The following is a 62,291-nucleotide window of genomic DNA, read 5'->3' on the forward strand; positions in this document are numbered from 1 at the left end:
CGAAGCTTTCAAAAGTATCACAATTTTTCTACTTTTTTTACAATATTTTGTGCGTGAGTGTTTATAGCGTGATTGGTCCCTATAATCACTTCTGCTGAAGGTCCTTTAAGCATGACCAATCATATCTACACCTCAGGAAGCTCATAATCCAAGCCAGAACCAACAACAACAGGAGTTGAGCTAGGTAGTTCATTCATTCAACAGATATTTATTGAAGCCCCTCTCTGTGCCCGATACTGGGAATCTAGCAGTGAATACAATGGATGTTGCGGAGTTTACAGAGAAGTTAATCGCTATTAGTAATTAATTTGTGCTATAATATGGAGAGCTTGGAGTAATTAAGCATTTTCACATTGCAGCAAGTACAGAGGCCCTCTGCATTAACCTCTTTGCCCGTGCGCTTCTCAAAGTTCTTACCCACGAGGCGATCCATGAACTTGTGCTTGATTGGAAGTCAACACACTGTTGCCTTCATTGAAAAAGTCTCCCCAAGGAAAAAATAGTAGCTGAAATTGAGAGTATGCCTAATGATGTAGGTAATTTATATTCTGGCACAAGCTCCTTATCTCATCATGCACATTCTACCTAGGTCCTTATCTTGCTGCAGACTAGTAAGAAAGGATCTGCAGATGGGCAGCCAATCTTCTGACCTCACTTTGGATTGCATTGCTCTAGACTATATTCCTGCCTTGTTGAGAGTTATCAACTGTAGGCTCAGTTCACAAAGGCTGTAATTTGAGTGCATGCTTAAGGAAAGATTAAATCTTAGTGTTAAAGGCCATGAAGAATCTCAGTTCAGAGCAGACTCAGTTCAGCACAGACACAAAAGAGAATTTAGGACATTCAGTTACATTCCTTTGATCACACTGGTTAAGACTCTACCATCAGTTCCTCTGAGAAAAGAAATTAGAGTGTGATCAATACTTACTATGTACTTGTTAGAATAGCTTCTCAAACAAAATGTGCATATTAATCCCCTGAGAACCTTGTTAAGAATTCGAGTCTGATTTAGCAAATCTGGGGCAGGCCCTGGTATCTACATTTTTAACAAGCTTCCAAGTGATTCCAATGTTGCTGGACAGTGGGTCACATTGAGTAGCGAGGCTTGGTGTTTATGGCATTTACAGTTCATAATACACATCATTACACAAATTGGGTTCAGTCATTCTCAATATATTCTTTTGCTGTTTTCATGAAGACATGAACTAAAGATTCTCTATCTGATGCTGTATTCAAGATTCTTGTGTTCAGGGTTATTAAAAACTGGTAAGTAATATGCATAGAATTTACTCATTTCTTTCTTGATATCTTATATTTGTACCTGTATGATTAATTACTAGGTTTTTACCTTGTGCTGAGTATCTGTATAGAATAGTTGGACTGTGTAGGAATAAAGGAGCTGACCATTTCCAGAAAGTTGTTCAGATAGGTCCACAAAGCATGAGAGTCTAGAGTCCAGTGGCTTTTGGGAAGACACAAATAGGGTTTGGGTGAAGAAGGATAAGAGAATCTTTCAATTACATCCAATCTGTATAAGTGTGTATAGACAGGAACTTAACGTAAAATTTATATTCCAGCCACTTTTGCCCTTCTCCTCATATGGTATATTGATTTTCTATTATGATTTGTCTCTGGCCAACCACTGACCCAAGGACAAATTCATAAAGGTAATGAAGAGAAAGCCAGAGAACTCAAGTGTCATTGTTTACAACTTAGAGGAAAATCTGCACAACTCCACTTAGTCACAGAGAAGAGCATGTTAGTTGCCAAGAAAACCACTGCCAAGATATAAAGAAACTGCTTGTTTTCTAACAGAGGGCTGTCAACAAAGATCCTGGAAAACTGGATTGACAGAGAGGAGCTGAGATTTAGCTCAGCAATGAATCATAGCATGTGGGAAATGTTAAGTAAGCTTGAGACTCATGATTCATTCATTCATTCAACATGACAAGGATGTGGCATTGGGAAAGGTTCCAAAGTCTTAAGTCTGTGCCTTTCAGTACTGATCAACAAAATTTGTTCAATGAATATGAGCTAGACACTGTACTAGGTGCAGGAGATACAAAGATGAATAAGAAATAGTCCCTGGCCTCAAGTGGTCTACTGCTTATGGGACTGACTGACAAATAAATTAGAGATTAAAATATATAAGTGCTATTCGTCTCACGTCTGAGTTACGTAATCCCTGAACTTAAACAGGAGATTTTATTGGGATTCTGATTATAACAAAGCTCTTTATTATGTGATTGTTACCTGTTGACATAATTTTGGTTTTCTACAGCACAAAGGAAACTTCTGCTCTCTTCTTTATGACAGCCTTTTAATATTTGAGGCTGACAATCATAATTATATTTAGATACTTCTTCAGGGTAAACACATTTCTTTTTCTAAAGAATGATAGAAGGACGTATAGTTAATTCTTAGCACATTATTTTACTTATATAATCAATAGAATGTATAATAAATTCATTTCATCTAACAAAACCTTTATTTATATAAGAGAAAGAAGAAAGAGCTGGGGACAATTTGAAACAGCCACTTTTGTTTACCTTTTTAAAGCAAGCTGCTGATTAGCTGGGAGATTACAAAGAGGCCATTTAGGGCATTTTGTCCCTGGGCAGCTGGATGGGTCAGCAAGGAAAACAATTTAGGTTATTTACGGGTGTTCCAAAATCTGAGTGTTTTCCTGTGAAGTGGGCATGGCAGCTGTCTCTTATTGGTCTCTCAGCGTTCTTTCTTAGCCTCTTCATCTTCTCTGTGCCAGCTCTTCACTATTTTTCTTATTAGAACTTCTCACGCACAAAATGCTTTCTAGATTCCACACCATCTTGGTGGAGTTAGCTTTTGAGCTTATTCTTGAAGAAATTAATGGGCAGTATTGGCCTTGTACTCTCCGTGGTAACGTTATAGGCTTAAAAAATAATTGGGTAGATTTAGACCAATTTAGCATCATGTACAGATTCGGGAATGGTACTTTTCTAAATGGCTATATTAGATGACTAAATTTCTTTTTTCCATAAAAAATAATCACATCTGTTTCCTCTTTTTTTTCGTTCTTTTAAAAATTAAATGTTAGTTGACACTTACTTGCTTCTCTTACAGGTGTTCAGATAATTGAGTTTCTAGCCAAGGTAATCGTGAAGAAGAGAAGCCACTCTAACAGGTAATTTAGGATTGTGATTGAAGCAGCTAAATAAATTAAAATTTATGTAAATACCGTCGAAAGTATTTTTATTTATTTATTTATTTTTAAACTTTTTTTTTTTTCCTCCCAAAGCCCCAGTAGATAGTTGTATGTCATAGCTGCACATCCTTCTAGTTGCTGTATGTGGGACGCCGCCTCAGCATGGCCAGAGAAGCGGTGCGTTGGTGCGCGCCTAGGATCTGAACCCCGGCCGCCAGCAGCGGAGCGCGGGCACTGAACCACTAAGCCACGGGGCCGCCCCTGAAAGTATTTTTGACATCAGACCATTACAACTCTTAGAAGGATACGCAACAGAAAGGGTACACCTCCAATAGAACATATGCATAAGAGCTCAATTTACCAGAGTAAAATAAAATAGTGTCTATGCAGAGGATTGAATTAAGGCAAAGGAAAATAAAGGTGAAAAAAATGATGTTTTATGCCAATGCACCTAGCTTGATTCTGATTGAGCAATAAACGTTATTGAGGACCTGTGAGATGAGGGACCTTGTGCTAGGAGGTTGTATGTTTCTGGAATGCTTTGCTACTGAATGTGTGGCCTGCAGGACAGCAGCATTAGTATCGTTTGGAAACTTGTGATAAATGGATCTAAATCTGCATTTTAACAAGATTCCTAAATCTTATGAATAGCATTCATATGTAATTTAAAGTTTGAGGAGCACACCTCTTATGCAAACAGGAGATCAACATTTCCTAAATGTATGTCACAATGTGTTAAATTACTTGTGGGAATCAGTATTTTAACAAGGGACCCAGGAGATTCTTTCGTTTAGAGCAAGTCTGGTAAACATTGAACTAGATAAATATCTATACAAAGGCAGATGGGGTAAAGATCAATTGTTTCCCTTCTAATTACTTTGCAATTTACGTTTTGTACTTCGTGGATATATGGAAATATTTGTTTAGCACATTGACACAAAATTTAATTTTCAATATGTTTCTTGATCCTAAGTCAGTAGTTTTAAACCTTGATGTATTAGCTTAAACCCTTTGCTCAAATGAAATATTTTTCCCACTTAAAAAAATCTTTTAATCATTTAAAATCTTTTTTTAATCTCAAAAAGTCTGTGATTTTAAAATCCATTAGTGTATTTTTATTCAAATCACATCCAATCATTAATCTATCAAGGACATTTACTCATTGGCCTGTATTTTTCTGTAAGTACAAAAAGGTGTTTTGTTTTGTTTGTTTTTTTGTTTTTGGCTTAAATCAACACACATTTATTGTCCTATAGTTCTGGAGGTCAGAGTTGGAAATCAGTTTCACTGGGCCAACATCAAGGTGTCTGCAGGGGCGTGTTCCTTCTGGAGGCTCTAGGAAACAATCTGTTTCTTTGCCTTTTCCAGCTTCTGGAGCTTCATTCCATGAATTCCTTGGTTCAAGGCCCTCTCCTGGGCTCAAGGCCCTTTCTTCCATCTTCAAAGCCAGCAGCATAGCATCTTGCCTTAGTTGTCACATTGTCCTCTCCCTGTGTTCCATAGTTGAATCTCTCTCTGTCTCTTTCTTATAAGGACATTAGCTTACCAGTTTGTTATAAAAAGATATAACTCAGAAACAGCCAGATGGAAGAGATACATAAGGCAAGATATGAGAGCACCGAACTTCCGTGCCGTCTCCCAGTACAATACTCTCCCCAAATCTCCGTGTGTTCACCAACCTGGATGCTCCACTTAAAGTGTTTTATAAAATATAATACTGTTTCCAGTAATTAATGGCTAGCACTTGAAAGTGCAATTCTTTCCGGAGAATGCAAAGATGATCAAATATTCATTTATAAGAAGATACAAAATAAAATATTATCCAAAACAATTACTTAGGTTTGTTTATTGTCGCTTTCTGATAATGACTCAACTAGTTATAAATAGGATGACCAAAAAAAAGTAGAAGTTACAGAAACGTTAATTAAGGGTTTTCTTCATTCCCAAAGCAGCAACAGCTAAACTTATGTCTTAAACAGAAAAAACATTTTTGGTGACTTAGCCAATGGCCCCTTGATAGCCTTTCTCACAGTGTAACATTTTATTTTACAGAATTTTAACAGCCAGATTATAGAACTCTTAATAAAAAAGTCTTACTTCTCTTGAAATAAATATAAAATGTTGTAGCTGACATTGTACATCAGTTTATGGATGTACAAAATACAGGAAAAAAATCTAATTTCTAAAAATTGCTTTTCAAAAGGAACAATATCCCTTTGGGGAGGAAATAATAACACTATGTGCTATAAAAAATTGTAAGGCATTTTTCAAATGCTATTCTCACCAGAAAATCTAGCATTTCCAGATTAGAGATTCATAGCTTCAACCACGTGTGAGTGACCCCAAAGACATTTTGCAATTTTGCCGACATATGGGTCTGAACCCAGTGAGTAAAAACAATAAACATGGTGGTAAATGATCTTGGCAGAATTTCCACCATGCCCATCTCAAGGATGCTTAATGGTTCTCTTTTTTCTTATTTAGTGATAATTATTTAGATCGTTTTTAGATTGCCTGAAGCATGCTGCTTGGCCAATATAACTTGTTTTCTCACAAATTGTGATAGGACTAGGTTAAATAAAGGAAAATGACCCCAAATAATGCTCTGAATCTTTGTGGCAAATCATAGATGAGAATTAAGCTGTTTTAAAAAAATAGAATAAATTGAAATCACTTTTTAAGTAGACTGTATTCCGATTGCCTAATTCAAGCATCATGGTAGACTTTAGTATTGTCCTTTAGACTCCCTGTCTTAAATATCAAATGTGTCCACCAAGCTCTTAGGTCAGGGTTGAATATGCTTAAGTGTCATGTTCAGACGTTAGAATGGTAGTGAGTTGTGTTGGAATGTTTTGTATCAATACACAGTCACTGTTGATTACTTTGAGATCCGAAAGTCCCACAACTTTGCTTTCAGCCTCTCCGTAGACAGTCTCACCTTTTCTGTTCCCTTTCCAAGGGCAAGGCATATGCCCAGGAGAAGCAGGAAAAGTAGTTTATTTAAAGAAGATAAAAATAAGACTGCTTTCTCTGAAGCAAACTTGCTTTGGTCACCAGGAAAAAGACCTGCTGATCACTCTCTATTTCATTTTCACACGAAACAATAGCCTATGTTTTCTGTGTAGATGATGGAAACAAATATCTAGAAAAATTTAGGCAAATAATTAACTTAGACCATATATAGTTATCTGAATATAACAATTAAGAGGTGGTGGGATTAAAAATCTGAATAATTACTTTGACTCTGGAGGTAACGATACATTCTAAATTACCAAACATCCTTCTTACTTTTTCAATTAAGTAATTTTTTAAATTACTGAATGACCTAAAGGGCATTCATTACCTTCAAGATACAGTTTGAATATCATTTTTTCTAACAATCAACTTCACATTTCTCATAGCAGTGTACTTCCACAGACTTTAATTTAGTGAGCTAACATTTCCTCATTACCAAAAATATGGCATAATTGTCCATGTAATTCCTTTAGGAAGTTAATTGCATAGCATCCTGATCTCAGCTTGGAAAATTAGCTGTCAGGGACACATAATTTCTATGTGCCAAGATTTAAACTAATATCTTTCCAATTTTATTGTCAAAAATGGGGAGTTACATTAGATGTGGAAGTCAATAATAAATCACTCCTTCAATAAGAGGCCTGTGGTGTCCTCATCATGAATGATCCTACATTTCAATCCCCCGACTACACTATTCTGTATCATATTGCTTACATTTCTATTAGGACACAATAATATTTTTATTATTGGCAGGACTTTCTATTAACTGTTATTGATGATATCATGCAGATATGAATTAATTTATAGTCTATAACTATTTACATAGAACAACTTAAATTTATCTTTGCAATTATACCTGGAAATTGTCAATGAAATCCATTTTCAGGAGAAGTATATATAAATTAATTTACATAGCATATATAGGATCATATTTCACTTTTGCTTTCGTTTTCTAGCATGTTTTTTTGCTTCTTTCATTCTCAGTTTTTTTCTGTCGGTAAAAATAATCTAAAAATACTTGTCCTTAAAAGCTACAAAGGAGAGACTTACACAGAATCACTTTTGTGTGTTTGGGTCATGAAAATACCTTGAATATTTACAGAAAGTCCATAAACCCATATGATATAAATGGTACATAATAAGTAACACATTATTATTTTGATAATACTATCTCAGTTTAATTAATGGAAAGATACTGATACCTAATTTTTACATTAGAAATGAAACTAAGTAAGCATGATTACCTTAAATAATATCTAATAATACAATATTATTTATGAACTTCCCTTGTTAATTATTTCAAAAACATTAGCATTACCCCCCACCCCAGAAAACTTAACTTAGTTGCTTGTTCAAAGAAAGTCTTCAGGTACTATATTTTGTTTCTAATGTAGACCATTGCTACTTTTTCCTTTAATTTAGATGTATAATTTAAAATTTTTTCCCAACCCATGCCTCTCGGGATACACGTGCCTTTGTTCTTTGGGGACGCTATGCATGCCCCAAGCTGGAGGAGAGACAGGCCTGGATCTGGGGTTAAGGGGCACCCCACTTCCTAAGGCTTCATCCTCAAAGAAGACAGTCCTTACATTTCGGAGGCTGGCAGATTCCTGGGAAAGGTGATGTTCTAAATATGCAGGTTTTCAGCACCATCCTTGCTTGGTATAAAATGTCCTCCAAAAGAGGATGATCATCTGGTGGCTGAAAAACCCAGCTCAATTACACTGGCCTGCAGTCCTGCCCTCTTGGCCCCAAAGCCTCACCCCAACCACTCCCACCCACACCATCCCTTCAGGCCTAGCCCGCTTTGGGTGCCAGCAACCTCTTGCTACGCCCCAGGGAGTGGCACTGCGCACTTGCTGTAACCAATGTCAGGCCTTCTTTCTCCCTTCCCTTTTCCAGACTGATCCTTCCCACACCCTCCCAGAGTAGGTCCCCTTCACAGCAATTCCAGCTCTCTAGTTTCCCTCAAAGCACTGACCCAGCTCACAACCCCATCAGATACTTCTATTCGCCTCCCCTCAAATAATAATCAAATGCTAAATAGTCAAAATGCTAAATTTATCATTCTTTAAGTCCCAAACTTCTATACAAATACAACACAACAGGAGCCACCATATCGAATGCCAAACACTACACACTTATTCAAAAATACCCTCATCCATTAGTAAGAAAAAAACCCACTCCATTATTAGATTAGGATACTGAGACTCAAGAGTAATTTGCTCATGGTTACACATTAAGAAAATGAATGAGAGAAATTTGATTCAAATTCAGGACCATCTGTCTTTGCATACTTGTTCTTTCCCTTGGCCACACTGATTTTCAGTGGTAACGTAGTAAACAAAAAATCCTATTGATATGATTGTGAACCTGTGAGGAAAAAATGGTCATGGAGTTCAATTATTTTGTGCCAATTCTGATTAACATTTGCTCTCATGTCAAATAAAGACCAAAGATCTTGTTGCATTTAGGGAACTGTTTTCCTTATGAATGTTTCACTTGTTATGTTTATTGATTTGTTATTTCTGGTGTCATTTTCACGCAAATTTTTATTTCTTTTTCTTAATTCTGTAAATCCTCTTTCCGCTTCTTTCTTTCTGTCTGTCTGTCTGTCTCTCTCTTTTTTCCCATTATCCTTTAACCAGTAACTCTTCTGTATACCTTCATCAGGCGGGCATCATTATCAGGAGGCTCTCTCTTCTACTACATTTCTCTAAGCTTCTTGAATCTAGTGGTCTCTGAGAGTAAGAGGGAGAGGAAGGATACTTCCTATGGGTTGTCACTACAATAAATATTACATTTACACTCTTGTCCACTGCTTATCAGAAGTATTGATGTTGCCTTGACAAATGAAAGCAAATATTCTCCTGGCTTGTGATGTTTCCTAACTCGAAGTGCCAGGGAAAATCTTCTGCATAAACCCATGTCTCTCAGAAGAGGCGACCAACATACCGTGGGTCTATGTAAATTGGCAATGCCTCTGAATCCTTTGTTGTCAGGCCTCTCAAAGTTGGAACCACCTTGGAGAAAGTAAATTGGCACAGTGAGAGACGAGGCCAGGCTTTGAAGTCAGCTACAGTGCTTTGATACAGTTGTAATATTTATTGGCTGACTTCTACCAGATCCTTTTTTTCTTCAATAGATTCTGGTGAGTTTGACTTAGATCATCTAAGTTAGGTATGGCTATAAAATATTATTTTTAAAACAATAACCTTAGGAGGTTAATACAGAAATCTCATTTATTCAAGAAAGTAAGGAAGTAGAAATATATTGAGAGTCCACTAGTCACAGGGCACTCTGTTAGGTAGGCCCTCGAGATACAAAGTGGCATGATTTATCACCCGTTATCTCTCAGGGTTTATAATCTAGCTGGGGAGATTGGACAAAGATATAAAAAAGACAAACATAAGTACAAAGTAGCATATGTCAAAAGATATAGGACAAATATCCTCTAAAGTGTTTAGAGGAGGTAATAATTACAAAGGTTGAATATTCAGGGAAGATTTTCAAAAGGGAGCTAGGACTTGAATTCAACTTTGAAGCAAAAGGAGACTTAAGGTATCAATAATAATAAGTACCATTTATTGGATCCTTATGTGCCAAACTTAGTGCTTTACAAGTATCTAACACTCTTAACAGCCCAAGGAGGTTGACATTAGTGTTGCCATTTTACAGGTAAAGAAACTGGAGCTGAGTGACATTACAGTGTGCTATATCACCTTTAAAGTGGAAAATAAGGTGCATTTTCTTCTACTTTCACACCTCAGAGATGATGTTTGTGAAAAAAATCTACATAGAAAATTTGACTTCCATCAAGGTTAAAAAAACTTTTTCAAATGACGTAAAGAAAGAATAGAATCTTACATGACTGATCTACTCTCCAATACCATGGCCATTTTACCAAATGTAGGATGTCATTGGTCTTATTTGGGGAAAGATACTTGATAATATAGCCTTTCATAGAGTACTAAAGTAAAAATGACTAAATTTATCTCTCTTTTTTTAATGTGGGATAATGAACAAAAGAACAGTGATGATTCTAGCAGAGACCAATAATCACTAACATCATTAAAAATCCCCCCATGTAGAGAAGCATCCAGGCACATCCAAAGGAGGGAAATATTCAAATGATTACTATAAAATATGTATTCTTTCTTGGAACAATAATATCTCAATCCTAGAAACCAAAATTAAATAATGATAAGAGAGAATACTTAAAACAATAATCTTGAGCTCGAGTCTGGGATTTTACAGAGATCAAATCAGTCCTTTCTGTCCAATCTCCCATCCTATCCCATCAGTGCCTGCCCTCTGTCATCATTTCATTTCCTTATCTTGTCTGAGCAGTCAACTTTGCAATTGCTAGGAAGGTAAAGTGAATGAGCCTGATAAATAAATAGATTGCTTTATTTCTTTCACATAAAGATCAAAGAAAAATTTGAAGGAATGGTCATTTATATGCCTTCCCTTTTTAGTTTTCATTTTCCCCTCATTCTTTTTGAAATCTTGTAAGGTACAATTTTCATATTCAATGAACATAATAAAGGGGAAGAAAAGGTAAAAATGTTTCGGGTAATTGCAAGGGAAAAGTTAGAAATCCCAGCTGTAATTGCAGGTTTGGAAGCTGGTCATGAGTTGTAGTACATAAGCTGATTATACAATACACATACAGCTTTTTTCTCTCTGTGTTTAGTTTTTCTGCTTTCACACTTTAGTAGATGGTAAGCTACCTGAAGGGAAGAAATGCATCTTCTGCTTTTTCTGTTCCTCTCACAGCACCCAGAATTGCCCAAAGATTGATATTTTGGAGTGCTTTTGCATTTGACACTCTTCTAAATTCTGGGGATTCAATCAATACTTCAGATTTGGTGATCAATTGATTTAGGAAAAGAAACTGGTAATTTTGTGTTTATGTACAAAATGAGTTTTCCATGAAGCTTTAAATAAATTGGATTATAAATAGAGGTAGGGTCTAGATTGACATTTGTCCTTAGATTTTTCTAAATAATAGTGAGTTAAAAAAAGCACTAGATTGGAGATCAGAATATAATTTTACTATTAACTGAGAGATGAAGCTCATCTTAGGGGAAATGCTGAAGGGACCAGCGCCCTGCTGTAGGTAGAGGAACAGCGGCACTCTTATTCCCATGATCCACAGCTCGGGGAAACCACTGAATGACTGAATTAAATAGTGCAAATAACAAATGACTGTAAAATACCTTATGTACCCAAACCTTTGACTATTTCCACATCTTTGTTTTAGCTTCTATTTTAATAAGGATAATACTATTTAATCTCCTTACCACTTTAGTGACTAGAAAAAAAACCAGGAAAAGAAAAATATTGTGCTATTTTGCTTTATGTTGATGCAAAATTGCTCTTAACATGATTTGTTTAGTCCTTATCCTGTTATTTCAAATATAAAATGAGAGTCAGTGAATTATCAAAATATTATAATGATTCTTTATGAGCCTAATTTGTATGGGGCATTTTGTAGTCTCTATAAGCACAATTATATCAGGATACTTTGAATTTATAGCATTTATTTTTTACTGTGACCTGATTTTAAACCCTTGAGGAGACAGTCATAACTAAACTTCATCTAAGACCATGTTATTATTACCTTTGTTTAACCAGGAGGTTCACGAGAGGGAAAATGCATATAAAACAGCCCAATCAGAAAGTGAGAAAACCAAGGTGCTATAATACCAAAAGAAGAAGATTAAAAATCAGCATCCAAATCACTTTCAAAAATGACAGTATTTCAAGGTGGACATGGAGGTAAGACTATAAGAAGAACTGATGCTGATCAGAGCATATTCTTGAACTGCAGTTGCTGGGTTCAGGATTGATTTTGCTGCTCCAGAAAAAAGAATTTCATTTGATGTTTCATGGCTCTTTATGTCTTTTCTGCGCTTACAGAAACCATCTCCTTGCATGTATCCCCACATGTGTTGTGCAATTTATTTTAACAGTATCCGTGTGCAACGACTGCATACACAGTGGCCAGCAGAAGATGGATTGTGCATGTAATTGTGATAATTACAAATCAAACCATCCTCTGAGTTAGAAATAGTGAGTTATGAATACAAGCATACTACAATGGACTCAGTGACTCCTGAATTCTAGTCTCAACACTGCGGCTAAGTTCTCATGTTATGGGAGGCAAAAGACAACTTGATGGAACCACAGATTAAAATAAAATAATTAAATTAGATAATAAAAAATTAAATTTAATGACTTTAATAATTTAATCTGAAAAGAAGTTTCTTTTAGCACCTGTACAAAAATATTTGGAATTTGCACCTGATCCCATAATTGTAGGGATCATATTCACATCCTCTTTCACTTTTTTTTTCACTGTCCCTCATGTCTTTGCTCCTTTGGTTCTGATCCACTGGTAAGACTGTATAGATCCCTCAATCTTGATGAAATGGAGCAGTTTATTATTAACTCATCCAGTATGAAAAAACTTGTGGTTCAGGATACATTATTTAAAATCGTCATAATTAATTGACTTCCAATAAATTAAAATGAGAAATAGTTACTTTAGATCCTTCCTTCTCTTAAAGTGTAATACTCTGTATAGTCAAATGAAAATAAAGATAATCTTGGATAATGATTTACCAGTTTTTTCACCAAGAAGAATACCATTGATTTTCTTCTCCCCACGTGGATTCTATATTATTAAACATTTTTGTCAACCTAATAGGTAATTAGGAAATAATGCATTTTCCCATTTGTACTAACCAAAGACATATAGGACTATCAATTAGAATTTCTGATTAGTATGAGATACCACTCTTACGACGCTGAGGTGATAAAAAATGTTAGCCCAAAGCTCAGAATATAAAGTTTTGGTTAGCCTAGACTGTCTTAATGTAGACAAATGTGCAATTTCCGTTAGAAACACCAGGACAGTCTTTCTAAAATTTAAACTCCCTGGAGCCCTAGATCCCTAGATGACACTCATGATATATTCATATGAATGTAACAATAAAGCAATCAGACTTATTTCTTCGCTTAAACATATCCATATAGATTTAGCTATCTGCTACCGAACATTGAGACATATTACATCAGCTGACATGTAGAATGAAAAGAATACAGATTTTGAGTTAGATAGCTCTTATTAAACATGTCACATGCAAATTTTTTTCTCTTAGTTTCAGATTATTCACCTGTGCAATATGATTAATAACATCCACTTGAAAAACATTGACAACTTTCATGTCATAAAGAGAAAGTATTGGGTACAAAAAAATCATAAGATATTGAAAGCCATATGTTTGTAATACACAAAATGGTTAAGAGATCAATGTCTTGACTATATAAATAAAACAAATAAATGAAACGATTCCCCAATAGAAAAGTGGGCAAAGTATATGAAATTTACTAACAAAAATATATATGGCCAATAAGTATATAAAAACGTCCAATGCCGTGAGTAATCAGAGATAAATTAAAACAATGACATGTCACTCTTCACTGATGAAATTAGAAAAGATTTTTAGAAAGATAGGACTGGAGACTAGTGAGGGATGCATTTTGTTACTTAGTCAAATACTATTTGTTGTATAAACCAAGCACTCTTTTAAGAAATGGGGATAAAATGAGGAATAAGACAATGGGATCACTGTGCTCAGGGACCTTACATTCTGGAGTACGTGTATCAGTGTGTGTTTGGTGTTTAGAGGAGTCAAGCAATAATCATGTAAATAAAATAAAGAGCTATAAATTGAGCTAAGTACTGAGAAGGAAATATCAGGGGACTCTGGTAGAAAATAATGGTGGAGGCGATAGGGAAGTCAGGGAAGGTCTCTCCAAAAAGGGAATATTAAGCTAAAAGTGGAGAGATGAGAAGTAGCTAGCTCTGTTAAGAGCCTGAAAAAGTGTCCGGGCAGAGGAAACACCAAGTGAAAGGTGTTGAGTTGAGAGAGGGCTAAGTGTGCTTTAAGAACTGTCAGAAATGCCAATGGAACTGGAGCACAGAGGTCCAAGTGTAGTGTGGCAAGATGAGAAGCGGCAGGTAGGAAGAGGCCAGGTCGTCAGGGCCTTGCAGATCATGGTAGGGGTTTGAATTTTATTCTTAGTGTAAAGTCTAACAGATATATACTCTCAAATGAATAAAAAATTAAATGTTTACTATGCATATAGAATATAAAATAAAAATTTACCAAATAGAAATAAAACTACAAAACTGATAAGATTTAAATTGTCAACATTGATTTAATGTGGTAGATGATCTTTGCTGACACTACGTTGCATTTGATGTGTGTATTTAGTACAGCGTGACAGTGTAGGTTCTTTTTAGTTACATGTACTTATATTAACACCAATCTTCTTATTTTAGTTCTTTTGCAACTACTCTTTTCTTAGCTTATTGTTTATGCTTCACTTGGCTTGAATCCTCTATTTCCTTATTGCATTCTATGTATTCAAAGGTTAGAATAACTAGAGTAGCACTGCTTGGTGTCAGTGAAATAACAGATACAAGGATCTCAAATAGATATTAGCGCTCCTACATTCATTGCAACACTATTTGCAATAGCTAAGATGTGAAAATAACTTCAATGTTCATCTACACATGAAGGGATAAAGAAAATGTGTTATATACAGACAACGGAATACTATTCAGCTTTAAAAAAGAAGGAAATTTTGCAATATGTGCAAACATAGATGGACCTTGAGTACATGACGCTGAGTGAAATAAGCCAGACACAGAAAGACAAGTACTGCATGATTCCACTTACATGAGATATCTAAAATAGTCAGATTCATGAAATCAAAGACTGAAATGGTGGCTACCAGGGGCTGTGGGGAGGGTGAACTGGGCATTATTAATCAACAGGTATAATGTTTTAGTTAAGTAAGATGAATGAGCTCTAGAGATCTGTGTACAACATTGTACCTAAGGTCAACAATAATGTATTGTAAGAGGATAGATCTCACATTGTGTTCTTACTACAATAAAATTAAAGCAAAATAAAATAAGGGCCTTTGGCCTGCTCTGCTTCGATGGCCTGGGTTTGGAGTCCGGGCACCGACCCACACCACTTGCCTGTCAGTGGCCGTGCTGTGGAGGCGGCTCACATACAAAAAGAGGAAGGTCGGCAACAGATGTTAGCTCAGGGTGAATCTTCTTCAGCAAAAAACAAAAAATAAAACAAACAAACAAATAAATAAATAAAAATCAGATATAAAAGAAATGTCAGCATTTATCATCCTAATTATCTAGAATATTTTTATACGTATATATGTTTATTTATATGCATTTGAATTGTTATCAAAATAGAAACATAACAATTTACACAGAAAAATGTAAGAGTATGTCCAAAAACTCCAGGTGGGAAGCACTGCTCTAAGGCATAGTACTGCGGACTGTTCCTTCAGAGAGGGGCTCATAATTCTCAGAATTTTGTAGTTGAAAATCTCAGTACACGGAGGCAAAGAAATTTCACAAAAATCTTATATTTCAAGGAGGAATTCCTATTGGTTTTTCTTATTGCTCTGACTAAACCTTCTAATTTAAGTCCACAAAGCTCCTTTCATGTCCTAAATTAAAGGCAGAGAATTTAGTCAAACAAATACCAAATCTCCATCTGGGCACCAATATAACCCTGACAATTCTTCTACTTCATATTGAAGGAAAATGCTAGACCATTTCTGTGCTTAAGAACCACGACCTATAGTTAGGATTCAATGAAACGATGAAATACAATTTATACTCTAATGAATTTTAATTAATTTTTAATTAAAAACAGAAAATTGAATGTTCATGCAAAACACAAAATTATAGTTGGCAAGGAGAACAAAATGTGCAATAGTTCTTGCTTTTCGATCAATCCTGAAGAATGTACCTAAGTCTAATTTGCAGACAACAGCCATGTGAACCAGTCTAATGAAATCGGACCTATGAAATATTTCATAGTTTATTTGAAGAAGCAATTTTTAATATATAGTGAATTCTCAGTTATTTGCCTGTAGGATATCCACTTTATATTTTGTGCTTAGCAATTTTCTCATACCTGGTTGAGTTTAATCAAGATATGACTAGATGATGCAAACTTATTTTATCATTAGCCTAATCTATACATACTACACACATCACATGAACACATATATTTCACAAAAAATTCACAGAGAAAGATACATGGCTTTCATTGTGATTCAGTAATCATTTCCTCAAATATTTATTAAGTTCTCTCTGTCACAGTCAGTAATGACATCTGCCAAATAATTATGGTTCCCTCCTTTGCCCCCTTGTAATTGTACACGGCCAGGTGACTAATTTTGGCCAGTGAGTTGTAAGTGGATGTGTCTTGTGCACTTCTGGGCTGGAGTACTGAACTCCTGGTTAAAACCTTGGGGACTCATTTAGCTCCCGGCTAAAACTCTGGAGAGTTTTCTCTTTTGGGCAAAATAACCAGGATTATTTGAGATGATGGCTATTCTACTGAGCTATGTCCCTGAGTTACTGTGGTGGTAAGATGTGAAAAAATTGCAGTCATACAGAATGATCAAAAAATAAACCTGTATCACTTTAAGCCACTAAAATTTAGGGTTGTTTGTTTCCATGTCATTATCCAGGCTATTCTAATTGATACAATCTACAGACTTTCTTCAGCTTATAATGGGGCTATATCCCGATACACCCATTATAAATCGAAAATATCTTAAGTCAAAAATACATTAATACACCTAACATATTGAACATCATTGCTTAGCCTAGCCTACCTTAAATACACTCAGAACACTTATGTTGGCCTACAGTTGGGCAAAATCATGTAACACAAAGCCCATTTTATAACACAGTGTTGAATATCTAATGTAATTTATTGAATACAGTACTGAAAGTGAAAAACAGAATGGTTGTGTGGGTACAGAATGATTGTAAGTGTATCAGTTATTTATTCTTGTGATCATGTGGCGGACTGGGAGCTGCAGCTCGCTGCCACTGCCCAGCATCATGAGAGAGTATCATACTGCATGTTTCTAGCCTGGGAAAAGATCAAAATTCAGGATTCGAAGCATGGTTTCTACCAAACAAGAATCACTTTTGCACCGTCGTAAAGTTGAAAAATTGTAAGTCTAACCATTGTTGAGTCAAGGACCCTCTGTATGTGCAAAACAGTGTGCTAGGTACCAAGGATGCATCAGTGAATAAGACAGAAGTAGTCACTGACCACATGGTGCTCGTATTTTAGTGAAGACATTTAGCTCTGCATGCTAGAATGAAAACTACATGAGGGTAGGGATTTTGTGCATGGATGTATTTTAGGGCTAGAAAAGTACCCAGTGAAAAGTAGATGCTCATCGGTAAATATCTGTTGAAGAAATGAAGAAGAGATTGAATGAGCTAATTAAAATATTGATACTTTTCACAATGGAAATGTACAAAGTGTGATGACAGCCTGTAACCATGCAAGGGTGCCCAGTCCACCTAAGGGGAGTAGAGTGACATCCTCATCCGAGAGTCGCTTTTGAGAAGTGGGAATTAACTAGGTAAGGAATGGCAGAGTGGGAGAGGAGAGCATGTTCCAGGCAAATGGAATGGCATGTGCAGAGCCACTGGCATGAGAATGACACTGGCATGAAGGAGAAATGATGGTGATTCAGCCTAAGGGTAGGGAACAACAGGCACCATGGTGCAAGACTGCTGGGGGGCAGATCACACAGGGCCTTGCAGGTCTTGTTGAGGATTGTAGATCTTAGCCTAGGAAAATGGGGAGATAGTGTTTGAAGCGATTCAAAGCTATACTCAGGTTGCTTTGAGGAAAATAGACTGAGAAGATTAAAAAAAGTAGGAGTTTATGCAGGGTATTGTTTCAATTTATCGCTACCTCTAACTCAGCGTTAAACACAATAATTTGGAGCTTAGCAATTTACCTCAACCTTCTGACTAGACTAAGTACTGACTGGTTACAGAGGGAGACCCTGCTGTCTGCACAGCTCCCTCTGCACTAAGGAGACTTGGTATGATGTCTTAGTCTCTTATTAAGAGGCAATAAGGTCTGGTGGCATAGTGGTTAAGTTTGTGCACCGCCCTTTGGCGGCCCAGGTTTGCAGGCCTGCATCCCTAGTGTGGAGCTACATAGCACTTATCAAGTTATGCTGTGGCAGTGTCCCACATATAAAATAGAGGAAGATTGGCACAGATGTTAGCTCAGGGACAATCTTTCTCACCCAAAAAATGAAAGAGGCAATATAGAGAGAATGCACACAGAATGTTGTGGAAGACATTGTTCATTTCTTTAGGAGGGTCTCTTGAAGATCTCTGGAAGATATTTCTTCCTAGTTTGATACTAAGAATAGATTTGCTCCTCCTAAGAAATATTCTTTTTATGTTTTAAGGACAGGTAAAATTAGAAACTGATCAATTTCCCTTTCCCTGTGACTACCGAAAAGCTTAGGACAAACGTGTGACCCACTTGAAGTAACTGTGTAGAACAGCATGTGTATTCACATTAAGTTGTCTCCATGGTATGTTTCTGCCCTTGGTTTTGCTTTTTGTTGTTACCTACTTCTAATTTAGGTCATCCTACCATGTTTTATATATTCATGTTGTATTATCTTAAAGGTCTTTTGGTGTTTAGTATAAACAAGCAGTTCTGAGCCACTTCTTACCTCTAATCAGGTAAATAATAATATTGATATAAAAGCTAAGCCATACACTTTTCTATGATGTACTTTTTAAAAGACACGAAAAATAAGAGCCAGACTAATCTTCATACTTTAAAAAAACCATGCATTGATTACCTGTTGCATGTCAGGTACTGTCGGTTCAGTGGTGACTATAAACAGATAATGGTCTGTGCCCTCATGGAGCTTCTGTTTAGTGGGACAAATTCTGGGTCTATGAGAAACAGGCTTATATTGTGGGAGGCCCTTGTACTACAGACTAGTAGGATTTAGAGCTGGAGCACCTGGGTTCGAGTCCCAGCTCCATCACTTACTTGACCTTCGGCAGGTTATAGAACTTTTCTGTGCTTTAGTTTCCTCATGTGTAAGTTAGTGATGCCAACAGTACCTACCTCATAAAATTGTTGTAAGGATTAAATGAGTTAATGCCTGTAAAGAACTCAGAATATTGCCTGGTAGGGTTATATTATTGTTAGATATTATTATTAGTACCTATAAAGAGAATTGGGGATGGAATAATGCTTAAAACTTCCTTGTGAAATACACAATGGGAAAACAAAGCTTCCTTTTTCTTACGTGTTTCTAAATAAAGCACTATATACTGTTTAGAATTACGGGACCATTGAGAGAGAAGAGACCTTGGGAATCATCTTAAGCAATTTTCAACAATTTGGAAATCTCTGCCACTTTCCTGACGGATGCCCATTCCGCCTCTTTGTCAGCGTTTACAGAAATTTGGATTTTACCCCTGCACAATCCGATCCATTCCATTGTGGGGCAGCTCTAATGGTTGGAAAGCTTTTCTAGAGTTGAGCCAAACTCTAAAGAAAAAAAGAAGAGGACACTGAGAAGACTGGGCTTCCATCCTGAATTAATACACTAGCGGTGCAATAATTTGATATGTCTAAAACATGATAGCTACTAAGTTGTACAGAATTTCATTAAGTGTATTGTACTGAAAATACTTGAAATATAAAATGTAAACATTCAATCCACAGTATTTCCTGAGGACCCACCTAGTTAAAAAACAAATTTTCCATAAAGGATTACACTCATATGGTGTTGAAACAGAACAGACATTCCAGGGATTTAACTAAATTTACTAAATGCCTACTTACGTAGGCAATTTAAATCTCATTTAATTCTCACAACCTTTTATGGTAGGTATTACTGTTCTTATAGTGAAGATAAAGTAACTAAGAAACCAAGATTCAGAAAGTTCTTTTTCTGAAGAAATGTAGCTACAGCTAGTATATAAATAGCAGATCTGGAATTGGAATGCATCTCTGTCAGTTTTTTACACTGTAGCCAGAGGATCAGAGGCCCAAAGTAATAAGAGAAAGTAAAAATGCACACTGAAAGAAGACTTGACTTCAGGGTGCCGAAGAACCGTTATTTAAAAACAGTAGGATGGAAAAAGGAAGGGTTATTAAGAGACTGTTTCTGAGCTTTTGAACAATGCTTTGCTTCTACGCACAACCCATTTCATCAATACAATAAGCAGTCTATTTACGTGCTACTTACGATGTTAGTATTTAAAGTGGCTCACCATTTACTTACATCAGTCCCATCGTGACCACTTCAGATTTCTCCTTCTCTTTCTCACATTTGTCTTCACACTAAAGATGGGAGCAGCACTGTGTTGGGGCATCAGTTAATTCTTGCCTTGCCTCCATGCTGCCTGTTTCTGTGGATATTGGTTTTGATTTGGGTTTTATTCCTTTTACTTTTAATTCTTCAGGGTAAATAAAAACAGGGTTTGGGGTCCAGGGAGGTAGTTTATTGCCATAATAATGCATATATCCAACTTCGACAAGGCCTGCCTTAGGAGGATTTAAGTTCTCAAATAGATATGTTTTTGGTTATATTGGTCAATTAGTATTCAGAGCTTTCTGTATATTATCTGCATTTCTCCTACTTCCCCTCATAGAACTCAGTAGAATGTAAGATGCTTGAGGGCTGAAACCTTTTCTGTTTTGTTCCCAGTTCCTAAAATGGTAGATTGCACATAGGTGCTCAGCGAAGGTTGTTTGATGGATGAATCAACTAAAACTGAAGCCACAAACCCTATCCTCTGTGGGCCATCTGGCCTTCTCAAGGGACTACATTGAAGGTTGTACATACTCTTGTTCTCACTTAGAGGTAAAATGAGCTTGTGAAATCCAAGCTCATTGAAGTGTGGCTGTTTTGCAGAACACTGGATAACCAAGGCCAATTCAAAACAATTTAACTGAAGTAAGCCCTCATTCTCTCTGTCAGCCCAAGCAGAGCTTTTCAGTCAGAAAATCTGCCTTGGAATCTAACTTCTTCATTATATTGTCTTTAAAGTGGAGATGATGGTATTAATCTCTTAGCGTTACTGCAAAGGAGTAAACAACACATGCGAAAGCGTATTTCACAGTGATTGGCACATAGTTGCTGCTTAATGAAAGTTTGTTTCTGTTCTTTCTTTGTATAAATAAAACACAGTTGTTAGAGATATAAATATTATCAGTTGCTTAGATCTTGGTGACTAAGGAAAGCAAATCTAATTAGAAAGCAATATAATCTAGTTACAAATTTGGATGGTAGTCCAGTGACTAAAATATGATACTATTTAAGTGTATCACAGTACCTTTCTATTGAGGACAACTTTTGTATGGTCTTAGAATTTAGCGATGCATTATAAGCAAAGGAAAAATATCCAATGACTCATGCGAATGCCAAGCTCCTGGATATCCAGAAATGGTGAAACTCCCAGCAATCGACTTAATTACATCAGTCATAGAACTCAGCCACTTCCTAGGAGAGTAGTTTCTAAAAATACTTTGTCTACATTGTGTGCGGTCCTTCTACAATTCCATTTTCTTTGTTAGACTTCCCATAGGAAGGCAAAGGATTGAGTCTGTTTTATTGTAAATGTTCAAAGGGAAGGACTATGTTAAGAGGAGTAAATGCTTCCTTGACTTCCATTTTATTTTCTTCCTCTACAGAATCATAAAAGTCCATGCAATGTTGAAGGGTGAGCCTGTATCAGACGAAAAACTTAACAGGGAATGAGCCTACAGATACCTGATCTGGCCCTATGAATTTCTGTTTCTGGATTCTTTGTTTGATGAATTTCCTTTCCACTTTTTCCTAAGCACACATTATTATCACATCATGTTAAGAATCATATTTTGGATCCAAATTTTTACAGTTAGTTCTTGACTACATAAAGAGTGATGACTCAAAGCAATTTCTTTCCAGTAACGTCAATTAAAAACATAGTAATTCAGCAACATTTAAGGCTACAGTGTTACTTAGGATATCTATGTTTTTCTCAAAATTAATCATACATGTCTAACTGAATTATTTTCCCACTTTATTATTTTTTTTGCTGAGATTTACCCTGAGCTAACGTCTGTGGCCAATCTTCCCCTATTTTGTATGTGGGTAGCCACCATGGCATGGCTGATAAGTGGTGTAGGTCCGCACCTTGGATCCGGGCCTGCGAACACAGGCCACCGCAATGGAGCACGCCGAACTTAACTGCTACGCCACTGGGCTGACCTCATATTTTGCCACATTTTTAAGGCAATTTTAAAATCACAACTGAAGACATAAAGTGTGATTCAAATGAGTCCAACACCTATGTTTAAACCTTAATTTTCTCAGGGAAATATAAAAATATATACTGCCAAATATATACATTTATATATATGAACTTGTGTATTTATGTGCAAATTCACAAATACATTCGTACATCCTACATCACATATATTCGGATACATTTCCATGGGACACAACCAAAAGAGGCACCCTTCTTGGAAGAAGAAATAAAAGAAATGAACTTCTATAGAATATAGGACCTTCTAGAAATGGTGTATTATATACACACACAGACATGCACACACACACTGGTGATCTCTTGTTCTCAATGGTAGAAGGACTTGTGAGGCATTAGACACCTGCTTCTGTTTATAACATTAAGTAGTCCCAAAGGCCTGATTACTTTGAAACAACCATACACTTGTCTTGTTTCATTGCTTAATCAATCTTTTCAGGCACACCAGAATATCCCCTTTTCCAGTACAAGGGCTTTCATCATCAGTGTGTGTGATCTTTAATTCTGTAGTGCTGTCATATATTAAAAGACAATAGAATGAAATAGGTTGTTATCTCTTAAAAAGCACTAGTAATTCAAATTTAGACAGCTTTAATTTGGGCAAGGTAATTGTAGAAATATGCCTTCCTTCTCTCTTGCTGCGGTCTAGCATTTAATAGTTTTGCAAATCTTACTGCACTAAGCTACAAGCGATAAGAAAATAAAATTAAAATGTTGGTCATAAAATTACCCGATATGAGAGACTAAAGATCTTATTCCAAGAGGGGGTTATGGGAAGATTTTGTATTATTCACATTGGAATTGGAAGAATGAAAGCTTTTAGGGGAAAAAAGAACCTTTTTTACTCTCTTATATCTTGGATTTCTCTCTGTCATATGACTGAAACTCATTCATACTGTCCCATCCTAAACAACAGCAACAGCAGCCACATCCCTGCTCTGCTTCTTCCTCCCCTTCAAGCCATCATCTCTTCACTCTCTTTTCTTTTTCTTTTTTTTTTTTTTTGGTGAGGAAGATCAGCCCTGAGCTAACATCTGCCAATTCTCCTCTTTTTTTGCTGAGGAAGACTGGCCCTGGGCTAACATCTGTGCCCATCTTCTTCCACTTTATATGGGACGCCGCCACAGCATGGCTTGACAAGCGGTGTGTTGGTGCACGCCCGGGATCTGAACCGGTGAACCTCGGGCCACTGCAGCGGAGAGTGCGCACTTAACCACTTGTGCCATCGGCCGGCCCCCCTTCACTCTCTTTTCAAGGGCAAACTTATTAAAATAGTTTAAACTTATTGTCTAAATTTCCTCAGTTTCCCCACACTTCTCAACCCCCTGCGTTCTGACATTTGCCCCTGCTCTTCTGCTTCAATTGCTCTAGCAAAGGAAAATAATGTCTTCCTATTTTTTATATCTAGTGGCCTAATTTCATTCTTAATTCCATTGTGATGCTCAACAATATTTCACACTGATGACCACTTTTCTCTCCTTAAAATATTTTCTTCCCCAGGTCTGTTGAATATTGCTCTCACTTCCTTCTCCCTTCTGATCCCTCTTTCTCTGGCGTGGTTTTCCTCTGCCTCCCTCTTAAACATTAGTGTTACTAGAGTTCTCCTCTATTCTATTCTGTGTGATTTCTTCCACTCCTGTGCTGTCCCCTCCAGGTGACAGAGTTGGGTTCAAGTCCATCTGAAACGGATCTAATGGGAACATGGACAAACCCTGTAGCTATTTCCCCAGGCTCCTGAACGTATAATTTGGATAGCCATATTCTGTATTGGAAGAATCCTCACATCGGCTACATGATTAGGGAGCACCAGCCATTGCTGTAGAAAAGGCAGAGTAAAAACCCTTGACACTACATACCTCCCTCACCACCTCCAGCAAGGATAGCAATCAGAAATCGTACTCCATGCCAAAAAGAATTTTAGACATTAATACCACCACTAAAAACTTGAGTTGCAAAAGTGGAGATTTCTCTTATAATGCCATTTAATTAATTTGTCCAGCCTTTGCGTAAACCAGAAGCATCAGACCATCTGACAGTAAACTATCAAAACTTAACCAAGTGGTAATCCTATTTCCCACATGTTGAAGATGGTATCTTTTCGGGAACAGATTAACCCAGCCTCTTCTACTTGGTACGTGGCTACTACTGATCTGGTGAATGTGTTCTCCTCAATCCTTCTTGGCAAGAGAAATCAAAACCAGATCACTTTTACATGAGGAGGACAACAATTTACATTCATTGTCTTGCCTTAGAGCTATGTTAAATCTCCTGTTCTCTGTCACTATATCATCTGCAGGGACCTCGATCGTTTTTATATTCTGCAACACCTCGTGTTGGTTCACAATATTGGTGATATAATTGGCAATTTGACATTATTAGCAGGAATTGGCCAGTATTCTAGGCATCCTGATAAGATGCCTAAGTACCAGAGGGCAAATCTCAATAGAAAAAAACTCACAGCAAAAAACCCTAGGGTACTACAGCAAGGTCCTTCCTTCTGTAGCACAGAATTATGCAACATTTGAAAAACAATTCCTGGGATGATACTGGATCCTAGTTGGGGCTGAATCCCAATCTTGGAACACCAATTCACTATGGGACTAGAGCCGTATATTATCTAATCCACTGAGTCATAAGTTTGGGAAGGAAGAGTAGCGACTTATTATGAATGTGCCATTCAGGATTGGGCCTGAGAAGTTCTAGAAGACACAAGCAAATTACGTAAACAGGTGGCTAAACACCCAAGTCATCTGTGTGGTATCAATCCCTCTCCCACAGCTCATAGCTATGGCATCATGGGTTCCCTATGCGTAAATGACAAGACAAACAACAGATCAGTCAGGGCCTGATTCACAGATAAGTTGGTGTGATTTGATCATGTGAGCTTTACTGGATAATTGCTACACTCTAGGCTCATTTAGGGATGGCTCTAAAGGACACGGTAAAGGGAAGAAATCTTCAAAGATAACATTTGGAACTTTGCTTTGCATGCAAGGAAAAGTGGCCTGAGTTTAGGGCTCCTGGGCAGAGTGAATGGTTTGGCTATTTGGTCAACAATCAGAAGAAAGACAATTAGAAGACAAGAGACAATGAAATCTTAAGAAGATGCACGTGATTGGATCTATGGAAGTGGGAACAAAGTGTGCATTTGTTTATGTCTCATATTAATGCCCACCAGGGAGCATCTACCTCAGAAGAGGCATCAATAACCAAGTAGGTAGGAAGACTTGTCCTGTGGATGCCAGCTAGCCTCTTTCTTTGGCAACCCAGTGCTAGCAGAATGGGACCATGAACAGAGTGACCACAGTGGCAGAGATATAGCTATGCAGGCTCAACCATAGGGCTCCCTTTCTTTAAAGTTTATCTAGCTACTGCTCACTAGTCAGGAGCAGAGAACAAAACTGAGCCCTCATTATGACACCATCCTTCAAGGAGACCAGTCAGCCACCTGGTGCTAGATTGATTTTATCAGACTTAATCCCCCTAGAGGGAGCAGAAATTCATCCTTTCATGAACTGACACCTTCTCTGCATGTGGATTTGCCCTCTCTACCTCTAGGGCCACCACTAACATCGTCATCATCTGAGGGCTTATACAACGTCTAATGTATATTTTCACGGTTTCTCACACTAAGTTATCTCAATTTTATGATACAAGGGATTGAAGATTGGGAACATAAATGCACAGCTCACTTGTCTTACCATATATCTCATCACCTAGGAGCAGAATGATGGAATAGTCAGTTAGAAGCCCAGTTAAGACACAAATTTATGTATAAACCCCTTGGATTGGGATGCTGTCTTCTAGGATGTTGTGTATGAACTAAATCAATCACTGTTATGTGGTGCTGTCTCTAATAACTAGAATACATGTGTCCTAGAACCAAGGGGTAAAAGTAGGATCGGTCCATCTCACCATCCTTTTCAGGGACCCACTTGTGGAATTTGTGCTCCTCATCTCCTAAAACTTAGGTTCTGCAGGATTCGTGGCCTTGGTTTCTGGAAGGGGACTGTTTTCACCAGAGGACAGAGTGGAACTATTTTACTATGTTCCACTTTAACTTGAAACTACATCTACCACTTGGTCACTTGGCTGCTCGTGCCTTTGCAGCAGCCAAGGTGGGGAATTACTATACTGGTGGAGGTAATTGACTTTAATTTCTATGTGGTGCTAGGATTGGGGATACATAATGGGAACAGAGAGGAGTAAGTGTGGAATCTTAGCAGTCGTGAGGGGTAAATATTTGTGCTTCTGTGCCAAGGGATAATGTGAATGGGCAATTACAGCAATGTAGCCCCGAAAAAGAAAGGCAACGAAGGGCTCAGATCTCTCAGGTATGAAAATTGGGGTCAACTTAGCAGACAAGAAAACTAAGCCAGCCAAAGTGTTGGCCAAGGGTGAGAGAAATGAATAGAATGAATAATAAAGAAGGGAGATGATAAATATCAGTTATAACCTTGGTACTAGCTGTAACAGTAGGGACTAGAGTTTGTTCTAATAACTCCTGAAATTAAGCCTTTTCTCAGATTAATGTTGATCACTACTTTGAAGGGGACGCTGTGACAGGTTTCACTTAATGGAGGGCATGGTGAATCTGAGTGGTGCAAGGGATGGGCTGTATTGGTCATTTTATACTCTCTCAGCCTATCTCTTACCCCAGCCACTGCTGTGCTGACTAGTTCCATTAAATACTTCAACAAGCTTCCACCTTGGTTCAGCCATACAGTACCTCATTTTGGGCCTAGACCATGTAACTCTCACTTCTTGCCATGGGACATCTTGGCAAGATGGTGTAGGATACCCGTGGGACCACACGTGGCCCTAATGTATGCACAACCAGATGTGCATTACTTAAGTTCCAGCCTGAAGTAATGGGGATGGGGACCAATGGAAGGATGCTTCCCCCTGTTGCTCCCAAGCCATCAATTCTCAAAGATATTTCATAAGGCCTCCTAGAAGATCCTGTGAGACTGAATAATGAATACTGGTAAGCGGCAGCTCACCCAAAACACATTTCTGAATTGGTTTTTCCTCTATCCCTGTTCAAAACCACTGCCTCTCACCCTGGTTCTCCAAGATTATATTCCCAAATAAAATAAACTACCTTTGTACAAGCCTTGATTAACAGTTGAATCTCAGGTTGTGGAAGTGAATATGGAATTCACCCAGAAAGCATTTGGCATTGCAAGACTGGATTTAGGGTGAAAGGATGGAACTGGCTGATAGACAAAGCTGTGAGAAAGGATGAGCTTATCATATTAAATAGATAACAGCAATTTACTAAATGTGACAGCAATATTTGGGGAACATGGTTAGACCAAATCCCTTCATTAATAAACTGAGCTCCCTGAATGCGAAACTAGAGAAAAAGTTGTCCTGAATGTCATTCCTCACTTTCACACTCACTGTACCATTTGCTCTGAGAATTCTTGTTACCTGGCTATTTAAAGATTCCCTCGAGGAAAACAATGTTGTCAAAATAGATCTTTCTTTAAGAAGACAGAAAAAATAGGCCTTTTTCTTTGATCAGTCAGTGAGAGCAAGGAAAGAGGTCAAACAAGAGTAGATGTTTTTCTAGGACGGAGAAAAGAATGAACACCTCTTTTGGATTTTATTTTTTTAAAAAAGGATATAATACGTGCTTATTAAACATGAAAACCTTCCAGCCAGTTATGGCAACAATTTCAGAGAACAAAATTATTTAAGGAACTTTACTGTTAACTCTTTATGGGTATGCTCACTGATAGAGACTTTTTTTTTACCCCTCTAAACTAATCAGAGCATTTTAAAGTAACATACTAAAATTTCCACTAAATTTACATTAAAATTGGACATGTTGTTATCTACTGTACTAAAAAAAGCACATGATGTATCTCTTAATCACTGCTTAATGGTGAATACTAACACTTGAACTTTTTCCAATTAAAGGGATATTTAGCTCAGACACTAGTACCTTATCATTTTAGGTGTTTTGTTATTCTTTTAGCACTTGTTAATGGCAGGACTCTCTGGCTATTACCAAAGGTCTTTCAAATCTTACAATTTCTGAGCAGTTTAAAGTATGGGAAGAAAAAAAAGCCTCAGTCTTTTTAATTAAAAAACAGAATTTTACAATAAAACTGGAGGGGGGATGGATAACTATCCTATATTATCCAAAAGAGGTGTGGAAAATTTATATGTAATATTTATTCTTGAATTTTCATAATTTTTCCTTGAATTTGTTTTAAAAATTAGAACTTTTTTGGGTAATTCATATATTTTTTTCTCATGTGTTAGAAATTAATCATATTGCTGCTAAGAAGACACACCTTCACATTGCTTTTTACAGTTAAAAAATAATTTGTGCGTGCAGAGAAAATAATCCACTCTTTCATTTAGTATTCCCTGAGGCCTTCTGCATTGACCTGGCTGGAGGTTTTTCTGTAATGAGCACTGTTTACAGCTAAGTGGATCTTTTTTTGCTTTCCTTACAGAGTGTCATGATTCTCATAAATCAAACTGTGAGAAATAATCAGCTCTAGAAGAACCAGAAAAACTCTTTGAATTCTGGCCTAGCAACAGTAACACAGAAAATGTTCTTCTAAGACTAGGACCCTCCAGGAGCTATGCTTTTGAGTTTGAAACCACTGCTTAAGATTTTTCTAGTTTGTTATGCAAGTAAAATATTAGTGTTCCAGCCTTATTTCCCTATTTAAATAACTTGCATTGTTGGCCTTTTATTCATTTGTTTGTTAGTTCATTGGTTCACATTCAGCAGAAATCTACAGTACCAGGGTATGCTCTAGACACTGATGTACCCTGATGGTATGACCCCTGACACAAGTGAATTTATGGTCAAGTGGGAGAGGCAGGCAGAGATAGGAATAAAACACTAGGGGAGCGTAGAGGGAAAAACAACAAACCCTGCCAAGGAGGTCAGGGAAGGGCTTCGCTGAAGAGGTAACATTTGAAAAAGAGGAGCAGTGGCACCAGGTCGGTGGGAAGAGCTTACAGGCACAGCAACAGCATGAGGACAGGCATGGGGTTCTGGGGCAAGTGCACGTGGCGGGAAACTAGGAGTTCTGTGGGGTAAGGACAGCCCCCCCCCCTACTTTTTTTAATGACACATTAAGGAATTTGGACTTTTTCCTGGGGGCAGTAACATTTTTTACTAGAGGAGCCTAAAGAGCAAATTTATTTTGGAGGTGATAGTTGATGACCATGTGCTAGATGATTAAGTTATTGGTGTGTAAGTTTGGAAATGAGGGCTGAAGGCAGGTTTCAGAAGAATCCGAACACTGAATAAGGGAATCTGGTTGTGCCATGTAAGCAATGAAGATTTTTAAAAGTGGATGGGGGGGGGTGGCACGATGAAAGCAGTGTTTTTCTGCAATGTCGACGTTAGTGGCTTTATCGCTTTGTACTAGGGATATGGAAAACAGCTATTGAGACAGGTTTCTGGTAGGGATGTTACTTAAATTAATCCGAGGAGGACATAAAGAAAGTAGGACATTGAGAGACAACCATTATTAAGTATGAACATCAGTGCTCAAGAGCAAAAATTTATCTTAAATATCCTATCTATCCCATACTTAAAGAATAATGCCAATAGAATTGCAAAAATTAAAGGATAAAATTTGGGATGCAAATATAACAAAAATCTTGAAAAATCGTATCATGAGAATATTTAGTTTGTGTGAACTGGAAGGATACCCCATTAATCAATTGTAGAAACTAGATGACTTACTCTCAATCCAAGATAAACCTCATAAAAGTACAGTATTCAGTATATTCTTTCTTATCTTTAGGTTATTACACTATTAGGATTTTATTAAGCTTTATCTTCAAAACTACAAACTGGTCTTTCAATGATTATTCTGTCTTCTACAATACCATTCAACACAGTGTGCCTGCTTCTGCACAATCTATTTAGAGGAGTGACACCCTATCAAATATTACTGAGTGTTTTTTCCAAGATCAGTTGATTGAAACCCACTCAAAGCAAAGTCTTACATATGTGATTATGACTATTTTGGTCTAAACTTCTTTAGAATACAATCGAAACATCAAAAACAAGACGTTTAAATCAAGAAAAAATTAGTGTATTAGAGGTAACTTATTTGTTTAGTTCTATTAGTGAAGTTTATTTTTCTACTCTTTCTCCACTTTATCACCTCGTCAGATTCCAGGACAAACTGAGCTATAGAGTCCCCTGGGCCACTGGCCAAATTTCACCTTTAGATAAATTTCTCTGAACCAGCAAAATGCAACATGGTTTTAATTTTCATTGGCATATCTAAGATCCCATTTAATTTTGCCAAATGTACCTTTTAAAAATTTGTATAAATTGGTGATTCTTTGAGTCTGTCTCACTGTGTTTGTTCCTCTGACTTCTCTCTCTCTCTGTGTAGATTTCCCTATCTCTTTCATAACTGCTTGCCTCTTTTATTTAATTATTTTTCCCCTCCAAAACATAAAACTTAGATATAAACTCTGATTTGTTACATTTGTTGAATTCGCTATTCATAATTTTGAAAATTGCCTATGGTTTTATTATTTTTCTCTTGAGTCCATGGCCCCTGATGGAAGGAAGGAAGGGAACTAACATTTATGAAGGATCTAAAATGTGGGGATATCTAATGTATCCCAAAATCCCTATGAGGTATTATTTCCTCCATTTTCAAGTGGAAAGATCAGGATCTCAGAAAATTCAAATAACTTGCCCAAAGTCACATGATTAATAGGTGGGAGGCTGGAGTCTGATATTCCTTATATAATGTGATATAGAGTTACTCTAAAAGAAATTTTCTCATGGAGGCAGTGAACTACATATAAACTGGCCCTCACTGACTTTTTTAAACAGCTGTTTTGAGATACAATTCACAGACATCAAATTCGTCCATTTAAAGTATCGGATTCAGCCGTTTTTAGTATATTAATAGAGTTGTGCAACCATCACCACAACTTAATTTTGGAATATTTTTATCACCGTCCCCCCACCCCGCACCCCAGAGAAACCCTATACACATTAGCAGTCACTCTCCATTTACCCCATCCTCTCAGACCTAGGCAACCAGTCATCTACTTTGTCTTTATAGATTTGACTATTTCATGTAATGGAATCATGTAATATGTGTTCTTTTGTGATTGGCTTCTTTAACTTAGTATTAACGTAATATTTTCAAGGTTTATCCATACTGTAGCATGTATCATTCCTTTTTATTGCCCAATAATATTCAATTGTATTCAATTGTATACCAAATTATGTTTCCCCATCTTGATGAAAACTTTGGTTGGTTCTATTTTTTGACTATTTTGAAAAATATTATATGAAAATTCTGTATGAGTTTTTGTGTGGACATATATTTTTATTTCTCTTAGGCATATACCTACAACTAGAATTTAACATGTTGAGGTACTATCAAATTGTTTTCCAAAATGGCTATGCTATTTTACATTCCCACCAGTAATATAAGAGGGTTCCAAATTCTGCACCTCATCATCAACACTGGCTATTGTCTATCTTTTGATCATAGCCACCATAGTGGGTGTGAATTGATATCTCACTGTGGTTTTGATTTGCATTTCTCTAATGACAAATAAATTTGAGCATCTTTTTATGTGCATATTAATAATTTTTATATCTTCTTCAGAGAAATGTCTCTTCAAATCCTTTGTCCATTTTTAATTGGGTTACTTGTCTTTTTATTACTGAGTTGTTAAGTCTTCTTTACATATTTGGGATACAAGTCCTTTCTCAGATATATGATTTACAAATATTTTCTCCCCTACTATAGTCTTTTCTTGTGGTATCTTTGTCTGGTTTTGTTATCAGTGCAATACTGGCCTCATAGAATGAGTTAGGAAGTGCTCCCTTCTCTTCTATTTTTTGGACATGTGTGTTTAAAGAGTGTGTGTAGAATAGGTATTATTTCTTCTTTAAATATTTGGTAGAATTTACCTTGAAGCCACTTGGACCTGGGATTTTTTGATTACTGAAAGTTCTTAAATTACAAATTCAATCTCTTTACTTATTATAGGTCTGTTCAGATTTTCTATTTCTTCTTAAGTTACTTTTGGTATTTTGTGTTTTTCCATGAATTTTTAAATTTCGTCTAAGTTATCTAATCTGTTGGCATATGCAGTTGTTCATAGTACTCCCTTATGATCCTTTTTATCCTTCTACTGTAAGGTCGGTGGTGGCGTGCCCTGTTTTACTCCTGATTTTAGTAGTTTGAGTATATTCTATTTATTTCTTGGTCAGCCTAGCTAACATTTTGTTAATTTTGATGATCTTTCCAAAAAACCAACTTTGGTTTTATTGATTTCCTCTGTCATTTTTCTATTCTCTATTTCACTTATTTATGCTCTAACTTTTTTTTTTTTTTTTTTTTTTTTGTGAGGAGATCAGCCCTGAGCTAACATCCACCAATCCTCCTCTTTTTCTTCGCTGAGGAAGACGGCCCTGGGCTAACATCGGTGCCCATCTTCCTCCACTTTATATGGGACGCCGCCACAGCATGGCTTACCAAGCAGTGCGTCGGTGCGCGCCCGGGATCCGAACCAGCGAACCCCGGGCCGCCGCAGCGGAGCGCGCGCACCTAACCGCTTGCGCCACCGGGCTGGCCCCTATGCTCTAACTTTTAAAATTATTTTCTTACTGTTGCTGCTTTAGGTTTAATTTGCTCTTTTTCCTCCAGTGCTTTAAGGTAGAAGATTAGGTTATTAAGATCTTCCTTCTTTTTCAGTATAGATGTTCACAGCTATAAATTTCCCTCTAAACACTATTCTAGTTGCATCCCATTAGTTTTAGTATGTTGTCTCTTAATTTTAATTCATTTCAAAGCATTTTTAAATTTTACTTGTTATTTTTTCTTTGACCTATTGGTTATTTAGATGTGTGATGTTTAATTTCTATATTTTTGTGAATTTCTCAAATTTCCCTCTATTACTGATTTCTGATTTAATTCTATTGTGGTTGGAGAACATGCTTTGCAGGATTTCCGTTCTTTTAAGTTTACTAAGGCTCATTTAATGACCTAGCATATTGTCAATCCTGTAGAATATTCTATGTGCACTTGAGAAGAATGTGTATTTTGCTGTTGTTGGATGGAGTAGTCTATAGATGGTTTTTAAGTCTAGTTCCTTTTTAGTGTTGTTCATGTCTTCTGTTTCCTTATTGATCTTCTGCTTAAGTGTCCTGTCCATTTTTTGAAGGTGAAACATTAAATTCTCCAACTGTTATTTTGAATCATCTATTTTGCCCTTCAATTATATCAGTTTTTGCTTTTGGTTGCTGTTTGTATCGTGTATTTTTCCTCATATTTTAAACTTTCAACGTATTTATGCCTTTGAATCTGAAGTGTCTCTCTGGTAGACAGTATATACTTGGATTACTTTTTAAATCCATTATGTCAATATCTGCCTCTTTTATTAGAGAGTTTAAGATAAGATTTACACCTGCCATTATGCTAATTGTTCTCTGCATTATTTAATGTCTTCATTCCTATATCATTCCTATATTCTTCCATTACTCACTTCTTTTGTGTTAAGCAGATATTTTCTAGTGCACCATTTTAATTACTTTGTTGTTTCTTTTATTATAATTTTTGATAATTAATTTTCTTAGTAGTTGTCCTGAGATTATACTTAACATCTTAATTTAGAACAATCTAGTTCAGATTAATACTAAATAAATAGTATATATCAAAAATTTGCTCCAATATAGCTCTGTTCTACCCCCTCTTTGTACTATTATTTTCATGCAAATTACATCTTTATATATGATAAGTCCACCAGCACAGTTTTATAATTGTTGCTTTATGTTGTTGTCTTTTAAATTATATAAGTGAAGAAAAGATTTACTAAAAATTAAGTTTACTACCTGCTTTTTTTTTTTTGTGAGAAAGGTCAGCCCTGAGCTAACATCCGTGCTAATCTTCCTCTTTTTGCTGAGGAAGACCAGCTCTGAGCTAACATCTATTGCTAATCCTCCTCCTTCTTTTTTTTTCCCCAAAGCCCCAGTAGATAGTTGTATGTCATAGCTGCACATCCTTCTAGTTGCTGCGTGTGGGACGCAGCCTCAGCATGGCCCGAGAAGTGGTGCGTCGGTACGTGCCGGGGATCTGAACCCTGGCCGCCAGTAGCGGAGCCCGCACTTAACTGCTAAGCCACGGGGCCGGCCCTACTAGCTGCTTTTGATATTTACCTGTATAGTTACCCTTATAGATGCTCTTTATTTCTTCATTTGGATTTAAGTTACTGTCTAGTAAAACTTAACTTTCATTTCAGCTTGCAAGACTTACTTTAGTAAATCTTGTAGGGCAGGTCTGAAAGCAACAAATTCTCTCAGTTTTTGTTTACCTTGGCATAAATCAATACCCCCTTCATTTTTGAAAGATGATTTGATTGGTATAGAATGTCTGGTTGACTCTTTCTTTCAGCATTTTGAATTTTCCTCTCACTGTCTTTTGCCTCCCTGGTTTCTGATGAGAAGTCAGCTGTTAACCTTATTGAGGATCTCTCATTCTCAGTGAATCATTTTTCTCTTGCTGATTTCAAGATTCTTTCTTTGTCTTTTGACAGTTTGAGTAGGTGTGGATCTCCTTGACTTTACCTTACTTAGAATTCGTTGAGATTCTTGCATGTATACACTGATGTTTTTCATCAGATTTGGGAAGTCTATGGCTATGATTTCTTCAAATATGCTTTCTGCCCCTTTCTCTCTCTCCTCTGCCTCTGGGACTCCTGTTATGTGTATGTTGGTATGCCTGATGATGTTCCACAGTTGATGCTCCACAGTTCCTTGAGACCTTGTTCATTGGTCTTCACAGATTTTCCTTTCTGTTCCTCAGACTGGGTAACCTCAATTGACCTATCTTGAAGTTTGCCAATTATTTCTTCTGCAAGCTCAAATCTGTTGTTGAGCCCCTCTAGTGAATTTTTCATTTCCGTTATTATACTTTTCAACTCCAAAATTTCTATTTGTTTTTTTTAATTTCTGTCTCTTTATTGATATTCTCCATTTAGTGAAGCATCATTGTCATACTTTCCTTCAATTCTTTAGATGTGATTTCCTTTAGTTCCTTTAACACATTCATAATAGCTGATTTAAAGGGTTTTGTTTAGTAAGTCTAAAATCTGGGTCCCATCAGGAAGAGTTTCTATTGATAACGTTTTTCCTGTGTTTGAGCCATAATTTTCCTGTTGGAAAGTGGACATTTCAGATCCTATAATGTGGCAAATTTGGAATTCAGGTCCCCTCCCCAGGATTTGTTGGTGGTGGTTTTTGTTGTTATTGCTGCTGAGTTTCTTTGTTTAGTGATTTTCTGAGACTAATTCTGCAAAGTCTGTATTCCCTGTAGTGGGTAGCCACTGAAGTCTGTGTTTGATTGGCTAAGTGGTTGGCAAATGATTGGTCAGAGATGTTCTAAAATGGCTTGAAGCAGTAAGTCTTCTACCCTTTGCCAAGGAACTTTATTTGTGTTGGGGAACTCCAGCAATTTATAATTCTGCCTTTGCCTTTATTTCCTGCTTGTATAGAGCCTCAAAACCAACCAGAGATGAGAGATTGGGGCACTCATGTCTTTCCTCAGAATATATACAGCCCTGCTTATACATCCGGACTTTGAAATCCCCAGCAATATGTCAGATCTTTTCAAAGACCCCTGTGAACACCTCATTGCCAGGTCTTCCTTTTATATTTCTGTCCACCTTCTTGTTTGCCCTAACAGATACTGACGGCATCTGTGATATTAAACAATTTTTGCTGATTGTTTTCAACAAATGCCCTGGAGATAGGCTTTTGAGCTCTGAATCAGGTCAAATAATGACAATGCCTTACGGATAGGGATTTTTCAGGAAGCTTCGAGGTAGACCAAATACTGATGATGTTCTGCGGATGGAAATATTTGAGGAGCTCCAAATTTGTTCTGCCCCCATGCTCCATGGCTCCAAGGCTGTTGGTTTGCAAGGTGACTTCAGAACTAAGGAGAAAGGGATAGCTATAGGTCAAGTTTCAAATCCATAAATCTTGTTGTTCTTACTGAAGTTCAGCAGTTTTTCTCGAATAAATACTCCTCTGATTGTTGCAAGCCTTTGGTTAATTTCTAGAGTTCTGAAAAATTTGATTTGGATATTTTTTTCCATGTTTTCGTTGCTTCTATGGAGGAGTGGATTTATGGAAGTTCTCACTCTGACATCTCAGAAGTTCCAAGACTCTTCATTGACTCTTATTTTTACGTTACTCTCTTCTCAATATTTCAACGATCCAATTTCTACTTGGGAGAAGAAAGTCCTCCCTATGGATATTAGTCTTGCTTTGGAACTGTTTTGCGCCATTCCAAAACCAGGCAATAAATAGACAATGTTTTTAAACATTTTCAAAGCACAATTATTAACAAATGTCTGTACCAACCAGCATTTTTCCTAACTTATTTTGTATCTTATTTCCTTTTTTCAATCAATTTTTATTTGCATTTTTGGAGTGGTATAATCTTTGAAAAATATAAAGAATAGTATGGATTCTCCCTAAAACGTACACATGTAAGTACAAAAATACACACTTTTTCCAATGTGTTCATGGGCCTGAATCCCTAAGATCTCTCTGGAACACAGATTAAAATTCCCTCTCAGAATTTTATACTACATTTGTTTATATTTACTGTCCCTATGTTTTACACCATCTTTGTATCTGAGAAAATTTAACCTTGGTAGTACATAAGAAGGATGAAATCAACATTTATTAAATGTTGATTATCTCAGTTACTATGTTATGTAAAATGATTTGTGTATAATAGGTATTTAGTAATTATATTTTGAGTAAATACTACTTTACCTATATTATTTTAGCCGCCTTAACTATTTCCTCAATTTTGGACGGATAAACATGGCCCTCAATAAGAAACTAGAATAGTTTGATAATATGTTGCACTCAAGAAACAGCAGAGTGGGTGGGGAAAAAAAAGATGAAGAAGTACTGCTGAAATTGAGAATAGATTCAAAACTGACTTCGCAAAACTTTAGAAATCTTTCAATTTGCACCACTCCGAAGATCTGCCTCTCCAAAAGTATGAAACAATATAAAACAACTGATGAAGATTTGTTCTTGGGAGCCTCAATTGTGAGCCCAAGCTCAGCACCCAAATTACCTTCTTCTCTGGTCCTATTGTGTGTCTCTCACAGGACAATTTGCCATCAGCATGGTAGCATTAACAGTCCAAGGCAGCAAAGCCTATGTTCAAGTTCGTGACTCCATAGTTATGTTTGTTTCTACCAAGCCCTGGTGCCCTCTTTACTTAGCATTTTGCATGTGGATCTGAATATGGTAACAGCCTCTCAAAGGTACTGTAACTACTTCGACTTTAATTTTTCCATGTATTTTAACTCGATTCCATGTACAACATCTGGAGACACTAATTACTGCCTGTCCTAGAAACTTACACTCCAGTTTGCCCTGGTGATAGTCATGTCATTAACTGACTCAGAACCAACTCTAATTAATCAACTGACAAATATAGATGGTCCACCGGCCTGCACCAGTTTTAGTCTGAATCCAGCACAAGATAATATCCTCAGCAGCATTGCCTGTGAAAATTCTAGGCACTGATAAGAAAATCTATTTATTTAGCAGGCTAAATGATGGAGGAAAACTGAGTATTTTCATCAGATTTCAAAATGAATATCTAGTTATCTTTAGTGGTAAATTCAATTCACAAACCAGTAGGGAGAGTCCTGTGTATCCTTCTCATGCCCATCCCTCTACCCCCAACAGTTTATTAATGTAGGCAAGTTTTTTCTGGTATTTCACTTTCAAGTAGTCAACTTTACTGTTTTGGCTGCATTCCAGTCTGTGTAATTACACTATCCTCCCTCTTAAAGAAAAATAAAATCCCGCCAAATCATTGTGGTTTTAATTAGAGAAGTTATTCTTTACTTCCTCTCAAGACAAACAAGAAGCTGTCAAATTGTATTTTCACTGCCACAAAGCAGCTGTGGTCAAACCAGGGGGGCTGGGTTTTATAATAGGTAGGAATCTCCTAATTAGTTCCATAATGGACTTTAGAGTCTTTTTGACGAAAGGTATTATGGAACTAGAATGTGGTATTATTGTACACACAGCTCCTGCTGTAGACAGCAAAAAGTGAAGTTCTGTCCAGTTTATTCTCCTTAGGCCCCAAGACTCATCTTAATCAAGTATCTCAATATTTATGTTGCATTCCAACATGCTAAAAAGGCAGAAAACATTCTCAGCTCATGTGAAGGAGTGATTCATTAGGAATACATACCTATGTTAATATATCACAAATACTTGGTACACCAAAGAATTCTTAAGGAACATTTAGCGAACAGAATGTCTTTTGGGGGGCTCACAGTTGAAAGAATTTTGCCACGTGTAACTCCCTGAAAAGATTATTTTGATTTGCAAAAAATAAAAAAGACTGCACACATATGGAATAAAATCACAAACACACACATACATACAATATTATGGCAGATCTAGTGAATGCCTTGAGGATTATCATTTTCCTGCAATCAGTGTTTAAAATAAAAATGTGAGCTTGAGGTTTTGCTACTTATTTTAACATTAAGAGATTACTTGCTGGTTGTAAAGTATTACAAATTTTACAAGATATCGCGTTTTTCTAATTACAAATATAATACTCATTGCAGAAAATTTGGAAGATCATTATGTCACCAACTTGACAAAGCTAATATGAGCAGTTTGGTGAAGACCTACCTGTATTATAATCTGCATTATAATCTGCCGTCCATTTACTTTTTCATTTAGCAATACATCATCAACATTTTCCATGTTGATAATATCTTATACAGCATTATTATTCTTACTTGCAAAGTATGAATATGCCATAATTTATAATCTCTGGTTTTGGGAAATTTAGGTTGCCTCAATTTTTTAATACTCTAAGTAGTGTTTCAAGGAACATTCTTCATATGTATCATTGCATTCATCTTTGACAAAGGCTTTGTATCATATTTGGTTAAGCCCTTAGGACAGATTCTTAAATAGAATTACGGAATTAAATGTATGCATATTTTCCAGGCTTTTGATTTTTAATGCCACTTGCTCTTGAGAGATTTATAGAAGTTTTCCTGTATCACTGCCAACAAAGAGAATTATGATTTATTTTTAATTTTTTTGTGACTCAAAGGCAAAAGAATGAGTTTATAATATTCCATTATATTCACTAATATTTTTTTCATGTCTTTTGGCCATTTGTACTTTCTATTTTGGAATCACTCATTAATTCCTTTGCCTATTTTCCTATTGAAATGTTCCTCTTTTGAATTGGTTTGTAAAAATGATTTCTGTATTACGAGTATCAGGAATATAAAAAATTAAGACATCTGTCATACATGTATAGCTTAAATTTATTTACAATAAAATTTGACATACAGAAAGTTAAAATGTTTTATGCCTTTAGAATTATGCTTTGAGAAGTCTTCTACATGCTATAATTAAATTAATGTTCACATGTTGTTTCTTTTAATTATTTTACAGTTTTAATTTGCTTTTAAGGCTTCAATCACTTTAAAATTTATTTTGGTGTTACAGATTTTTTTCCATTAAATTCATTATGACAGACTTGAAGTTGCTGTTCATAGAGTTATTTATCTTTTTTTTTTAAATCACTGATGGATTCACACATAAAGAAGGCTGGGATTTTAGGCATGCAGAACAACAGGGAGGAAAACATTTCAATTTTTCTTTAAAATATTTCAAATGCTTATACTAGATTTTGTGAAGATCTTAAATTTATGCAAAGGCCTTGTCCACAAGAAGTTTACTCAAAGAACTTCTGTTAAAATGTGTCACAAAATTGAAATAATATATATACTTATATTAATCTTTGAGGAGGAAACAAATTTAAATTTTTTATTGCTCATTGATATGTCTCAATTTTCACTTGTCAGAATTTTCTAGATTCTGTGTAGTTATTCTAGGTTGTATTATCAATACATATTGAAGGAAACCATAGAGGCTGGAAATCACTTTTCATTGCATAAGTAGCTCTTTTGTAACCAGTAAGTTAATGAGGAAAGAGAGATGAGCTAATACAATGCAAAGCTTATAGTGTATTTTAGGTATCAAATTTATAATCTAGCAATTCCAATTGAATATTTTAACTAACTAACTCACCTTGTATTTCCAATTTAGGAAGACTTACAGAGGACGTAAAATTGGATGATTGTTTAAATAAGCCATGAGGATATTACTGAGAAGATTTCACATCCTACTTGGTAGGTTTACACTAAGCGCTGTACCTTTGATTGTTGGTATGTCTGTAAGAGCAGGTAAATGGGAAAGTTGAAGGTGACATTGAAGTTGAAGACTTCAAGGTCAAGGAGAAATAATAACTACTTTCTTCCCCTGTCACACCTTTCAGTTGAGACTTGCTTTTAATCATATGGTGTCTCCCCTTCCTACACACTACTTCAAAGAGTTACTTCCTTCTCACTGCAGCTTATGTGTCCACTGAACCCTTCCAGTGAGGGATTTCTCCTTTCAATTTTAGTTTCAGAAAACTGTATTGACTGAAAGCCCAATTAAAACTCTTTTCAAAATGTACAGCAGTCCCTGTCACACCCACAGAGTGGTTAGAGAATTAATGAAGCAGCACGTTGGCAAACTAAGCTCCATCCATCTGACAGGCTTCCTTAGTGAGACTTAGAATTTGCCGCCTCTGTGGTTCTCCACCCAGGATTTCACAGCCCCCAAGAGAGCTGCCCATAAAGGAGAATGTGAGGTTGTTATCTCTGCCCTCTTCGCCCCCCACCAATAGCAGATATGGTTTATTTTTAACCCAAGGACAACCCTTTTTTTCATATCAGAAATATAATAGGCCTATTTAACTACTTCGGAGAATTAAAGGTGCAGTAATAAGCAAGAATTATATGACATGACATTCTCAGTGCTTAATCTTGGGAGACACATTTTAAGGGAAACAAATATAATGGAGAGAGGGTCAACATTTTGGAGAAATTTACCTAGAGTATAAATCCAGGTTCATCAATAAATTTCATTTTTATCTACAATTCTTGACATTTATCCATTCATTTCCAACAACACATTCATTCAACAATATTTTTTGAGTTCTACTCTGGGCTATGTACTATTCTAGGTGCTTGGGATGCAGCAATTTTTACAGCAGGCAAAAACCCCTGCCTACATTGTAGAAATGAAGACAATCAACAAAATAAGACCAATAAACAAGTTACATAGTGTTTCAGTGGCAAAGTGCTAAGGAGCAAAGTAAAGGAAGGAAGGGTGTTAGAAAGTGTTGCAAGTCATGGGGAAATGGTTAAATTAAACCCTTATATGAAGTTGCCAGGAAAGGCTCACTGAGAAGGTAACATCTGAATAAATAGCCAAATATGGTAAGTGATCAATGCTGGGCAGAGAGGAGGCACTTGAGGGAGGCATTGTAGATAGAGAAAAGTGCCAGGGCAAAGCTCTGAGTGGGAGCATACCTGGAACATTGGAGGAACAGCAAAAGGCTGTGGCTGGAGCAGGGTGAGCCAGGCATAGAATAGGAGCATATAGGACCAGAAAGGTAAGAGGAGTCCAGATCTGAAGGGCCTGGTAGCTCACTGTAAGCACTTTACCTCTGAATGAGAGGTGAAGCTATTAAAGTGTTTTACTGAGAAATGTTCAGATGATTGATCCATTGATTGATTGATTGAGTAAAGCAAGCAGTCTTTATTGCCTCCTCCATCACCCTCAGACTCAGAAAGGAGGAAGGGCAGGCTCTATTGCCCGGGGCAGAGTACAGTTATGGCTCTCTTCACTGTGGGCTGGGCTCAGTGCAGGGTGGGGGTTAGAGCATGAGAGTTATACCCACAGCAGCCCACCAGATCCAAGGAACATTCTGTCCATTCATCTCATTTGAGGTGGGATTGGGCATCATGGAGTGTGAGATAATGGAAGGTGTCAACGATGATTCAAAATGTTTGGCCTGACTACCTGGGAGGATGATGGTATTGCCACCAACTGAGATGGGGAAGACGGCAAGAGAACAGGTTGGTGGGAGAATATGAGAAGCCCAGTCTTGGGTATGTTAAATTTGAGACACCTATTAGACATCTAAGTGGAGATACTCAGTATAAAATTGTCTATGTGAATCTGGAGTTCTTGGGAGACCCAGACTGGAGTTATTACCTTAGGAGTCTTCAATGTATAGATGGTATTGAAAACCATAAGACATATTCACTATTAACTGAGGCCTGCTCATTATGGATTGTCAGTGGAACTGACTGCACCTCAATTACAAAGCAGTGGAATGGTTTATGGGAAAGCCAGTCAAAACACTGTTTAACTCCCTTCCCCCAATAGCCAGTACAATCCCTCATAGGACTACAAAAGAAAAAAGATATCACTCCCAATGTGGCTCTACTAGTCGAATTGTTTTATTTAATATTTTCAAGACTGGTTTGCTCCATATAAAATTTTGCTCACATTATTCTGGAATAGTCTTCCTTCTTCTTTCTATCCATGAGATTCCTATCAATTTTTTAACTCCCTCCTTCTATGTAAGGTTTCCTCAGTCATTGTAGACTGGTGGTTTCTACCATTTACTTAGTGCCTAGTTGCACTGCTTCTTATTTTGCACTGTAACTTGATTCCTGCCTCTTAAACATTTCTTTATAAGTCTTCCTGTTGGAGGAATGATACCAAGGGTGTGCATATCTGCATCCTTGAGGAGCCTAGAACATTGCTTACCTAAAGCGGATGCTCAGAAAATATGTATTGACTTAATCTAGCTGTGATGACGTTGTGCTCTTCTTAAGAAATGAATCATCCTAACTTCCTTCTCCTGCTTACAGAAACAGTGTTTACCTTGTTTGTATTCTAGAGTGGAGTTATTTTATTATTTCCTTCTTAAATTTTGCCACTAATGAGTAACCTTTCATTTCTCCTTGATACCTTAACTTGTTAATTGCAAAATCCTTAGTTGATTTGAAATAAATGGTGAATTGGTTCAATAAAATATTCTAAGGACACTCCTTGAAATAAGAATGTAGTCTGATACCTGATCTAGCTTTGACATTTGTTAGTTTATACCATCTCCTAATCAGCTTATTGGTCACTGAATATTTATTTATACAACCTATACGTGTGCGCACACAGACACACACACACACACACACACACACACACACATTCCAACAGGTAAAAAAGGAAACATTTCGGTCAACAAATTTAAGAACTTATTTCTAAGTATTACTATGGATTACATGCTATCTCGATTATACGACCCACATGTTGTTAACAAAAGGATCTTTCTGTACAGCTTTTGTCTAACTAAAATCTTCATTGAAACACCTATAGACATTTTATTAAATATTTTTACATATTAAGAAGAACAGGACTTCTGAGTTTCAACTATGCTTTCCAAAAGGCATTCAACATTCTTAGGGTAAAAATACCGATATTAAAATGCATCAGAGTTGAAATATTATGAATCAAAATTTTAACTTAGAGACTAACAGTCATTTTAATTTTTTCCCCCTCACTGTGTTAGGGACACTAGGTACCATTGTAGCTTACATGTGAAATGCCATTCTGTAATCTCAGAAAAACATGAATGACAATATTCTCAGTAAAGATTAGGCTAAGAACTAGCAACCCAAAGTATTTCTGTACTCTAATCAGATGTAGTTTATCTTCAGAGGATACCACGCGGAAATATCACAAGTGGAACAAAACAAAACATTACAAAACAAAACAATATGCATAAATTTTGTGTGATATTTGTCAACTAATAACTACGACTTTGCTTTGATGGTGCACTTGATGTCCTCATTATTATCTTGCACTGTGTTGTACCTGGCTGGCTTTGGTACTAATGACTTACTAAAGTCATTTTGCAGATGTACCTAAGAGTAGTTTTACACAACCTATCAACTAGCTATGAGTTAGTTGACCTTAGGAACTGTGTTTGTAAGCAACACTTGCCCCAATGTCTGATGGGTTGAGATCCAGGATTGATACTATTTATAACATATTTAAATATTGCCATTTATCCAAGAACAACAGGCACTGCCCTTCATAGCCTGTTAGTGGCAAGGACGGTTGCACACTGATCCATTCCCAATTTTGGTTTTGCCTTTCTTATGCCAAGGGCATGCATTTGAAGGCAGCTAATTGGGTTGAAGAGGATGTTCTTTGTTGATGGAATGGAGAAAAGGGAACTGTCCCATTGTATTGATTTTTTATTAGGATATGTCAGATAAATAAAAAGATGTTTTATACAGCCAAAGAATACTTCACACTGAAGTTTCCATAGCCACAGAAAAATCCAGAAAGCAGAGGCCAGGTCTATATGAGACAAGTATTTCAAAATCTTTTGTGTTGTGGGTTTACGTAATTCTAATGTTTATTGTCAGTCTTACATAACCTGTAATAAAGGGAGTCACAAAAAACTAACACACTTATTGATTTTGTTTGCTACTACTGTGGATTCCAGTTCAGATTACCACATTTAGATTTCTTGGGAGGCAGCACAGCTTAGTGCTTACATAGTCTGCTCCACTACTTATTAACTGGGCAGCCTTGCCTCTCTGTTCCTCAACTTTTCCATCTATAAAATGATGATGACAATAAAGGTCAAATTTGAGAGTTAAAAAGAAGCTTTTTGAGTTAGAGTAATAAAACACAAGAAATAGTAAAGAGGATGTGAGAAGAGACAGAAAGTCAAATTATTATAAGCAGCACAGGGATCCCACACAAGCAGAGAGAGGAAAGGCAGCAAAAATCTAATTCCTCTTAAATCTTACTCTGGGAATTCTGTTTCTTTTCTTGCTCTTCTCCCAACTTTGTCTCAAACTCAGACTCGGTGCAGAAATCTTTCTCATTCCTTTCCCAAAAGGACAAAAATTAGCAGTCACAGCATGACATACCCAAGAGCCAAAAGCAGGATTTGGCAGCAAGATTTGTGCTTGCCATTTTCCATAGGGAGGGCTTCTCACTTTCTGTAGCAGCCATGGAAGCTTGAGAGAACAGGGAGTACTAGTTAGCAAGCGGAGCTTGTGTGGTCGCCTCCTATCTAGTGGAACTTGGGTTCATAAGGATGAGCCTGAAGTGAATCTCACCACCTAGGGGTTTGCTCAGCTACTTGAAGCTATTTTGCATTGAATCTAGTTTAGCTTAATGAATTTTCCTCAAACTGTCTTTCCTTTTAATGTAAATGAATTATTTAGATAAAACTCAACTTCCATCTGCTTCCATTTACTTAAGGTAAAGTCTTGCTGTTTTTAGAAGATATATATTAAAATAGCTTTTCAGTTATTTTAAAACCATTTTCCCCCCTTAAACAGAGGAAAAACCATGTGGCAATGAACAAATTTTTGAATTCCAAAGACTTAAACACATCTCAAACAGTAGTATTCAAAAGTCTGGATGGTTTTTACTTTTTGAAAACTAAGTTTTCTATGCTTTTGTTTGAAACTTACATAGATTGAATGATTGTGTGCTGGTCAGATTTGGAGGGAGGGTAGGGTGGGTGGAAGAAGGGGACTATACCAGGACATCTAGAATTTAGGGTTCCTCAAGACTGCCATTGAATGACAAGAAGATATGTCCAGTGTAGAAAAAGCAGTAGAGTCAAAATTAGATTCAGAGTTCTTGGCAAAGATAGAAGCAAATTGTCAAAGCTGGAGAAGTGATGCAGAGTGGGGACAAAGCTTAATTGTGAAAAGGAAAATGAGTCAAGTTGCAGAGAAAAGATAAAGAATAGGTCAAAATGCAGAAGTCAAGAGATTTAGCAATCAACCCATTAAAATGGGATTGTTTCTAGATCCCAGGCCAGAAGTCTCTAACTGCAATGAATTGGTATTAGAATAGTAAAATTTGGTATATCAGTTTCTTCAAAGAGCATGTTCATATTGTTCAATTAATGGGACCAGTGATTCTAGGATTCAGGTGTACTGCTGAGCAAGTATAAATATGTAACTACTTTGTTGCAGAACAAAATTATTCAATCTTCTTATTCAGCCAAATGTGTACAGACACTGCAAAAATTCAGAGAAAGTTTTGGGGTAGGTATGCAGCATTGTTATTAAGACTTAATAAGTCCTGCAAATCATTCCACCTCCTTCCTTGTCAAACAAGGATAACTCCCCTGTAGGTTTAATTACTGTCAAGGACCTGGATTGCTGGGCTGGTGTGGAATGTGCTTCCGTCCTTCTAACACAGGTGCTCCTTCTCACCGCACTGTTTTGACCTGTCATGATATAGTAATAGAAAACTCTGCAATTACAATGAAATAGACAGAAAGTTGATAAATGAGGTTTTGGACTAAAGCATTTAGGAACCCACAGAAATCAATTATGGTAAATATTTCCAGAAAACCCACCTGACATTCCTCTGAGAGGTTTTACTACAGTGATTTATTTCTAAAGAGAGAAGCCAAGAAAACACTTTCCACCTGGGAAATATACTAATTCTGTAATAATGAATATTCACATAGGTACTAATGACCTCTCTCTTTTACATATGCTTACAGATTTATTTTTTCTACTGTCAAATGTGTCATGTTGCACTCTTTATGCTCCACAGTGAAGCCTCAAAACTGTCTTATATGTCATATTCCCAGATCCTTTTGTGATTTTTATATAGAATCATATTTTCCTTTCTGTATTGTACAATGGTCGGTTGTCAGATTTATGAAAGTAATATAAATTTAAAGAGTGGGGCAAAGTTAAACAGATAGTTCTCCAACATAACCTCATTTCAACTGAACCTTTTTTACTGATTTATATGTGGTATATATGCTAATATTTTCATATGCATAACATTCTGATGCCACCATGTATCTGAGTTTACAAATTGTCATAAGAGGAACACTTGGAGTTTTAGTAAAACTAGTAAAACAAACAGTATGTCAGTCAGGTCCTTTGATCTCTGAAGAAACTTTAAACTAACAGTGATGGCATTTGTTTGCAAAGAGCCTGAAGTCCTTCGCAATTGTTTTTGCTGTGTCAACCTAAGTGAGGTCTTGAACTCTGAGTGCTTTTACTTATGTAGTATAAGTCACATTCATTTTTTTGTTAATTGGATCAAACCACTGACTCATATTTAACTTCCTATCAAATAAAGCTTCCAAATTTTGTGGTTTTTAATTCATTCTCTTCTTTTGTTGCTATTAAGTCCTGTCTTCTCCACCTCGTTTTTGCTTACGTGGTTTCTTGGACCCAAGTATAAGATGCTACATCTATCCTTGATAACTTTCATCTCATTATCAGCCTATAGCTCCAGCCTGTTAAAATCTTTTGGAATTCAGATTCTATCACCCAACATACTCATTATCTTTTAAATCTAGGCAAGTTGAAGGAGGTGTGTTTAATTTGTAGCCCAGCCAGTGTTGCACAGCTGTTCTTTGAAAAATAGAGCATGATTAAACACCACGTGGAGGAGAGGTAATTACTTTCTTTTGTCCCCGGAGAAGATAGTTTCAAAGTCCTGTAAAAGTAAGATCTTGAGGAAGCTCAAGAAATTAATCTTCTAAATATTTACCTTCATTCCATATTCATTTCAAACTTCATTCCATACAGAAATGAAGCTCTGGTTTGTTTTGTTAGGAGAGTGCCAATTTTCCTCCCTAGACATACTCAAGGTCAGCATGGAAATTAAATTTCCGCCATCTTGAATTTAAAGCTTATTCCTTCTTGTAAGTTTCATTCGCATCACATTTTGCAAGGTGTTCCAAGATTAGTTTAAAGCACTAACTTTAAAAAGCTCAAGTAATAAAAAAATATATAATGTTTTAAAATGTTTCACCTGAAAACATAGATTTAGCTTTCTAATTTGGAATTAGATAGTTCTGTATGTATTAGTCTACCATAATGAGAATACTCAACTCAGATTCACATTTAAAAAAAAGTTTCATATAATTTATTAATACCTGTTGAACACGCATGGCATAATTTTATTTTTATTTTTTGGAAATAGAATTTATATTATAGCTAATCCACTTCTAAATCAGGAGATCATTCTCACTGGTATATTGGTTCCTATTTTACTAGACCTGGTTCCTAGTTCCCACTTCAGTTTCTAGTGAACTCTAAAACTTTATAAACTATATCACAGAAGAAAGGGTATGTGATAATAAGATACATTAACCTGAGAAAATGCTCTGTAAATATCAGGTTTTTCCTGTTTGCTGTTTGTTTTCTAAAGGCCTGACATATTCAGAGTAAATCTAACATAAGAAAATATCTAGATAAAATATATTTACAAACATTTAAGAATAGATGAAGTATAAATACTGGAATGACATTGCATTTTTAAAATAAATAAAAGTAAATATGACACTATTGTAGATAATCTGGCATCAAGGTCTGATGCATTCGGCCAAGAATGATGCATATGGACTCAACTTCCAATTCCCTAGTGTCCACTTGTACTGTCCAACCAGGGTTACACTTCATTTCTCATTGTTTTCTCAGTAGTTGCTGGTGGCATCATAGTTCCTGGTGAATCTGGAGTCCTCAGTGATTTTCAGGGATGCTTCAGAAGCTTGGAGAATGAGATGCAACGGCCCTGGTGTTCAGTAATAACAATACACATGGAAACGTCCCCATAAATGGGGTCCATGGGATAGTTTGTGCTTATAGGTTATGCTATTCCAGAGGAGCTTGATATGAGAATAGGGATAATGAAGGGGGAGTTATTCTCCTCCACACAGAGGTTTTTTTTTTTTTTAAATGGCTAAGGGCATTATTTATTTATTTTTCAGGAGTTTGATCTAATATTGAACATTAGGGGCTATATAGCATATTACAGCACAGCATAGTATCTACATGGTGACAAAACTTTGAGGATTTTTCTTTTTTTACATTTGCCAAACATCCACATGGCTAACTAAATTTTTTAACTCATTCATTCATTTAGTCATTTGTGCTCTTCAACGAAACCAGATGCACTGCTGGCTACTTGATCCATTTATTTGACAGATCTGAATAACTTTTTTTTTCTGTGGTAGATTCAAGGTTCATTAACAGGACATTTTGTTAATGAACTTTGACCAAATAAGCCCCATTTTTCTACTGTTCTAAGTTTTTCAATCAAGTGATTCCTGAACTATTTACTGAATATTTATCATATATTGTCTTGTATCGGCATATATTTTTAATCTATAGCTATATGTTATAGGTTTGAAATATATGTATATGACTAAACAGATTGTAAACTGTTTAAATTCTGGTGGCATATAATATGTTGATTTTTTGTTATTGTTCCTGCATACTACTTTCAGACAGTACTTGGAACAGAAAATTTTGCAATTTTCCCTTGTCATGGATATTCATCATGATTATATGTTATTTGTGTTCTTTGATGATAGATACAAAGTGTATCACTCTATGCTTTGAAAATGTATCTTCTATACTATAACCAGAGATCGTCAATAAATAGCCTCAGATCACTCTCCCTGTATTCTTATATTTTCTGAGCACTTACTATTTGTCAGACACTATCTAGGTGCAAAAAAGACAACAGTGAGCCACACTGGTAAGTTCCTTCCTTGATAAAATTCATATTTTAATGTAAATACGTAAGTAAATAAAATACTTCCAGCTTGTAATACATTTTACGAAGGACATAAACCTGACGCTGGTGATTTAAGAAAAGTGAAATAGAGAGAGAGCCCAGTTTTGATGGTGTGTCAAGAATAACCTTTTGAATATGTTGATTTTTAAATGGAGTCTTGAAAGATAAAGAAAAAAGAGCTATCTACTTGAAGAGTTGAAGAACGCTTGAGGCGCAGGAAACAGGAAGAACAAAGGATCTGAGTAAGGGAAATGCTTGGGAAATTCTAGGAACTATTGAAGGTCAGCGGGCTTGAACCAAAGCTAGTGGGACTGTGCAAGACGAGTTTAGGAAAAGGAAAGACAAACTGAGCTAATAAGAGCGTTCTGCAATGATGTCGGACACAGGATCAACATAAAAAAATCAACTCTGTTCCAGTTAGTCAATAGAAACAAATTAGAAAAACGTGACAGAAAAATAGATCCATTCACAACAGCATCCAAAACTTTTTAATATCGAAAATAAATCTAACAACACGACTGAAAATTAACAAAACAATAATGAAGGGCCTGAAAGAATGTCCAAATAAATGGAAAGACAGATCTATGTTCACACATGGATGAGAATCAACATTATTATAAACGCTAATTGTCCCCCCCACCCAAAATTATCCATTAAAATACAATTTGCCTCTAGTGATCTCCTACATAATTTACTCTTTCTTTCAGAAATAGCAGGTTGGATAGTCTGGAAAATATATGATGTTGCACCTCACTTATATCAAACTTGCTTTGGAGTATAGCCAATTTCAAATGAGGTTTTATATACAAAATTAGACCAAATTCTGGATGCACCTAAAATTCAACTTTCAGTGCACACATATGTAAACTGTACATGATCATTTTGATCTCACTCCATAAAATATATCAGGAGGGAGTAAATGAAAGCGATGTAAAAATGCCAAGGGTCTTTTGGAAGATTGATGTAAACTGAGCATAAAATCCCTAGCAGATGTAACTAAAACTGAACAGAAGTTCTGGCAGTGACAAACTTTCCATGTTGGCCTGGGATTTGTACCTGCCACTGACAACTTCTGTTCACATATTATCAGCAACATCTGTGACATGAACTAACAAGTAAAAGATACAGACAATGAAGTGAGGCAGAAAGCACATCAGATCAATAGATGGAAACCTGGATTTTTGTTCTGCCTTTGCTTTAACTACTGTGAGAAATTGGACAATTCATTTAGCATTGAGTTTCTTTCATTTACTCAACTTGGAAACTGGATTAGAGATTCTCTAAGTCCCCAAATCTGACTGAGCAGAGTTGACTGCAGCAGGAAGGAAGCCAGGTCATGGTTTAAGGCCTGTCTGAAATGTTTGGAGACTTGGGGGAATAGGTAGGAACAGGGATGGAGTTACATAGTTATCTTCACCAAGATCAGGTAAGCTGAACTCAAGAATGGATAGGTCATTTAACTAAACAATTTCTACCACTGTTCCATTTTCCTTTATAGAGTCAATCCACAATGAACATCTGCTGATTTGAAAATATTTTCTTAATGTTCATTTCTATTTCCTTTAAACCATTCAGCGTATGGAAATGAATCAGTCAAGTTACTGCACACTCCACGCAGGGAGCGAAGGCAGGCTGAGTAGAAGAACTCCCTTGAGCACAATCTGGAACAATCACCCCCAGCCCTCAGTTGTTGACAGCAACAGTCAGAATTCATTGGCACGCAGTAATTAGAGATGGAGAGGCACAATTTCAGCTCACGTGTTCTACCATTAGTATATTTCAGCAGCAGAGCTGCTAAGAGAACAAAGGCAATAGCCTGTCTGCTTATAGTGAATTACTTGAAACAGCAGGACCTGTTTATGCTCTGCACTAGGCCAGTGTTCACACCACATGCGCTGCACAAAACTGCTGTCACCAAGGTGACAACCACCCCCACAGTGATCGCGTTGAGGGATAAACAGTGTTGTGAAGGCAACAAGGAAGCTGAAAGCAGCACTTATCCGCAGCCTTGACCATGGTTCCAAAACCTCTCTAACCAAAACCAAACCCCCACCTGCGTACATTGTACAGAAAAAGGAAAAGATACATGAGAGTAAAAAAAAAAAAAGGATGATTTAAAAAATAATCATAGAGGAAAGAAATAAAAAAGAAAAAAATAACATTTTTGAGCAACTACTGTATTTAGGATTTAAACATAGATTATCTTATTTCACCCTTATAGAAGAATGAACTGATTTTCAGAGAGGTTTTAAGCACCTTGCCCAGGTTACAAAGAAAATAAAACATGTTGGTTGATGTGAAGCCTAGTGAACATTCTGTGATACCACTCAGCCATTAAAGGTAGAAGAGAGCAGGGGAAGAAGAAGAGAAGAACAATGTCCTAGAGAATGAAGTGCTGCTCCATTTCTAGTTAATATTGTCTCATAGGCATAAACATTTAGAAAGGAATGAACTCCACAGCCCAGGGACACACCCATCCCTCCGTTTATGGGCATTACTGCATATCATCGAAAACAGAAAAAAATCAGCAAATATGAAATATTTCTTTCTTCATTATTAATAGAGCCCCTAGGATAAAAATTAAAATTGGGAGTGACTTGGCACAGACTCAAGAGGAAAATTGAAAAAAATAATTTAATTCTTAAAGGTGTCTCTAGAAAATTCACATATGTGGAACATTTCTTCTCCAAGACAAAGTCACATGCATGAACTATTACTTTGCATGACATTCAATAAAAAATGGTTATTGTGTGCCGTGATTTCTCTATATATGTTACACTGATTTTATTTAAATTCCCTTTGGCTGATTAAAATTCTAAATTTTTATTTTATTTTCGTGGCTATTAACATCTATAAAATTTTGATGCCAAAAAAACAAAAGGCTACTTATTAATTCAATGAGTCTCTGAGCAACGTTTTCGCCCATAACAATATCAGGCAAGGCTCCAGTCACAACGTACGCCTGTCATTTTCTGTAATTAAAAGTACACAGTCATATTTATGCATTCTGCCTCCTAGCAGCTGCAGTTAGATTAACTGTGAACAAAGAAAACATTTTGACACAGTTAATTATATGGCAGTTCTCCTTTGCTAGCAAATACCAGCTACCTCCTCAAATGAATAAAAGCACTTTTTCGCTATTTTTCTTTTATATAATAGTATAAACAGCCATGAACAACTTCAGTTTATACTTACAAGGAGTTTTAGTCCTAATATTTCAGTCTAATAAACATGAAACTATCTGATAACTTTTACTGAAGACATACGATTATCAGATTTAAAAAGATCTGACCAAATGTTCTTTTTAGGGCATGATTTCAAGCCTTTTTTTTTAACTTCAGATGAGGATAAAGATGAGAATAGGATTTAGTTTCACCTTTGCAATAGATTAGAGACCGCAAATAAATTCCTACATCCCTTGTTCTGTATATGAGGGCAATGCTGCTTCTCAGGAAGAGTCTCACCAGGCAATATATTTACATACTGGAAGGATTTTCTTAATAATGGGAACTAAAATTGCCCAGCAAGAAGTGGGATGTCCCTTGGCAGAGAAGGGAGATTTGCAGCTGAGGCTTCTGCCTAAGATGGTGAAGAGAACATGGAAATCAGTGGGAGAGGGAGAGCATAGTTATAGTTTACTACATGAAACCCAAACCGACCTGAGACTAATGATGGAAAAGATCATTTCTGGTCCCTATCTTCAGTCCTTTGTAGGTAAGAGGGTTGGGAGTGATGCAGTAAGAACCGGAGAACAGATACTCACCCTCAATCTATAAAGGCCCATCCCAGATGAAAACACTGGAAGGAGGCAGAGAGAAATGTCACCAACATGAGTTAGCATTAGTCGCCTTAATTTCTAAATTCATTTTAATCTCTGTGCTTCTCTCTTTCTTTGTGTCTCCCTCCATCTTCCTTTTCCTAAATTTCTTTACTACTCAGAATTTCAAAAATAATAGAATTACGAAGATCAGTATAGACTAAAGGAAAATGCACTGGGGAAAATATGCAGAATGGTCGAATGGCGGTGCTTGTCACTACATGCATACAGGATTTTGGTCTTTAGAGAGACTTTTATAAAGTTTGATTAAAATATACAACAATGTACTGAAATTTATTTGGTGGTTATGAGAATGGGCTTGGAGTCAAACCCATTTGCTTGGTTACTTCATGTCTCTGAGCCTTGTTTTTCTTAAGTGGGGGTCATCTTGCTTTTCTCGCAGGGCTGCTGAGAGTATTTAGTAAGACAATGTATGTAGGGTGCCTATTATAGCACATAGCAAAAGCCCTCTTTAAATGGTCCCTCTTATTGTTACTTAATAATAAATAAATGCACACTTTAAAAATAGAAGAAAAATGAGCTTTCTGTTATCCCTACAGTCAAGGAAATGCTTGTAACTCTCTTAGAGGAGTGAAACTATTTAACTTTTAACAATTTTTAGCTTAATGATGTGTGTGTGTGTGTTTGTATGTGTGGTGAGGGGGATTACTCTGTCTAATAGATATTGTAACCTGCATATGAATAGGAGTATTAAGGTGAATGTCTAGAAAATGAGTTATATGTGAGACAACACACATTGATAATGATGCCAGAAATCAGACCACGCTGAAAGCAAGCAATTTCTTCAACAGTCAAATTCCTCAGGAAGTAGATAATAGATATTTATTCCTAACATGTATTTTCTGGATGACTGATGGGAGTCTGCTACACAGAGAAACTATTAAAGTTCTGTGTGGATTCATGGCTATGCTAAATGAAAGTAACCAAACTTGTTTATGTAAGCTCTTCTTCCGCTTCATGTGTATCAAGGCTGACTCACATTTCCTCTATCTTTAGGGTGATCTGAGCTGTCCCACTTCACAATGGCAGAAGACATCCCCACTCCCGCTGGGCTTTCACACTTCTGAAAATCCCCACTCCCGCTGGGCTTTCACACTTCTGAAAATCCCATCCTTGGTGTTCACTTCTCTGAAAATAGTGGCTTCTGTAGCTACCAACCACGAACAGTTCCTAACTTTCCCTAAAAATGGCACTCAAATAATTTGAGGAGAACTGATGTAGTGATGGTAGCTGGTCAAGTGGAGTGAGCCCTGTAATACATTCTACCTGTTGCCAGATCCATTACCAGGGCTACACGCTGGGCTCAGACCCCATCAGGGTGTTGTGTTGGATAACAGTCAAGAGCCAAGAAAATGGGATGCTTCCTCAAAGTGCATCCGCAAAGAGGGTCTTCCTCTGGTTTCCTCTTTCCCTTTAGACGTGGAGACCTGGTGTGCTTTCTTTTAGTGTGTAGAGCATCCACAGTAATTTGCAAGTGACATGTTTCCCTTGAGGTTATTTATTTGGGAAATTTTCAGTTTGCATAGAGCTGGTGAAATATGAGTATTCGCATGGGATGGAAAAAATACATTTTGGGGAAGACAATCTCCAAAGCAAACAAAATTTTTTATTTTAAATCTCTATAGGTTAAAGTTTTAGAGACTCGATTCAATCCAGCTTAAGAATAAAAGGGATTTATTTTCTTTCATATTGGGGAAATCCAGTAAGCCATGACTGGATTCGGGTACTTAAACGATATCATCAAAAAAATGTTTTTTTCTTTAATATCTTTTCTTTCCTCTCTGTTGGCTTCACTATTTGTCAAGTTTTCTATAAGTGTTAGAAAACCAAACCCAAAGAGCTAAAAATTTTATACTCTTTCATCTCCTGATCTCAGGAGTCTCAGTTTCCCTGTGCTCCTGTAATCTTTGAAATAGCATACATTGATTATCTTCCCTGGGTTCTTACGCCCACCTCTAGACCAGTTTTTGTATCCAAGGGGATTGGACAGCCTGATTGTCCAGCCTGACAAGTAATCTTATCATGAAGGTAAGAGTCTTTCTGACAGCCCCACCAGAAGCACTTGAACTAGAGAAGGGACAATTCCTATAAGAAAGAACATAAGGTACATATTCATGACAGGTTTCAATTATTTACTGGAATATGTCATTTGTAAATTAAATGTTGGACTTGAGAATTTTATGGGTTCGAAAGTTCTTTCCAGACATCCTGTGCTTTTACTTCCAGGGTGACTGTACAGCCAAACTGTTAGTCTGTACCCTGGGGATGACAGCACTTACACGAAACTGTTTTGTCAAGTTTTTGAATCTGGAAACTTGGAAGGTCTCAGTTTCTCCAAGTCCCTCACATAGTTTATTCCATGCAAGGAACCCATTGCTGCCAGTAGTTTCTCAAGTTCCATTTTGTATTTCAAGGCCAAGATAAAGAGGAAAAAAGAAATCAAAAACTCTCCTCTAAAAGCTCATATGCTAAGGAATCCAGTTCTTAAGCTGTCATAGTGAGCAAAAGAATGCCAAGCCTTGCGGCTCAGTGGGCCAAGTTCTGTTCTCAGCCACATGTCTGTAGCTTTCATTGATATCAATGGGAGTTGTGTGTGTATGCGAACTGAGGACAGAAGTTGGCTGTGTATAAATAGCTCTGCAATGGTGAAAATCTCTTCTTGTGTGTCTGGTACAACAGAGGTAGTCTTTTGCAGTTAGTGGCTGCTTCTCCCTCTAATAAAGTAACCAGGCAGTTTCAAGAAATCCTGTATCAGCATATTTGATGGCAATTATTTCATTTAAAAGATTTTGGTCAGGCAAGAGGAAGCAGTATTTGCCCTAAATTTCTTTAATTTTCCACTTGCAAACTCAAGCCAGATTTAACAATTCTTTGCAAAACTGGCCTTCACTGTTCCCTTGGCTGAGCTGTCAGTCTGCTAATCAACTGACACACAGCTAAGTAGGCGGTGGAGTGGGAAGCCAGTATGTTCACTAAAGGGTTAAAATGTTATCTAAAGCAAGGTGTTTACATTCACGCTGGCTGCCAATGCAACAGAGCTGCATGGTATAGCGGGTACTCCAAGGGAATGGGGCTCCGACTCCGTCAGACAGGACACACGGGAGGATCTGGGGTCCCTTGGTCATCTGCCATTCTGCCAGCAGACCCACTCTGGCATTCAGCACATTGATATTAGGTCGAGCCACCTTTTAGCCTCAGATGAGAATTTCTTTTAGAGCAGAGTTAAGGATAGACTCATACACTCTCCATTAGAAACAGGAGGTTTCTCCAAGACTTTTATATGAAGTGTTCTAGTCTACAAAAGTTACCTATAGGTAGATGATTTTCAAATCTTTATCTTCAGTCCATGTCCTAGTTCTAAACTCCAGACTCACATCTAACTGTCTTCTGGACATCTCTTCTTGTATGTCCCATTCACACCTTAAATTCATCTAAAACTTAATTTTTATCTCACCCCACCCATGACCCATAGAATATCTACTATGGCCTCTATCTTAGTTAATAGCATCATCTTTAATCTAATAATTCAAGTCAGAAAACTGGTAGTAAGCCCTAACTTCTCTCTTTTCCTTGTTACCCTAACCAGTCTAAACCCAGTTGATTTCACCTATTAAATTTCTGCATTCTCTCCTCTTATTTTGGTCCCCTACTCCAGCCATGCAGAATGGATCAAAGCGCAGGTTTTAACCCCATTAACACCTGGGTTTGAATCTCCTTTTGTTACCTCTTTGAGGGGCACATCTTTTTGGAGGGCACATCTGTCTAAGCTTTATTTGCTTAATCAGTGAGAGGAAGATAGCATCTACCTCACGGAGTTGATTAATAGAGATTAAATTAGATTATATACGTAAGGTTTTGGTATAGTTGCTGACACATATTAAAGTTCTGGGAAATGGTAGCTATTCTGAAACAGGGACTTCATCCTTTTTGCTAAGAATATTGTATCAGTCTCCCTGCATACATTCTTGCCTCTTGTCTATTCTCTATTCTACATACTGTGGCTAGAGCAAACTTTCTACAATGCAAATCCTTCTATATCATTCATCCACATATATTTTGTATGGTAAATAAGTCCCTGTGTCACTTACCCATATTTACCCCATCTCAAACTGTATCCTTTTTTAGCCCATTTTACAACTACGCACTAGCCATTTATCCACCCACTCTATTGGAAACTAGCATTTATCACTAAAAGTGATAAATCTTAAAACTGTCTCCTCTGAAACTTTTCCAATCCCACTCCAAACAGAGTTGACTCCTTCCTAATGCCATCACTGTTTTCTGAAGTATAAAACTTATATGTTTCTATTATAGGTTTAATTGCACTGTATTGGCATTATTTGTCCACAAATCTGTTTTCCTGACCAGAGTGTTCTGTGGTCCTCAAGAATGCCTTGAAGAAGAAACTGTAATTAAGAGCATGTTTCAATTATTGTTTTCTCCCAAGAGTTTAGTCCAGTGATGTATTAGTTCTCTATCACGGCCATCACAAATTTCTACAAACATAAAAACTCAAAGCAATGCAAATTTACTATCTTACAATTCTACAGGTCAGAAACCCGGTATGCGTCTCACTGGGCTAAAATCAAGGTGTTGGCAAGGTGTTGGCTTCCTTTCTGGAGGCCCTAGGAAAGAATTATTTTACCTATTCAGGTTGTGGCAGAATTCATTTCCCTGCAGTTGTAAGACTTAGGTTCCCATTTACTTGCTGGCTGTCAGCTGGAACTGTTCCCAGATTCTAGAGTCTGCCTGCATACCTTGGCTTGTGCCTCACTTCCTTCATCTTCAAAGCCAGCAATGGCAGAGTCTCAGTGAGTGCATCCTGATGTATTCTTCTACCTTGTTTTCCAGTTTTAACGACTCATGTGATTAGATCGAGCCTAACTGGAAATTCCAGGATAATCTCACTATTGTAAAGTCTTTTATCTTAATCACATCTGCAACGTCTCCTTTGTCATATAAGGTAACATATTTATAGGTTCCAAGGTTAGGGTGTAGACACCTTTGGGGGACCATTATTCTTCCCCATCAAAAGAGGATAGCATATTTTAGGTGATTAATAAATAGTGTTTTTTGAATGACAAAATAAATGTATGCAGATAGCAATAAGTATTTAGTTCTTTTGAGTATACTAGGTGATTTTAGAGGGTCATAGATAAATTAGACAATTTGATATTCTTATCTGATTTATTTGCTATAACTATTTATAGGAATCCTAAATATTATGTTTTGTAGATCTTTGCCCTTCATGGGGCCATGCAAATGAATTATAACCAAATAGATCAAATGAATCTTTCTATAATCTCTGATTTACCATAAATCATAAACGTTATTAGTATAGGCTACATAAAACCAGCAAGAGTCTCTTGCTCTGTCCTTTTTGTGACTCCTTACAGAAAGATTTATCATTTGTATGAAGTTAATATGAACTCAAACATTAATTCTAAAAGTATTTGAGTGTCTATATGTGCCAAGCTTTGTGAACGGTAGTAGATAAAGAATAGTTAATAAAACATGGCCCCTCCCTTATAAGGCTTACAGAGTAATTGGGAGACAGATAACTAAAAAGTAATTACATCTGTAGGATGAACAGACAAGGAAAAAAACATGTTTTGGGATACAAAGATAATAAACATATTATACTCTAAGACAATCTCTTTCCTCAAGGAGATAATATTACAGCCGGGTCAGGAATAAAAATATATGGACAAATATTGCCACTACAGTGTAATTAAACCAATAATAGACATATCTCCAAGTTACAGTGATGCATTTAGGAGGAAGGAGTCTTGGAGTGAGGCTAGGATGGTTTCAAAGAGAAGATTTTAAGTTGTGTCTTGAGGAATAAACAGGACTTTTCAAGATGGATGTACAGGGTTGGAGTGGGGAGGAGTTCTAGAGAGAAGGGAAAAACTCAGGCACTTCTTTCAGTGTGGGAGGAGAGAAGGTCAGGAATATATTTGTGGATAGAAGATTTTGGCTGAGACCTGGAGGATGAGTATGTGCTTGTTGGCTCAGGAGAAAGGAATTTTCCAGGCAGGGAGAGTGGCATACACAAAGGACTGGAGGATGGTGAGAATGAGTATCAAGTTTGAGGAACTGAGAAAAGTTCAGAATGACCACAGCACAAAAAGTGAGGAATGGGGAAGAAATGATACTATAGAAGTGGTCACAAACCAGATCAACAAGGAATGTTAAGCCCATGAAGGAGTGTGGATTTTATCGGAAGAACCACGGAAAGTCATTTTTGCATTTTAAACAGGGAAGTGAGTTAATAGATTTTCATCTTGCTTAATTCCATTATCCTTTGACTAACTGAATTAGCTGGTAGTTCCCCCAACCTCATGCAGGAACTAATCTATTCTTTCTATATCAAGAGATTCTTCTTTTATCCATCCTCTCATTTCTCGTTTTATCTATAACAAACAGAACATGCAGGATTCTTGGGAAAGCTTGGCTGTTGTTCTTCTAGTCTACAAAAATAAGACCTGAGGGAAGCATTAAACTTGTCTGGGATCAATATCAGATTGGGTTGAGCCAACGTTCTTCCCTCAAGCTCTTCCTGTCTCTGGCAAGCTGTGGACAATTTCCTATAGCTCTGCATTTGAGAGAATGAGAGGCAAACCTCCACATATAAAAATGATGCAGGCATACTGTTATCATATCCAAGTTGGGGATGCAATGAGAGAAATAAAATAACACATAAGGTAGCATTTTGAAACTTAAGTAAAAAGGAGATTGGAAATAAAATTCCTGGAGGCAAAGTTCTCCGTGATATGGCTTGTTTTTATAGTGGTAGCACACTTATGGCAGTCAATTACTGCTAAATGAGAAGCAAAATCTAGCGGGTACTTTAGGCTTGGTATTCAAAACGTGAGTTTGAGGATGTGGGCAGTCTATATGTCTGTCAGAGAATACAGAGGCACTAATGCCTAAAAGTCAAGAAAGAATAAAGGAAGCAAAAACTTGGAAGCTAAAATCCAATATGTTAAAAAAAGATGCTTAAGGCACCAGAGAAATGAGACCTATCATATTTGCAAGAGTTTCTGATTCACATTTTGTTCTTGAAACTAAATGGCTAGAAGAATTTATAAAACTTATGAGAGGGGAGAAGTAGGGGAGGGAATGGGGAACATATTGAGGTCACATTTGATTTTTAAGCTAGAAAAAAAAAGAGTACTTTCCACGTCCTTGTCCATCATGACTTCTCTAGTGCCTCTCCCGATATTTATAAAGACAAAAGGAAGGCAGAAGGGCCTTAAGAGCCTTTTCACAGGCAGTAACTTTTAAATATGTAGTTATTCTATAAAATAATTGACACAGGCAATTACATTTCTTGTTACAAGATATAAACATTCAGGAAAATAGATTCAGGAAAATAGCATCCCCCACACAGAGCTTAAAATTGTGTAGTTATGTTCTGATGCGTTAATGTATATATTCTAATTATTTATATATTAGAAAAAAGAGAGGAAGAAAGAAGAAAGGACTCTCTCTATAGAAAGTGTAAATAATAAAAGTATAGACCAGAGAGTAGAGAGGGAAAAATGGGGTAAGAAGAGAAATTGTAGAAAGATAGGAAGGTAGAAGAGTGGTAGGTGTACATAGCTAGAATCACTTAATTCCTCTGTGCCCTAGAACAGTTTAGCACCTAGTGGAAATCATATCCAATTTCAACCTTGGGAAATGGAGTGAGCAATGATGAACTGGCCCTTCATGCCATGAGCTGTGGAATTCTTCCTGAGCAGGAACATTGTATCAAAGCATTCCAGGATTTATCATGGAGGTATGGTGCCATGGAAGTGAGAAGTTGGTATGCTAGGCCATCTGGTGAGATGCAACTTGTCAATCTCCAGATGGTTTGTGAAAAGAGAGAGACTTGATATTGAACTGAGATCAGCATATGAAAAGAGCCATGAAATCACAAACTTAAAACCCATTTTTTCCACATAGCATTTTGAAAACTTCATTAAGGAAATTTATTTTATATAACCTGAAAGATCACATATAAAAGTTTTAATTTGTAATATATGGAACCATTTCAATAATATATACCATATTTGCTTTCATCTCTTTTAATGGGTGTTTTATTAATCTTGTTACTGAGTTAGGAGGAAGAAATTGATATTATTTTCATTGACTTATTTGCATATATACAAGTTTTATAAGATTTCTGTAGAAAGAGGTCTAGTAAAATTTGGCTATTCTGAATTATTCCTTTGGTAAAGCACACTCTAAATAGTCAGTGCCATGTTTGTGGAATACATCATTTTACTTGAAGACGATCTTCTCCTTGAATTTGAATTTCCAAATAAACGTATTTCAGAACCATTTGGATGATGCTCACTAATGATTCTGAAAATGATGTAATCAATAAGCATTACACTCACAGTATGACATACTCCCCATCTTCCCATAATTCTGGGATTTTTAACATTAACAGTATGCAAAAATTTTGAAATGGTGCAAATTTCTT

The 62,291-nt window shown here is 36.7% G+C and overlaps 1 long non-coding RNA gene across 1 annotated transcript; it reads left to right on the top strand.

Moving 5' to 3' along the window:
• The first annotated feature begins 11,755 nt into the window (after nt 1–11,755).
• On the top strand, nt 11,756–54,883 carry LOC131416280 (uncharacterized). The gene is made up of 3 exons (XR_009222572.1): nt 11,756–11,983; nt 40,588–40,670; nt 54,812–54,883. It is a non-coding gene; the product is annotated as an uncharacterized LOC131416280 (long non-coding RNA).
• Nucleotides 54,884–62,291: the final 7,408 nt, after the last annotated feature.

This window comes from Diceros bicornis, chromosome 17 (assembly GCF_020826845.1).
Source record: "Diceros bicornis minor isolate mBicDic1 chromosome 17, mDicBic1.mat.cur, whole genome shotgun sequence".
Classification (NCBI taxonomy): Eukaryota; Metazoa; Chordata; class Mammalia; order Perissodactyla; family Rhinocerotidae; genus Diceros; species Diceros bicornis.